The following is a 72,089-nucleotide window of genomic DNA, read 5'->3' on the forward strand; positions in this document are numbered from 1 at the left end:
TCTCCAATCGGAAGATATACAGATATACAGATTAAGAGGCAAAGCCAACAATATGCTGCTTATAAAAGATTCATCTCAACTCTACGAATACACATAGATTCAAAGTTAAGGTACGGCAAAAGGTATTCTATGCAAATGGAAAGCCAAAAAAAAAAAAAAAAAGGAGTAGCTATACTAATATCAAACAAAATAAGTTTTAGGTCAAAAATGATAACAAGAGACAAAATGGTCATTATATGATGATAAGAGGGCCAATTCATCAAGATGATACAACAATTATAAATATATGCACTCAACATCAGAAATCTTAAATATATGTTAAGCAAATACTATCAGATCTAAAGGGAGAAACAGACAATACTAGGGGGACTTCAATACCTCACTTTAAATAATGGATACATCATCTAGACAGAAAAATCAACAAGTAAATGGACTCGATCATAGGTTAGCGCAAATAGATCTAACAAATGTAAAGCATTCCACCCAGTACAGCAGAATACACATTATTCTCAAGCACAAATTCAACATTAGCCAGAGTAGGTCACATAATAGAACATAAAACAAAACTTAAAAATTTAAGACAACTAAAATCGTACTAAGTATCTTTTTGGACAACTGTGTAAAGCTGGAAGTCAATAACAGAGAAAAGCTGAAAATCCACAAATATGTGGAGATTAAACAACATGCTCCCAAACAATCAATGGATCAAAGAAGAAATCAAAAGGAAATTCAAGCAATATGAAAAAAAAAAAAGTGAAAACTAAAGCACAACAGGGGCTTTCCAGGTGGCTCACTAGTAAAGAATCTGCTGGCCAATGCAGGAGTTGCAGGAGACACAATTTCAATCCCTGGGTCAGGAATATCCCCTGGACGAGGAAATGACAACCTACCCCAGTATTCTTGTCTGCAGAATCCCATGCACAGAGGAGCCTGGCGGGCTACAGTCCACATGGTCACAATGAGTCAGATATGACTGAGCACACACAAAAGCACAACATATCAAACTTATGAAATGCTACAAAAGCAGTTCTAACAGGGAAGATTACAGAGATAAAAGCCTATATTAAGACACAAGGAAGATCTCAAATAAACCACCTCACTTTACACTTCAAGGAGCTAGAAAAAGAACAAACTAAACACAGTTACATTTCATTTTCATGGGCTCCAAAATCAGCCACGAATTAAAAAACACTTGCTCCTTGTAAGAGTAGCTATGACAAACCTAGATAGTGTATTAAAAAGCAGAGACATCACTTTGATAACAAAGGTCTGTATAGTCAAACCTATGGTTTTTCCAGTAGTCATGTGTGGATGTGAAAGTTGGACCCTAATGAAGGCTGACTGCTGAAGAACTGATGCTTTCTAACTGTGGTGAGAGAGATGGGAATACGAGACCACCTGACCTGCCTCATGAGAAATCTGTATGTAGGCCAGGAAGCAACACTTAGAACTGGACATGGAACAACAGACTGGTTCCAAATAGGAAAAGGAGTACGTCAAGGCTGTATATTGTCACCCTGCTTATTTAACTTCTATGCAGAGTACATCATGAGAAATGCTGGACTGGAAGAATCACAAGTGGAATCAAGATTACCGGGAGAAATATCACTAACCTCAGATATGCAGATGACACCACCCTTATGGCAGAAAGTGAAGAGGAGCTAAAAAGCCTCTTGATGAAAGTGAAAGAGGAGAGTGAAAAAGTTGGCTTAAAGCTCAACATTCAGAAAACGAAGATCATGGCATCTGGTCCCATCACTTCATGGGAAATAGATGGGGAAACAGTGGAAACAGTGTCAGACTTTACTTTTTTGGGCTCCAAAATCACTGCAGATGGTGACTGCAGCCATGAAATTAAAAGACACACTCCTTGGAAGAAAAGTTATGACCAACCTAGATAGCATATTCAAAAGCAGAGACATTACTTTGCCGACTAAGGTCCGTCTAGTCAAGGCGATGGTTTTTCCAGTAGTCATGTATGGATGTGAGAGTTGGACTGTGAAGAAGGCTGAGCACCGAAGAATTGATGTGTTTGAAGTGTGGTGTTGGAGAAGACTCTTGAGAGTCCCTTGGACTGCAAGGAGATCCAACCAGTCCATTCTGAAAGAGATCAGCCCTGGGATTTCTTTGGAGGGAATGATGCTGAGGCTGTAACTCCAGTACTTTGGCCACCTCATGCAAAGAGTTGACTCATTGGAAAAGACTTTGATGCTGGGAGGGATTGGGCAGGAGAAGGGGATGACAGAGGATGAGATGGCTGGATGGCATCACCGACTCTATGGACTTGAATCTGAGTGAACTCCAGGAGTTGGTGATGGACAGGGAGGCCTGGCGTGCTGCGATTCATGGGGCCTCAAAGAGTCGGACACGACTGAACTAGGCTGAACTGAACTGTGGTGCTGGAAAAGACTCATGAGAGCCTCTTGGACTGCAAGGAGATCAAACCAGTCAATCCTAAAGGAAATCAACTCTGAATATTCACTGGAAGGACTAGTGCTGAAACTGAAACTACAATATTTTGGCCACCTGATGTGAAGAGTCAGCTCACTGGAAAAGACCCTGATGCTGGGAAAGATTGAAGGCAGGAGAAGGGGGCGACAGATGAGATGGTTAGATGGCATCACTGACTTAATGGACATGAGTTTGAGCAAACTCTGGGAGATAAGGAAGGACAGAGAAGACTGGTGTACTGCAGTGATGGGGTCACAAAGAGTTGGATCCAACCTAACAACTGAACAACAACAACAGGCGTACAGACACTACATATATCTCCAAATGCAAAAACAAGGAATATAACAGTATTAAGGCAGGGGGAGGGGGGGGGGAACCAGCTACACACACAAAGTTTTAATTGTAATGAGATTCATTTATTTTAAAAAATGTTCTAAAGGCTAAAAAGATAGAAAACGCTAGTGAGATTTCAAGAAAATAAGGCATCAAACCAAAACCAGAAGGTAGACTGGAAATAGCAATTTTTCTTTTTACATTTTTCTTTTTTTCAGCCATGCTGCATGGCATGTGGGATCTCACTTCCTCAATCACGTACCAAACTGGAGCCCCCTGAAGTGGAAGCTGCAATCTTAACCACTGAACTGCCATGGAAGTACCGAAATATTAATAATAATTTTAAAGGAATTTCAAAAAATAATAGAGAAATATTTTAGGGAGGAACACATTAAATTTGCAATGTGAGTGACTGTATCTTGAGCATATTTTGTATGCAGAATCAAACAAATTTGATTGATGCTTTATTATGAAGTACATAAAGAGCTCAGTTTCTTCAAATTTAAAGGAAAAAGATGCAACTTGAGAGGAAAGTAAAAGTTAAGTATATTGCTAAGACCTTTCTACATACAGAATTAGAAAAGCAAGTGTAACTACCAAAATTTAGAAAGTTATTTTTCTATTATAATTATCTCAGGAAAATCACTTCTAATAGTACTTTTAGCAAGAAACAGATGTCAAGAAACACAGAAGTGAAGTAAAGTGAAGTGACTCAGTCACGTCCGACTCTTAAAAACTACACAAAAAAGACCTGAATGATCCAAATAACCACAATGGTGTGATCACTCACCTAGAGCCAATCATCATGGAGTCTGGAGTCAAGGGGGCCTTAGGAAGCATCACTACAAACAAAGCTAGTGGAGGTGATGGAATCCTAGCTGAGCTATTTCAGATCCTAAAAGATGATGCTGTTAAATTGCTGCACTCAATATGCCAGCAAATTTGGAAAACTCAGCAGTGGTCACAGGACTGGAAAAGGTCAGTTTTCATTCCAATCTCAAAGAAAGGCAATGCCAAAGAATATTCAAACTACTGCACAATTAAACTCATCTCACACACTAGCAAGGTAATGTTCAAAATTCTCCAAGTGAGGCTTCAACAGTACATGAACTAAGAACTTCCAGATATTCAAGCTGGATTTAGAAAAGGCAGAGGAACCAGAGATCAAATTGCCAACATCCGCTGGATCATAGAAAAATCAAGAGAGTCCCAAAAATTTATTTCTGCTTTATTGAATATGCCAAAATCTTTGACTGCGTGGATCACAACAAACTGTAGAAAACTTTAAAGAGATGGGAATACTAGGCCACCTTACCTGCCTCATGAGATATCTGTATTGAAGGTCAAGAAGCAACAGTTAGAACCGAACACTGAACAACAGGCTGGTTCCAAATTGGGAAAGGAGTATGTCAAGGCTGTATATTGTCACTTTGCTTATTAAACTTATATTCAGAGTACATCATGAAAAATCCCAGGCTGGATGGACCGCCAGCTGGAATCAAGATTTCTGGGAGAAATACTAATAACGTCAGATATGCTGATGACAACACCCTGTGGCAAAAAGCGAAGTGGAACTAAAGAGTCTCAATGAAAGTGAAAGAGGAGAGTGAAAAACCTGACTTAAAACTCAACATTCAAAAACTAAGATCATGGTATCTAGTCCCATCACTTCATGGCAAATAGAGGGGGAAACAATGGAAACAGTGACAGATTTTATTTTCTTGTGCTCCAAAATCACGGCAGATGGTGACTGCAGCCATGAAATTCAAAGACATTTGCTCCTTGGAAGAAAAGCTATGAGAAACTAGACAACATATGAAAAAACAGACACATTACTTTACCGACAAAGGTCCGTATAGTCAAAGCTACGATTCTTCCAGTAGTCATGTATGGATGTGAGTGTTGGACCTTAGAAAGCTGAGCACCAAAGAACTGATGCTTTCAAACTGTGGTGTTGGGAGAAGACTCTTGAGAGTCTCTTGTACAGTAAGGAGATCAAACCAGTCAATCCTACATATTAGTCCTGAATAGTCATTGGAAGGACTGATGCTGAAGCTCCAATACCTTGGCCACCTGATGCGAAGAACTGACCCACTGGAGAAGACCCTGATGCCAGGAAAAGACTGAAGGCAGGAGAAGTGGATGACAGAGGATGAGATGGTTGGATGGCATCAGCAACTCAATGGACATGAGTTTTAGCAAGCTCTGGGAGTTAGTGATGGACAGGGAAGCTTGGCGTGCTGTAGTCCATGGGTTCACAAAGAGTCACACACGACTGAGTGATTGAACTGACCGTTGTATCATTGTATCATGACTGTCAACAGAAAACTTATAGAATTCTATACCACCAAAACTAGCATTTAATAGAAAAACCTGTAATCACTTTTTAAAATCCAGATGCATATCAGAATTATCTTGGAATCTTTTGAAAAATTCCACGACTGAGCAACTGAACTGAACAGATGTCATGGGATACCTACCATTATTTTTTAAGTATTTCTGAAACTTAAAGACATGTGAATTTACTTTGGCTAAATTTCTAAGTCTAAGTCTATGCAGTACAGCATATGGGACCTTAGTTCCCCATCCAGGGATTGAACCTGCACCCCTTGGAGTGGAAACAGTGAGTTTTAACCACTGGACCATCAGGGAAGTCCTTCCAGTGACTATTTTAACATGACTTTCCTCTAAGGGGTCTTCAGCTTTAAACAGGTTGTCTCTGACATCTCCACCAGCCAATCATTCCGTCTTCCCACCTTTCCCCTGGCCTCCAAGACACAATATTAAGATTAGGTCAGTTAATGTCTCTAAAAGGACACTAATGGTTCAAGTGAAAGGAAGTCACAGGTCTCTCATTTTATATCAAAAACTAGACATAATTAAGCCTGGTGAGAAAAACATGTCCAAAGTCAAGATAGGCTGAAAGCTAGGCCTCTTGCACCAGTTAGCAAAGTTGTGAGTGCAAAGGAAAATTTCTTGAAGGAAATTAAAAGTGCTATTCCAGTGAACACATAAATGAAAAGGGAAACTGCCTTATGGCCGATATGAAGATCTTCCATATGGACAGAAGATCAAACCAGCCACATTTAGCCAAAACATAATCCAGTGCAAGGGCCTAACTCTTTTCAGTTCTGTGAAGGCCAAGAAGTGAGGGAGCCACAGAAGAAAGCTTGAAGGTAGTAGACGTTGGTTCATGAGGCTTATGGAAAGAAGCTGTCTCTATAACATAAAAATGCAAGGTGAAGCAGCATATGCTGATGTAGAAGCTGTTAACAAGTCATCCAGAAGACCTAGGTTAAGATAATTAATGAAGATGGCTACACCAAAACGATAAATTTTCAATGTAGACCAACAGCCTATATTGGAAGATGCCACCTAGGAGTTTCATGGTAAAGAGAAGTCAATGCCTGCTATCAGAGCTTCAAAGGACAGGCTGACTCTCTTATTTGGGGTTATTGCAATAGGTGACTGAAAGTTGAAACCAAAGCTCATTACCATTCGAAAACCTTTAGGACCCTTTAAAATTATGCTAAATTTACTCTGTCTGTGCTCTACAAATGGAAAAACAAAGCCTGGATGACAGCACATCTGTTTACAACATGATTTACTGTTTAAAGCTCACTATTAAGACCTACTCCTCAGAATAAGATTCCTTTCAAAATATTAATGCTCATTGACAATGCACCTTTGTCACCAAAGAGCTCTGATGGTGATGTACAAGCAAGATTAATATTGTTTTCATGTCTACTAACATAACATCCATTCTGTAGGTCATGGATCAAAGAGTAATTTCAACTTGCAAGACTTACCATTTAAGAAATATATTTCATAAGGCTATAGCTGCCATAGGCAGTGAGTGCTCTGATAGGTCTGGATAAATTGAAAACCTTGTAGAAAGGATTCACCATCCTAGAAGCCATTAAGAACATTGTGAATCATCATTAAAAGTCAAAATATCAACATACATCGGAGTTTGGAAGAAGTTGATTCCAACTCTCATGGATGGTTCAAGACTTCAGTGGACGAAGTAACCAAGATGTGATGGAAACACCAAGAGAACTAAAATTGTAAGTGGAGCCTAAAGATGTGACTGAATTGCTCCAACCTCATGATCTAACTTTAACAGATGAAGAGCTGCTTTGTATAAATGAGTAAAGAAAGTGGTTTCTTGACATGAACTCTACCCCTACTTAAGATGCTGTGAAGAGTGTTGAAATGGCAGCATAGGATTCAGAATATTACATAAACTTAGTTAATAAAGCAGGGTAATAAAGGTGAGAGGACTGACTCCAATTTTGAAAGAAGTTCTACTTCTTTCAAACAGCATCACATGCTACAGAGAAATCGTTCATGAAAGGAAGAGGCAGTCAATGAGGCAGACTTCATTATTGTCTTATTTTAAGAAATTGCCACAACCACCTTAAGCCTTCACCTGGATCAGTCAACAGTCATCAACATCAAGCTAAGATCCTCCACCAGCAAAGACTCCCTGAAGGTTCAAATGATGGTTAGCAGTTTTTAGCAATTAAGTATTTTTTAAAATTAAGGTGTACGTATATATATATTTAAAGACATAATACTATTGTACACAATAAATTATAGTATCATACAATATATACATAACATTTACATGCACTGGGAAACCAAAAATTTCATGTGACTTGCTTTATCACAATATTTGCTTTATTGGAGGGGTCTGGATTTGTACCCACAATATCTTGGAGGTATGCCTATATAAGTTCATAAGCATTTTAAGATATTAATCATATAACTTTTTTTCTCAAAATGAAAGTTTCTTATCATTTTATTTCATAGATAAAAGTCACATTAACATTCCTGGGAATAAACTTTATTACCAGGGTTTTAAAATGCATAAAAGATAAATGTAGTAGTACTTGGAGGTAAATATGGAGATTGAGGGAAAAGGAATTCTTAGGAAAAATCCTATATCCTACCTAGAGTACCTCTTAAGCTCCCTCTGCTGGCTACCATTTAAATAAAGAAAAAAAATTGTAAACCTCTTTTCCTTTGAGCAGTAACGAGAGAAACAGCCTGAAGCTGACAATGCTGTCGTTGAAAGGGAAATTCTCCCTTAAGCAAGGGCAAGTATAACTGCTGCTACCTTCCCTAATAAGGCTTTAGAATTTCCAAACAGATTTGGGGGGTGGCGGGGAGGTGGGAGAGGCCACAACCAACTTAAAATAAGGAAAGTCATTACCAAGTTTGAATGTGTTAAGCACAAAATTGATATACAAAAATGCAAAAGCATTAAGTATAAAACAAATCAACTATAAACAATTATCATTAACACTAGGAAATTAATAATTTAAATACAGTTCACAAATTTCACTACAACAAAAAGCTTAGAGCACACTATTTAATCTATTAGTTTCAATATTATAGGTTTATTTTCTTTTTCCTCCAGAGTGAGGTTAAGTAACAACTTAAATAATTTTCCGGATGTATAAATGAACATCCATTCGGAACAAACATTACTGCTTAAAAGTGGCTAAGAAATATTTTGCATGTAATAAATATATTCTATGTTTAGGTTAACAGGCACCATCTCGAGAGCAAAAAAGTTTTTTTTAACCAATAAATAAATTACATTCAAGAAAACAAAGTGTTTATATCTGAAGTATGATATATCCTTAAATGTTTTTCTTCATATATAGCACCCAAACTTCCAAACTGTCTAGAAAGTAGCTTCTAAAATATAACCCATACCTTACGTCATAAAAATAAAACGCAAAAAAAATCAATTTAAGACAAAACTTACAGTTTATATTAATTCCCCATTCAATAAAATATCAATTGCCAATTTATTAAATGAACTGTAAATATGCAATGTTAGTGCTCAAATCTGAAATATATATTTTCAAAAGTCACTCTTTCTCAAAGTATTTAAAATATTGCATCTCTGGTGGCAAACCTGAAAACTATCATTTTATTTCTCTGGTTTTCATACTTCCACTCTCAACCCTATCCTTTAATTCTTTAACAGTCAACCAGTTTGTTTACTTTTTTTTCTTTTTTGGAGTAAATTCACTATATCCCAAACACAAACACTGACAATACTCCTTGGTAAACAAGGAAATCCCAAAACAGTCCAAGCCTATAGCTTCACTCCCAAAGTGTGGCACAGGCTAAATGATAAGGAAAAAAACAATCAATGGCCCTTATTGATGCAATCAAAATGCTCCTGAGAGTCCACAACTGTTTTGAGAATTTGCTGATGTAATCCTGAAGAAAGTTTCAACACATTTTGCAGACAAATATCAGAGAATAAGTCTTTGATTAATAATTTTTCTATTTATTTCTGCCAAGGCGACTGAAAACACGAAAGCCTTTTCATCAGAGAGGTTAGCATAGATGTCAATTTCCTTTTCCTGTTTCTCTGTTAAAAGAAAAAGGGAAAGCTTTTAACATAAAGGCAGTAGATTCAGTAATTTAAGTTTTCACTATTTCTTTAAATGACAATAAATACTATACATAATACTATGATGCATACTAAATGGTATAAAGTATGTTACTAAACTGAAATATTAAAATTATACAAAGGAGTTACTAAAATGCACGAACTTAATTCTAAGACTAAATAGAGACTGGATATATATTTCTATACACACATCTAATATTTCTGTAAGAATCTCAAATATTTTTCTTCTCAGTAGCATGAGCTCCCTGTCTCAATCAAAATGAATTTCCTCACCATAAATAAGGTTCCTTCTGAACATTAATGGTGCCTTTATGAATATAATAAATTCTTCACCTTAGCCCTGCTACAGAAAATAAGAATAACCAACATTTATTTCTACTTTGCCCCATCTGATTACAAATGTAATAAAAGTTCATGGCAGAATTTTTTTTTTAAACACAGAAAACTAAAATAGAAAAGAAAAACCACCTATTTATCTCAAGCCAGCTAAAATCATGATTAACATCTTTGTGGCTTACAAATTACTTTTTCAGGTTCTACTATCACAATAAACTGTGGAAAATTCTGAAAGAGAGGGGAACACCAGACCACCTGACCTACCTCCTCTTGAGAAATCTGTATGCAGGTCAGGAAGCAACAGTTAGAACTGGGCATGGAACAACAGACTGGTTCCAAATAGGAAACGGAGTATGTCAAGGCTGTATATTGTCACCCTGCTTATTTAACTTATATACAGAGTACATTATGAGAAACACTGGGCTGGAGGAAGCACAAGCTGGAATCAAGACTGCTGGGAGAAATATCAAGAACCTCAGATATGCAGATGACATCACCCTTATGGCAGAAAGTGAAGAGGAACTAAAAGCCTCTTGATGAAAGTGAAAGGAGAGTGAAAAAGTTGGCTTAAAGCTCAACATTCAGAAAACAAAGATCATGGCATCTGATTCCATCACTTCATGGGAGATAGACGGGGAAACAGTGGCTGACTTTATTTTTGAGGGCTCCAAAATCACTGCAGATGGTGATTGCAGCCATGAAATTAAAAGACTTTTTTTTCCTTGGAAGGAAAGTTATGACCAACCTAGATAGCATATTGAAAAGCAGAGACATTACTTTGCCAACAAAGGTCTTGTCAAGGCTATGGTTTCTCCTGTGGTCATGTATGGATGTGAGACTTGGACTGTGAAGAAAGCTGAGAGCTGAAGAATTGATGCTTTTGAAGTATGGTGTTGAAGACTCTTGAGAGTCCCTTGGACTGCAAGGAGATCCAACTAGTCCTTTCTGAAGATCAGCCTTGGGATTTCTTTGGAGGGACTGATGCTAAAGCTGAAACTCCAATACTTTGGCCACCTCATGCAAAGAGCTGACTCATTGGAAAAGACCCTGATGCTGGGAGGGATTGGGGGCGGGAGGAGAAGGGGACGAAAGAGGATGAGATGGCTGGATGGCATCACTGACTCGATGGACATGAGTTTGAGTAAACTCTGGGAGTTGGTGAAGGCCAGGGAAGCCTGGCATGCTGCGATTCATGGGGTCGCAAAGAGTTGGACACGACTGAGCGACCGAACTGACTGATTGACTATGATTCTACTTTTGTCTGGATTTTTTATTATGCTTTGATTTTTAATCAGTTAAACATGTATATAGTTGCTTTTGTTGTTCAGTCACTCAGTCGTGTCTGACTCTTTGTGACCCCATGGACTGAAGCATGCCAGGCTTCCCTGTCCTTCACCATCTCCCAGAGCTTGGTCAAACTTATGTCCATTGATTCCTTGAGGCCATCCAACCATATCATTCTGTTGTCCCTTTCTCCTTCTGCCTTCAATCTTTCCAAGCATCAGTCTTTTCTAATTAGTCAGCTCTCCAAGTCAGGAAAATATCAAGAATTTCAGCTTCAGCATCAGTCCTTCCAATGAATATTCAAGGTTAATTTTCTTTAGGATTGACTGGTTTGATCTCCTTGCTGGCCAAGGGATTCGCAAGAGTCTTTTCCAACACCACAGTTGGTAAACACCAATTCTTTGGCGTTCAGTCTTCTTTATGGTCCAACTCTCATATCAGAAAACGACTACTGGAAAAACCATAGCTTTGACTATATGGACCTTTGTTGGCAAAGTAATGTCTCTGCTTTTTAATACATTGCCCAGGTTTGTGATAGCTTTTCTTCTAAGGAGCAAGCATCTTTTAATTTCATGGCTGCAGTCACCATCTGCAGTGATTTTGGAGCCCAAGAAAATAAACTTTGTCACTGTTTCCATTGTTTCCCCATCTATTTGCCAAGATCTTAATTTTTGAAGGTTGAGTTTTAAGCCAGATTTTCACTCTCCTCTTTCACCTTCATCTAGAGGCTCTTTAGGTGCCTCTTCACTTTCTGCCCTAAAGGTGCTGTCATTTGTATATCTTCAGTTCAGTTCAGTCGCTCAGTCGTGTCCGACTCTTTGCGACCCCATGAATCGCAGCACGCCAGGCCTCCCTGTCCATCACAACTCCTGGAGTTCACTCAGACTCACGTCCATCGAGTCAGTGATGCCATTCAGCCACCTCATGCTCTGTCATCCCCTTCTCCTCCTGCCCCCAATCCCTCCCAGCATCAAAGTCTTTTCCAATGAGTCAGCTCTTCGCATGAGGTGGCCAAAGTACTGGAGTTTCAGCTTTAGCATCATTCCTTCCAAAGAAATCCCAGGGCTGATCTCCTTCAGAATGGACTGGCTGGATCTCCTTGCAGTCCAAGGGACTCTCAAGAGTCTTCTCCAACACCGCAGTTCAAAAGCATCAATTCTTTGGCACTCAGCTTAGGTTACTGATATTTCTCCCAGCAGTCTTGATTCCAGCTTGTGAATCATCCAGCCTGGCATTTCACATGATGTACTCTGCATATGTTAACTAAGCAGGATGACAATATACAGCCTTGATGCACTCCTTTCCTAATTTTGAACCAGTCCGTTGTTCCATGTCCAGTTCTAACTGTTGCTTCTTGACCTGCATACAGGTTTCCCAGGAGGCCGGTAAGGTTGTCTGGTATTTCCATCTCTTTAAGAATTTTCCACAGTCTGCTGTGATCTACAGAGTCAGACTTTAGCGTAGTCAATGAAGCAGAAGTAGATGTTTTTCTGGAATTCCCTTGCTTTTTCTACAATCCAGCATATGTTGGCAATTGGATCTCTGGTCCCTCTGCCTTCTCTTAACCCAGCTTGAACATCTGGAAGTTCTCGGTTCACATATGACTGAACCATAGCATGGAGGATTTTGAGCATTATCTTCCTAACACGTGAAATGAGTGCAATTGTGCGGTAGTTTAAACATTCTTTGGCATTGCCTTTCTTTGGGATTGGAAAGAACACTGACCTTTTCCAGTCCTACGGCTACTGCTGAGTTTTCCAAATTTGCTGGCATATTGAGTGCAGCACTTTAACAGCATTTATCTGATGCAACATCTTGGACTTCTGTTTTCAGGCATTATAAACTGACTTTCCACCATGAAAAATTAGGATTTATTGTTTTCTGTCTCTTGCCATCATACTTTTATCACATCTTCCCATTACAGTTATATTATCATTTTGATGAGATCAATATTGTGCTTACATTATTCATTACGTAAATTATTTCACTTTTCCTGTACATTGTTTTCCCTGAAAAGATTCTCTTTCTTCATTTGCTTAGTTTTCATTACTAACTGAACCCAAACTCTCTCCTCGTTGGATAAATCTTTCAGAATGTTTACATATAACAATTTTATCTTCTTGAAGAATTTCTTCAAGAAAGTCTTCTGCTATACTCCAATCTGACATGGTTGGTTTCTAGGCCTACTGCACAATTATCATGTTGAGATCTCTCGTCAACATCATGCTGGAGATTCTTATCTCTCTCTTGAGTTGGACCCTGTGTTCTAAGTTCAGGATACATTCTTGGTTTACGCCTTCATTTTGATGCCATGTATCTTGCAGTAGCTTCCTGAGAAAGGGAGTATGGGTAGCAAATTTTTTGAGATCCTAAATATTAGAAAGTGTCTTGAGTCTTTCTTCACACTAGTTACTAGTGTGATTAAGTAAAGACCTGAAGATTTCCTCTTAGTATTTAAAGGCAAAATACTATATTGCAAATACTGGTGCCACTGCTAAGAAAATTCTATACCAGTTTTTATAGTTATTTTTTAAGTTGTTGCTAATTTCCCTAAAATGAAATATACGATCTTAAGTGTACAACTGGATGACCCACACCACAATTTAAGATATGAAATTTCTCATTCTCTCCAGCCAATCCCTCACCACCCTACCAGAAATATTATTCCACCACCATAGATTCATTTTGCCTGTTCTTGAACATCATATACGTGGCATTGTATAATATGTACTATTTGTGTCTAGCTTCTTTCATTCAACATGCTTTTGAAATTCGTTGATGTTGCTCATACACAAGTAGCTTGTTCCTTGCTGGATAGTATTTCACTGTACCATTTTGATTATTTCCTTTGAACACTTGAAGGATTTTCCTTTTAACCAAAGAGAGATAATTTATGATGATATAATTTTGTATAATATCTTGTTTTAACCATCCACTTAATTTGGTGGGGTATTTCAATACAGAAATTCAGTGTCCTTCAGGTGTGGGAAAATTACTCAAATTATTTCACTGATGGCTTCCTTCTCTTTCATCGTCTGTGTTCTTTTCTGCAACATCAATTATTTACATATGTTGACCTCAAATTGGTCCTCTAAATTTCTTATGTTTCCTATTCTATTTTTAATCTCTTTTCCTACTGGTATACATTCTGGTACATTTCTTCAATTTTATCTATCAGATTTCTGTTAAAGTTTGCCATTTTTGCAAATCATATAGACATATCTATACACATACACACATATATGATTCTCATTTTAAAGTTACATATTTTATATAGATATATATATATATAAGATTCTCATTTTAAAGTTCATTTTCCAGGTACTTTTTTGACATCTTCAATTTCCTTTTAAGAAAAAGGAAATTCCTTTTTGTTTCATTACTACCACAACTTCTCTTACAAAGAATATTAATGGCAGTTTTCATTTTTTTTTCACCCTGGAAAAACTCATCCAAGTTACTGTTTTTTTCCTTTGTGAAAGCCTGATTGGAGAACCCAATATTTACATCTCTAATTTTTACCTAACTTTCCTCATTTTAATTTGATAGCCCTGCCCTCAATGATGCCTGGTTATTTCCGAGACCAGAAACTCTTTTGCCTTATCTTTTATCAAAGGATAAACAGCCCTAGCAAGGTATTAAAAAAAGACTTTCAAATAAAGTTTTTTAGCCTCACCTTCACCTCTACACTTCGACTTAACTCGTGCCAAAAATTGCTGACCTTAAGGAAGATGTAAAACAAGAAAAAGTTTCTTTCTTAGCTTTTCTCAAAGGAGCTTACAATTTAGGTTTCTTGGGTCTACTAAAGAAGTTATTACTTTCCAGAATTTTGCTGTTTCTCCTATTCCCTCTTCTTGTGGAACTTTGCCAAAAAGTCCCTTTCCTACTTTACTAGGGTTTGGGGAGAGAACAGAGCTAGATGTGTTTATTCAATCTACCATCTTTAACTTGAAGTCTACCTTAATTATCTATGTTCATTAATAAGATATTCAAAATTGGTTAATAAATTTTAATCAGTGAAAATGTCACTCTTACATTACTAATATCCAGAATAATCATACCCCCACATATAAAATGAAGACTTGTTTTAAACCAACCAAAAATTAAGTTTAATGATTGGCTTTTATGATAATGTTGTTACCTAGATGTCTAAAAAGATTTCCTTTCATTCTTCTATTTTTTTCAAAGTATAAAAAATAAAGTCAATTAAAAATGTGCTTTTAGACACATTATAAGGTTTTCCAAAAATAAAAGTAAAGCTTCCTTCAAATTCTTTAAGCGTCGTATGAGCAGGGATACTGAATTTAAGTGGCTACTAAACAATAAGAGGAGAAGGCAACGGCAACCCACTCCGGTACTCTTGCCTGGAAAATCCCACGGATGGAGGAGCCTGGTAGGCTGCAGTCCATGGGATCGCTAGGAGTTAGACACGACTGAGCGACTTCACTTTCACGCATTGGAGAAGGAAATGACAACCCACTCCTGTGTTCTTGCCTGGAGAATCCCAGGGACGGAGAAGCCTGGTGGGCTGCCGTCTATGGGGTCGCACAGAGTGGACACAACTGAAGTGACTTAGCAGGAGCAGCAGCAAACAATAAGAAGTATATCAAAGAAGTCTATTCTAAAATATATAGACATTTTAAAGGTTCGTATTTCCCACCAGTATTATATTCAGAGAACATGGTGTGCCTTCAGGGACTGAAAGCTACAGCCCAAGAGCAAAATCTAGTCTGCAACCTGTTTTTATAAAGTCTTACTGGAACACAGCCATGCCCATTCATTTACATATTTTCTATGGCTGCTTTCCAGACACAATGACAGAGCAGAGTGGCTTTGACAGAGACTTCATAGCCCAGAAAGCCTAAAATATTATCTGGCTCTTTACATAAAAAGCTTGCTGACTGCCCCTGTTCCTGACCTACATTAAAAGATTCCATTTTATTATACAAAAATTGCTTTGACGTCTTCCTTGTTTGCAGTAAAAGCATATCTTACTCTAGAAACAGCTTTCTTAAAACTTTTCTACAACTGAAAATATCTGAAAAAAATGTATAGCCAAATAAATACTTCTGTTTTCAAGTTAACACAAAATAAAAGATTCAAACCTGCACAATGAGAACCAGAACTACAGAGTCTTCATTTCCCCAAAGAAAAGACTGTCATTATCTATTTTCTCATCTCCTGTGACCCACCACCAGAAGCATTCCTTTTCCATTCTTTGAATTATGGTCTTTTTACTTCAACTGTAAAGAATGTTCTGTTTTCTGGGCCAAACAGTATTTTCCTTTTCTCTTTTTTCTCTGTTAGACTTTCCTTTACCTAGTTTCCCTGTTGAAATAGTCTTTGGCATATATTTTCTGGTCACCCCATTATTAAAGAAGCACATTCAAACTGAGAAGAAAACTTAAACTCTCTGGAAGATCAGCATAACAGAAGAAAAGAGAATAAGTAGTAAAATTAGCCAAGGAATTAAGGAGTATCTAAGCACAGTCTTCACAGAATATGGTCAAAGACATTAACCTTAATCCTTTAGCCATATGATATTAAGAAATCTTTAACTTTGATAAAAGCTAAAAGATGAAGTGATTTACACTAACAGTAGTAATTTTATTCAAATAGATATTTAAATAGAAACACACAAAACAGGGAGAAACGGTGAACAGTAAGAAATTCTCAGTGTCTAAAATATATTTATGGGTGAATACCTGAATACTTAAGACTGAATGCCTGAAAAAAGTAAAGCGTAGCTCACAAATAACATAAGAAATTATAAACGCATTTAACTGAAGATGAAATTATTCTAACAGAGGTTTTTTTGATGTCTAATAACATTGTTATTTATTTTTAATTAAAGTATAGTTGATTTACTTGATAGAGATTTTAAAAGAATTATAGAAAGGAACTATCTTTTTCATTTAATTACTGGCTTGAAATTATGGGCATATGGGGGTTCATTATACCATTCTTTTTAATTTGTGTAATTTAAAAAATTTTCCACAATAAAAGGTTTTTTAAAAGATAAACAAAAATCAAAGAAAAAGAAGCTGAAGTTTAAGTTGATGGTTAAAAACATCATGGTGGATGGTTATTGGTAGGTACACTAGTTATCCAAAGAAAAGAGAAAATCTATAAGGAGAAAATGAATATGTTTTAGACAAAGAAGAATTCACCTTTATTATCCAAGAAGAATCTACCTTAGCTTTTGGATACTAAAGAACACTGAAAATTCATACTGAAGAACACTTTCAATAGTAAATTTTTAAAACTCACAGTATAATAGTTTGAAATAAATCTTAATAGAATTTAGATTTATCTTTTAAAAAAGTATAACCATTTTAACAGACTTATTCAGGATGTCATACACAAATTATTGTCTCTGAACTTTACTATCATCAGTTTATAGGAAAGTGAATTTACCTAACTTAAGCCTTTAGTTTTCCAATAAGAATTAAATTTATGGATTAAAAAAAAAATCAAGTATCTACCTGAGAGAAAATGCTTTTACAAACTAAAATATAAGTTGGAATTTTAAATCCAGGAGTTAAATGCCTACCAAATACTTTCTTCACTACTATCTAATTAAGATCTTAGAAAACTTTAATACTTGGGGGAAAAAAAACTGCTTGGATTTACTCATACCTCTTTCTTCCTCATGTTTTTTGGCAGATGCACTTTTAGGTCTTCCTCTTCCTCGTCTGATATGATCTGAATGGCTGTTACTTCGAGACCTCTTTCTGTTTTCTAAATCTTTATTTACTGTAGAATTTATCTTCTCTCGCCTAACTCTCTCTGTTCGCCTCCTCTTGGCCTCATGCTTGTTTTCTGTATGGATGAATAAAAGTGATATGTTTTAGGGCTTAAGCAAGAACTGTTTGCCCATGTTCACACTGCTTTCTTCTTTTTCTTTCTAAATAGCGCTAGAGTTTGCTGCCTGGCATATTTTATAAAATTACATCCATAACATCTACGCCCTTCAGAAAAAAAAAGAAACAACAGAATTCAGACCCATATTAACATGTAAGGTAGGAGGAATATTAGAAAACAAGTATCTCTATTTGATATTCAGCCCCTGTAAATTCACACAATTCCAAGGCAACCTTTCTGCTTTTTTCCTTTTCTCTGTTTCTAAGCTAAAAATGGTTAAGTATTAAAAAGGAAAATAAATAAATATTCCATTCCTTTTTTCCCCCTACCCAAATCACAGATTGAAATATATAAATTACACAGAAGTAAAACTGACTTTAGCTATATTATATTAATGTTATGGAAAAAAAACAAACAGAAAGTATCTAGGGAAAACATAAAAACACTAGGGAAGTAAGCAGTTTTCACTTTAGTTACAGATAAGGTCATTTTTGATATTCTAAGAGCATATTTATCCCAATTAGAATCCAATGGGGGAACTTTACTCAACATGGTGATTTAATTAATGCAAGGAGCCACTCCTTCTCACTCCAAACAGATTAAAAGGTTGGGTAAGACAAACAATAAATTTAATACATACCCGACTTTAAAAAAAGAAAATTCCTCAAATGCCTAAAATAATAGTGGTAAAGGGGCAAAACAAATAAGAAAATTCATATCCCAAACACTAAAGGGAAAAAATTAAAAGGCTATATAAATTAAGTATGCTCAATAGGCTACTATAAAGTAAAATAAATATAAGTAAAATAGTAATAGTTATTTCTAAATGCCATATCCTTAGAAAATTAGTTAATTCCAGGTCTCAAATGAGACATACACCAGATAATGTAAGAACATTTAATTATTCCAAACTGTAAGAAAGTTATTACTTTAACAAATAATTTGCAAGGAATAAAAAATAAAATAACAGAGTCAAAAGAGATATCACCCATATACAATGTGAGGACCTTATTTGGAATCTGTTTATAAAAACCATTTATGAGAAACCTGAAAATTTCAATACCAGTTGGATATTTGGTATTACAGAATTAGTGTTATTTTTTTTTTGCATGTAAGTTTTTAAAAATTATTTACTTGGCTGCGCCAGGTCTTAGTTGCAGCATGTGGGATCTAGATCTCTGACCAGGGATTGAACCCAGGGCTCCTCCATTGGGAACATGGAGTCCTAGCCACTGGACCATTAGGGAAGGCCCTGTGCTTCACTTTTAAAGGTCAACCTTTCAGAAACATATAATGAAATATTTATAATTGAAATTATATGAGATTTGCTTTAAAATGATATACAAGACAAGAAATGGATGTGGATGTGACAGTGTGTGCTTAGAATTTCTCAAAAAAATAAAAAATTGATTTGATACAGTTTCATTTATTATGGCATCTACTATTACTGCTAAAGGCAGAAAGATTATTATTTTAGTGATTTAAAAAAAAAAAACAATTTTAAATGAGGCTTGAAACTTCCAATCCAATTCTGAAAATATAAAGATATATGATTTTATTAAAAAAATAGAAAATTTACATGTGATTCCAGTATTATCTAAAGTATGGATTTTGTTCAAATTTCACAAAATTTTATGTCCACTATTGGTTTTCATACCTAATTCAAGATTTCACATTGTATTTATTGGATTGACCAGTTTCAGCTACATGCAATGAATTCTGATAACTTCTCTTTTCATCTTTATTCTTTACAAATATTTTCTAATTTCTCTTGTTACGGCTTCTTAGATACACCCATCATTTAAAAGTAGGCATTTAATTTCCACAAATATGTGTTTTTAAAAGTATTTTTTATATTAATTTCTCATTTAAATGATTTATTCTCCACAATCACCCTGTGTTTTTTCAGTCTTTTAACTTTCTTGAGGCTTTCAATGGGTAAGACAAAGATCTCTCTTGGTTAATGTCACACTGTACTCTTGCCTGGAAAATCCCATGGATGGAGGAGCCTGGTGGGCTGCAGTCCATGGGGTCACGAAGAGTCAGACACAACTGAGTGACTTCACTTTCACTTTTCACTTTCATGCACTGGAGAAGGAAATGGCAACCCACTCCAGTATTCTTGCCTAGAGAATCCCACGGACAGAGGAGCCTGGTGGGCTGCCGTCTCGCACAGAGTTGGACACGACTGAAGCAACTTAGCAGCAGCAGCAGCAGCACTTGAAAATATGTGGGCTATTTTCAAGTATCTTTCAATATTCATTTCTAACACAATTCCACAGTTCTAAGAGAATAATAGACTCTGTTTGATTTCAACACTTTTAGATGATGAAATTTTTGCACCTGGTTTTATGTCCCTGGATATGTTCCAGGGTCTCCTGGTGTATGTCTATAGGAACTTCAATAGAATCTGTACCCTGCTGTTGCGTGAAAGTTGTATAAATCTTAATTATGTTGAATTGGCTCATAATGCTAGTCTACTATATCCTACTTTTCTATTTATTCTATTAATTTTTGAGACTTTGATGCAGAAACTCCACCTAAAAAATCTTAATTTATCTACTTAAAAAATAATTGTAATACATAATGGAACTATATGTAATTTTGATCTGTATTTTCCAAGTCTCCAATAAATGTGTTATTATACTTTCATAATTTAAAATATTAAAAGTTTAAATAAAGTATAAGAAAAAAATTAAAAGTTGAAAGAAATAGTAACTGGTAAAGCTTTTTACAGTATGCCTTTTAGACTTTAACACTGAATTTAAGTTTGTTCCTTCAGCTACCCATTCATCGCTGTAAACTTATTCATAGCCAATCTCAAAAAAAAAAAGGAGTGTCTATACTTTCTGCCTCTAGTTTCTCACCTCCCATTCATCCATCACTTCATTCCAGTGTAGTTTCCAACCCAATGAAAAGGATCATCAAGAACAAAAACCTCTGTCAGCAAATCTAACTGACACCTTTCTTTAATCATCTTAATTACCATTTCTCAAAAATTCAAGAGGACTACTCTTTTCCTTGAAATTAATTTCCTTGATTTTTCAGGTTCTCCAGGCTGCCCATCATACCAGCCACTCCTTTTTTATCTCCTTTGGAGTCTTCTCCTCCCTGCAGATTCTTTTCCATCTCTAATATTAAAGTCCTAGGACTCTATCTTGAACTCAGATACTCCGTGGACACAAAACATTAAGCGCTGGTGTTATAATGGTTCTAAAATTCATACTTTCAGCTGTGACTTCTTCCCAAAGCTCTAGACTGCCTACTTGTATGACCCACAAGCATTTCAAAAGTGCCCCAAAAAATAACTCTTGATTTTCCCTCCTCCAACCTTCATTATAATAGTAAACAGCACCAACAGTTACAAAAGCCAAATAACCTAGTCATTTGTGACTCAGATTGTTTCTTCTATCATCAGAAAAGTCCACAGGTACTCTGTGCAAAATATATCCATAATTTCCTCATTTCTCCCACTTCTGTGGGCAACATCCAAACCGAATATATTCCCTAAACAGCTGTCAAAATTACCTTTAAGAAAAAATAGACTGTATAAGTTCCTTTTCTAAAATCTTTCATTAGGCTTTTCACTTTATTTAAAATATAGTCAAATTTCCTGACAAAAGACTGTAAGTCCCACTATAAGACCTGACATTCACTTCTTACCCATCTCATTTCATACTACTAGCCACCTTGTTCACTACTCTCCAGACATGTCTTCCTCTAAAACAAGCTCCTTCCTCCTCTTGAAGCTCTGCATTTGCCAATCCGTCTGCCTAGAGTTCTCTTCCCAACACTCTTCATGAGATAGGCTATATTTCCTTCAGATGTCAATTTACAAATCACTCCAAGTCTCAAGCCCAAGTTACTTTCTTCTTCTACTATTACTGTAGTCTGTTTTTTATTTACATATATGCTCAATATGTCTCCCCCATCAACGTATAAGCTCTATGAAAGTTGGGACACTTGTTTGTCTGTCTCATCCACAGAAACTAGAACATTACCTACACATGTTGCTGCTGCTACTGCTAAGTCGCTTCAGTCATGTCCGACTCTGTGCGACGCCATAGATGGCTGCCCACCAGGCTCCCCCGTCCCTGGGATTCTCCAGGCAAGAACACTGGAGTGGGTTGCCATTTCCTTCTCCAATGCATGAAAGTGAAAAGTGAAAGTGAAGTCACTCAGTCATGTCCGACTCTTAGCGACCCCATGGACTGCAGCCTACCAGGCTCCTCCATCCATGGGATTCTCCAAGCAAGAGTACTGGAGTGGGGTGCCACTGCCCTTCTCCAACCTACACATGTTAAGTGGTGCTAAATAAACAAAATTAGACTGAGTACATCCAGTGGTCATGTATGGATGTGAGAGGTGGATTGTGAAGAAGGCTGAGCGCCGAAGAATTGATGCTTTTGAACTGTGGTGTTGGAGAAGACTCTTGAGAGTCCCTTGGACTGCAAGGAGATCCAACCAGTCCATTATGAAGGAGATCAGCCTTGGGATTTCTTTGGAAGGAATGATGCTAAAGCTGAAGCTCCAATACTTTGGCCACCTCATGCGAAGAGTTGACTCATTGGAAAAGACTTTGATGCTGGGAGGGATTGGGGGCAGGAGGAGAAGGGGATGACAGAGGATGAGATGGCTGGATGGCATCACTGACTCGATGGATGTGAGTCTGAGTGAACTCTGGGAGCTGGAGATGGACAGGGAGGCCTGGCGTGCTGCGATTCATGGGGTCGCAGAGTTGGACACGACTGAGCAACTGAACTGAACATGCATTTATCTCACGATGTTCTCAAAAATTCTACTGAAATGCAAATAAACATGGGAAAAAGGAAAAAGGAAAATAAATCAGCAGGGTTTCAAACAGGAAATAGTGCTATTAGCAATCTGAAATTACAGAATTCCAGCAAGCTGGCAAACTGACAGATTCTGATTAAGTAACCAGAAAAGAAGAAACTAAAATTCAAACTAAGACTATGAGATGGCTCCTATAGAAGGGGCAGCTGTTCTTCCCAAAGACACTCCCAGGATAGGACAAAAAGTATAGTAAGGAAGAGTAGGCCACAGAGTGCTCATCAGAATAACTCTCGAACTACTGTAGAACAGTTGGGCCTATGTATACAAAGCAACTGACATAAAGAAATAAAGCTTTTCAGAACCAAGCAATGTTCAAGGGAACTTTGAAGTTCCATATCATAGAAATATGAAAGGGGTTCCCAGGTGGCGCTAGTGGTAAAGAATACAACTGCAATGCAGGAGACGCTGGAGCCTTCAGTTCAATCCCTGGGTTGGGAAGATCTCCTGGAGGAGGCAATGGAAATCCACTCCAGTATTCTTGACTGGAGAACCCCATGGACAGAGGAGCCTAGGGGGCCACAGTCCACAGTGTTACAAAGAGCTGGACACGACTTAGCAGGCACACACATTAGAAATAAGAAATAAACAAAAAAAAGTAGTTCCTCATAAAAAAGAAACACTATAAAGGATTTCACATTCTGCCTCAGAATGATGTCTTTCTTATTTTGGCAATCATGGATTTCAACAGCATCTCCCAGCTTACCTAATTTACATCTAAAAGTTTGCTTCTTCCAATTATACAGAACCTCGAACATTACCTTCTTCCAAATACACACTAAAAATAAACTTCTTCCCATCATACACTAAAAAGACGATGTCAAAATGGACCTTCAAAACAGTGTAAGATTTTCCTGCGGTCCAGTGGTTAGGAATCCACCTGCCAATGCAGGGGACACAGGTTCAATCCCTGGTCCGGGAAGAGCCACATGCCATGTGCAGCAACAAAGATCCAGTGCAGTCAAAAATGAATGAATGAATAAATAAATAAATATATTTTTTAAAGTGTAGGATATGCATGCAAGTTACCTACACTGATAAACCAAGGCCTTCATTTACAAGCATCAACAGATAATTAAAGATTACCAGCTATTTGAGGAAAACAAAAAGAGCAAGAGAGAAGGAACAAGATAAAACATGAGGAACAGGGAGTTTCCTGGTGGCCTAGTGGTTAGGATTCTGGGTTTTCACTGCTGAGGCCCAGGTTAAATCCCTGGTCAAGGCTAAAAAAAGAGAACAACAACAAACCCATAAGGAACAAAAGTATTTCAGGAAACAAAAACATCTTAAAATGTTTCAGATGATACCTTCAGAGAGTATTATACCATTAACATTCTTCTGCAGAAACAGAAAACACATTCCAATCATATGGACTCTCAAAACCCCATATAGAAAGACAATCTTAGAACAGAGACAAACAGACCACAGAATAAAATATCCAGAAATAAATCCATGGTCAAATGGTTTTCAGGAACAGTAGTCATGAAAAAATAGAGCTTGCAACAAATAGTAATTCGGAAACTGGACACCCAGAGGCAAAAAAATGAAAGTGGACCCTTATACTACCTACAAGAATGGACTCAAAATGGACTGAAGACCTAACATAACAGCTAAAACCATAAAAGACTTAGTGGGGTGGAAGGAAACAGGAGAAAAGCTTCATGACAGTGGACTTGCCAGTGATTTCTTGGATAGGACACCAAAAATATAGGCAACAAAATAAAAACTAGACAACTTGGATTTCATTTAAAATTTAAAAACTTATGTATGTCAAAAGGACACTATCAACAAAACAGAAAGGCAACTCATGAAATAGAAGAAAAAAATATTTGCAAAAATGTATCAGGTAAGGAATTTACATTCAGAATAAAAAGAACTTCCACAATTCAACAACGAAAAAAAGGTCGAAGAACTTCAACAAACATTTCTCCAAAAATAGACAAATGGCCAATAAATACATGAAAAAATGTTCAACATCACCAATCATAAGGGAAATGCAAATTAAAATCACAACATGACATCACTTCAATCCCACTGGATGGTTAATAGGAAAAGCACATAAAATAACAAGTGTTGCTGAGGATGCAGAGAAATTGGAAACTTTGCACTGCTGGTGGTAAAGAAAAACAGTGAAAACACCATGACACTTCCTCAGAAAATTAAACAGAATTACTATATGATCCAGCGTCTCCCCATACAGGCATATGTCCGTCCAAAAGAAACGAAGGAAGGGCACTGAGCAGTATGTACACACATGCTCACAGCAGCATGTTTCATAACACCCAGAAGGTGAAAGCGACTCAAGTGCCCATCAGTGCATTAGGAGATAAACAAAATGGGGTATGTAATACACTCAAATATTATTCAAGAAGGAAATTCTGACACATGTTACAACATGGATAAACTCTGAAGACATTATGCTACATGACACAAAAGGACAAATATTGGATGATTACACGTAAGACGATAACTACAGTAGTCAAATTCAAATTCACAGGCACAGGAAGAACACAGGTGGTCTGGGGCATGATATGGGGATGGAAGGAAAATGAGGAATTACTGTTTCATGTGTATGGAGTTTCAGTTTGGGAAGATGAAAAGAGTTCTGGAAAAGGATAATGGTGAAGATTAAGCACATGATAATGAATGTATTTAATGCCACTAACCTATACAATTTAAAATGATTAAAATACTAAATTTTACAATAAAAGATATGAAAAAATAAGATTCAATGAAAAAGAAGAAATTAAAAAAAAAAAAAGAACTGCTAATAAGAAAGCGCAAAAGACAAGTTAAATAGGGACTTCCCTGATGGTTCAGTGGTTAAGAATCACCTTCCAATGCAGGGGATCCAGGTTCGATCCTGTGTCAAGGAACTATAATTTCACATGCCACAGGACAACTAAGCCTGCACATCACAAATAGAGAGCAGCTCATGTGCCACAGCTAAGACCCAATGCAGCCAAAAAGATACATTTTTAAAAAAAATTTTAAAAAGACAAATAATGGACATGTCTGAACACAGAATTCAGGCATGTCCATTATGAGAAAAGGAAAACACTGAAATTTCTTGGAACAAAACGAAGACAGAATATATGACAATAAGGGAAGAAAAATACAGGAAAGATCTAAGAAATCTGATACTCATCTATAATATAATGTGTAATTATCTACCCAATATTCATTCTCCCCCTCTTCCTTAAGAATAGAATCCTGCTCTGGTCAAGAGGGAAATGTGCCCAGTTAAAATATACACATTCAAAGATTCTCCTGCAGGTGAAGAGGCCATGAAATTTAGTTCTGACCAATGACATATAAGTAGAACTGGATAAGGTTTCCAGAAAGTTTCAATTTTTTTTTTAAGGAGTATGATCCCTAGGTTGGGAAGATCCCTTGGAGGAGGGCATGACAACCCACTCTAGCATTCTTGCCTGGAGAATCCCCATGAACAGAGAAGCCTGGTGGGCTACAGTCCATGAGGTCGCAAAGAGTTGGACACGACTGAGCAACTAAGCACAGCACATGGCTGCTTTGTCCTTCCCTCTGTGTCTGTCTCTCTTCTTTCTGCTTAGAACACTTAAGAGATGCCTAGATGTACAACAATTACTTTGTAACAATGAGCATGGACTGGTTCCAAATTGGGAAATGAGTACTCAAGGATGTATATTGTCACCCTGCTTTTTAACTTATATGCGGAGCACATCACGTGAAATGTTTGGCTGGATGAATCATAAATTGGAATCAAGGTTGCCAGGAGAAATATCAACAACCTCAGATATGTAGATGATATCACTCGAGTGGCAGAAAATGAAGAGGAAGTGAAGAACTTCTTGATGAGCGTGAAAGAGGAGAGTGAAGCTGGCTTGAAACACAACATCCAAAAAACTAAGATCATGGTACCCAGTCCCATCACTTCATGGCAAATCCAAGGGGAAAAAGTGGAAGCAGTGATATTTTATTTTCTTGGGCTCCAAATCACTGTGGACAGTGACTGCAGCCATGAAATTAAAAGATACTTGCTCCTTGAAAGGAAAGCTATGACACATCTGCTGCTGTTGCTGCTAAGTCGCTTCAGTCGTGTCCGACTCTGTGCAGCCCCATAGATGGCAGCCCACCAGGCTCCCCCGTCCCTGGGATTCTCCAGGCAAGAACACCGAAGTGGGTTGCCATTTCCTTCTCCAATGCATGAAAGTGAAAAAGTGAAAGTGAAGTCACTCAGTTGTGTCTGACTCTTCGCAACCCCATGGACTGCAGCCTACCAGGCTCCTCCACGCATAGGATTTTCCAAGCAAGAGTACTGGAGTGGGGTGCCACTGCCTTCTCTAGAGAAGGTACTGAAAAGCAGAGATATCACTTTGCCAACAAAGCCCCATATAGTCAAACCTACAGTTTTTCCAGTAGTTATGATGTGAGAGATGGACCATAAAGAAGGTTGAGAGTCAAAGAATTGATGCTTTCGAGCTGTGGTGCTTTAAGAGTCCCCTGGACTACAAGCAGATCAAACCAGTTAATCCTAAAGGAAATTAATCCAGAATATTCACTGTAAGGACTGATGCTAAAGCTGAAGTTCCAATACTTTGGCCACCTGATGTAACTCACTGGAAAAGACCCTGCCAACTCACTGGAAAAGACCCTGATGCTGGGAAAGATTGAAGGAAAAAAGAGAAGGAGGCAGTAGAGGATGAGATGGTTAGATAGCATCATCAACTTAAGGGACATGAATTTGAGCATACTCTGGGAGATAGTGAAGGACAGAGGAGTCTGGTGTGCTGTATTCCATGGGATCGCAAACAGCTGGGCATGACTTAGTGACTGAACAACAATGAGCATGAAAGCCACATCTTCTCAAGAAAGGGAAGAGCTTAGGTCCTTGGGGACAACACTGAACAGTCCTGTACAGTGGTCCCTTGGTATCAATGAGGGTTTTAAAACCCCCAACAGATATCAAAATCTGTAGATGTTCAAGTATCTTATATAAATGGTATATTATTTACACAAAACCTACACACATCTACCTGTATAGTCTGTGATTTCTAGATATAATAACTAATACAATATAAATGCTATGTAAATACCAGGGCACAGCAAATTTAAGTTTTGCTTTTTGAAACTTTTTGGAATTTTTTCCCCTGAATACTTTCAACCCATGGTTGAGTGAAACTGCAAACATGGAAACCCACAGACGCAGAGGACCAACTGTAATGCCAACTTCATTTTTCCTCACTAAAGGAAAAGTAAACTATTTGTCCAATCTAGTGTCAGCCAGGTTTTCTGTGGATGGCGATCATGACAACAATTATCCAATAAGCATGCCAGAAAGAAAAGAGAATGGGGGGAAAGAAATAGGTAAAAATTTCCCTAAGCTGAAGACTTGAGCCTTCAGATGAAAAGGACTTACTGAGTAACAAGGAAGAATGACAATGACATAAGTGTGAGTACAAAGTAAAGGCGATTTGTTGAGTACAAATCAGATGATTGCTTCTTGGCAGGAAAGCAATGACAAACCTAGACAGTGTGTTGAAAAGCAGAGACATTACTCAGCTGACAAAGGTCCATACAGTCAAGGCTATGGTCTTCCCAATGGTTATGTAAGTTCTCAGAGCTGGACCGTAAAGAAGGCAGAATGCCAAAGAACTGATGCCTTCAAACTGTGGTGCTGGAGAAGACTCCTGGAAATCCCTTGGACAGCAAGGAGATTAAACCAGTCAATCTTAAGGGAGATCAACCCTGAATATTCACTGGAAAAAATGATGCTGAAGTTGAAGCTCCAGTATTTTGGCCATCTGACATGAACAGACAACTCACTGGAAAAGTCCCTCAAGGGAATAATCTTTCCCTCATTGGGAAAGATTGAGGGCAGAAGAAGAGTATGTCAGAGAATGAGATGGCTGGACAGCATCACTGATGCAATGAACATGAACTTGGGCAAACTCCAGGAGATCATGAGAGACAGGGAGGCCCGGTGTGCTGTAGTCCATGTGTGGCAAAGAGTCGGACATGACTAGGCTACTGAACAACAACAAAGTAAAGGTACTCTCTCCAATGGAAGATAAGAAATATACCATCACGTATTTTGCATGAAAATTTTTTCAGGTCTAAAACAATTTTTAGAAAATTAGTTCCAGAAATAAAACTACATGGGTTTTTTAAAAAAAATATATAAGAAAAATTGAGATTATCCTTGTAGCACAATGGAAAGAAATTTTAGTGACAGCTCTGCTGTGGACCTAAAATCAGGAATAAAATTGTAAGGAATGATTTTTCTGAAATAACAATACCAAATCTTCACCATCAAGTAATTCAGAGTTAAGGATAACTTACTATTGAATTAATGTTGAATGACTTTGGATTTCTAAAAGGTACTGGTGATAATAATTTCTTCATTTTTCTTCCTGAACAAAAGTGAGTATGCAATTTGTAGATTTTGCTTACTTATCAGCCTTTGCCTGTGAACTTAGAGAATAATTTAAAAATTGGGTTTAATATTTCTATCCCTTTGTTCCTTCCTCCAGTAAAAAATGGGGAGGGTGTTGCTTAACCTAAAGCTTGTACTCACTGAGAAATTAAATATTAATGAGCTATCCCAATATCTTATTGTTTTAAGTCTTTTTCTTATCTTTAGAGAAGTCCTCTATAAACTAGTATCTCATTTAGATTTTTGAGTTTATTTTTTCTTTACAGTTTTTATAACAAAAAATGTATAAAGGAAAAAGGTATATCCATTGCTATTAAGTGCAAAACAGCACTCTTGATGCACTAAACCATCCAGAACACCCATGTGGAAAACCAAATTTAAAGATTTGGAACAAACTGAGTTTATTCTCACTAAAAACTGCTTGTCAGTATTATCTTTACAGGTATATATTATCCATTTTCATTTCTCCTATAAACTCTCTGGTAATTAAAACTGAAATGTTCTAGATCCTATTGACAACATTCATTAGAACTTGATAAAACTGGGGAGATTTTTTAAAAAATTATACTCATCTCAATTCCCTATACATAATGGACTAGCCAAGGCAATCTTACTTTTAAGAAATTTAATTGTAAAAATTAGTATTTATGTACCTATAACATATCAAGCTTTCTTTACATTCAGTTCAGTTGCTCAGTCATGTCCTACTCTTTGCGACCCCATGGACTGCAGCTTGTCAGGCCTCCCTGTCCATCACCAACTCCCGGAGCTTACCCAAACTCATATCCATTGAGTCGGTGATGTCATCCAACCAACTCATCCTCTGTTGTCTCCTTCTCCTCCTGCCTTCAGTCCTTCCCAGCATCAGGGTCTTTTCATATGAGTCAGTTCTTCACATCAGGTGGCCAAAATATTGGAGCTTCAGCTTCAACATCAGTCCTTCCAAAGAACACTCAGGACTGATTTCCTTTAGGATGCACTGGTTTGATCTCCTCACAGTCCAAGGGACTCTGAGTCTTCTCCAACACCACAGTTCAAAAGCATCAATTCTTCAATACTCAACTTTCTATATAGTCCAACTCTCACATCCATACATGACTACTGGAAAAACCATAGCTTTGACTAGATAGACCTTTCGTGGCAAAGTAATGTCTCTGCTTTTTAAGGCTGTCTAGGTTGGTCATAACTTTCCTTCCAAGGAGTAAGCGTCTTTTAATTTCATGGCTGCAATCACCATCTGCAGTGATTGTGGAGCCCAAAAAAGTAAAGTCTGACACTGTTTCCCCATCTATTTGCCATGAAGTGATGGGACTGGATGCCATGATTTTCGTTTTCTGAATGTTGAGTTTTAAGCCAACTTTTTCACTCTCCTTTTTCACTTTCATCAAGAGGCTCTTTAGTTCTTCTTTTCTTCCTGCCATAAGGGCGGTATCATCTGCATATCTGAGGTTATTGATATTTCTCCCAGCAATCTTGATTCCAGCTTGTGCTTCCTCCAACCCAGTGTTTCTCATACTGTACTCTACATAAAAGTTAAATAAGCAGGGTGACAATATACAGCCCTGACGTACTCCTTTTTCTATTTGGAACCAGTCTGTTGTTCCATGTCCTGCATACATGGAACAACTGTTGCTAACAGTTGCTTCCTGACCTGCATACAGATTTCTCAATGAGCAGGTCAGGTGGTCTGGTATTCCGATCTCTTTCAGAATCTTCCACAGTTTATTGTGATACACACAGTCAAAGGCTTTGGCATAGTCAATAAAGCAGAAATGGATGTTTTTCTGGAACTCTCTTGCTTTTTTGATGATCCAGCAGATATTGGCAATTTGATCTCTGGTTCCTCTGCCTTTTCTAAATTCAGCTTGAACATCTGGAAGTTCACAGTTCACATACTGTTGAAGCCTGGCTTGGAGAATTTTGAGCATTACTTTACTAGCATGTGAGATGAGTGCAATTGTGCGGTAGTTCTTTACATTAGACATTTTCATATGCACTTCATCTATACAACAGTCCTCTAAGGTCGGTACTATAAATCTATGTATGTACAAGTAAACAGCAGCTCCTCATGGAGGGTTAATCTGTTACACTTACCAAACTAGAATCTGAATCTGAAGCCAGATCTTCCATGTAACATATAGCTCATGTCTGTACTGTACCAAATTGATTTCCAGGCTCTGAGTATTGTTAGTCCTTAAGGGCTTCCCTGGTGGCTCAGTGATAAAGAATCTCCCTGTTAAATGAAGGAGATATGGGTTTGATCCCTGGAGGAGGAAATGGCAACCCACTCCAAGATTCTTGCCTGTGAAATGCCACAGATAGAGGAGCCTGGTGGGCTATACAGTCCAAGGGGTCGCAAAGAGTTGGACACAACTTATGGACTAAACAATAGCCCTTCTTAAAACCCTTTCTTCCTTTGGTTCTATAGCACAGCTTGTTCAGCTGCTCAGTCATGTCCGACTCTTTGCAACCCCATGGACTGCAGCACATCAGGTTTCCCTGTCCTTCACTATCTCCCAGAGCTTGCTCAAACTCATCTCCATTGAGTCAGTGATGCCATCCAATCATCTCATCCTCTGTCCCCCGCTTCTCCTCCTGCCTTCCATCTTTTCGCGCATCAGGGTTTCTTGTAATGAGTCAGCTCTCTGCATCAGGTGGTCAAAGTGTTGGAGCTTCTGTATGAGTCCTTCAAATGAATATTCAGAGTTCATTTCCTTTAGGATTGACTGATTTGATCTTCTTGCAGTCCAAGGGATTCTCAAGTCTTCTCTAGCACAAAAATTGGAAAGCATCTGCCTTTTCTAAATAAAGCTTGTACATCTGGAAGTTCTCAGTCCACGAACTGTTGAAGCCTAGCTTGAAAGATTTTGAGCATTACCTTGCGAAATGAGTGCAACTGTATGGTAGTTTGAACATTCTTTGGCATTGCCCTTCTTTGGAACTGGAATGAAAAGTGACCTTTTCTAGTCCTGTAGCCACCGCTATGTTTTTGAAATTTGCTGGCATATTGAGTGCAGTACTTTCACAGCATCATCTTTTAGGGTCTGAAATAGCTCAGCTGTAATTCCATCACTTCCACTAGCTTTGTTTATAGTAATGCTTCCTAAGGCCCACCTGACTTCACTCACACGTCAGGATGTCTGGGTCTCAGTGAGTGATCACACCATCATGGTTGTCCGGGTCATTAAGATCTTTTTTGTATACTTCTTCTGTGTACTCCTACCACCTCTTCTTAATATCTTCTGCTTCTGTAAGGTCCATACCATTTCTGTCCTTTATCGTGTCCTATCTTTGCATGAAATGTTCCCTTGGTATCTCTAATTTTTTTTAAGAGATCTCTAGTCATTCCCATTCTATTGTTTTCCTCTATTTCTTTGCATTGTTCACTTAAGAAAGCGTTCTTATCTCTCCTTGCTATTCTTTGCAACTCTGCATTTAGATGCATATATCTTTCCTTTTCTCCTTTGCCTTTCACTTCTCTTCTTTTCTCAGCTATTTTTAAGGTGTCCTCAGACGACCATTATGCCTTTTCCATTTCTTTTTGTTGAGGATGGTTTTGACCACCACCTCCTGTACAATGTTACAAAGCTCTGTTCATAGTTCTTCTGGCACTCTATCAGATCTAATCTCTTGAATCTATTTGTCACTTCTACTGTACAAACATAAGGGATTTAAGTCATACCTGAATGGTCTAGTGGTTTTCCCTACTGTTTTTCAATTTAAGTCTGAATTTGGCAATAAGGAGTTCATGATCGAGCCACAGTCAGCTCCCAGTCCTGTTTTTGCTGACTACAGAGCTTCTCCATCTGCAGCTGCAAAGAATATATTCAATGGGATTTCAGTACTGACCATCTGGTGACATCCATGTGTAGGGTCGTCTCTTGTTATTGTTGGAAGAGGGTGTTTGCTATGAGCAGTGTGTTCTCTTGGCAAAACTGTTAGCCTTTGCCCTGCTTCATTTTGTAACCATGGCCCAACTTGCCTATTAGACAGCAAAGTCTATCTCTGATATTTCTCTGTCCTTTCTATTCCTTCTCTTTATTTTGCTGGTTCTTCTTCCTCCTCCCTAGGATTCCTAGGCTTCAATGTTTCATCTGTACTTCAAGGCCACAAGGCTACTCTAATTTATTAAACAACAGAATCTTAGGAAATGCCAAATGTAAAATAATAATGAATTACTTCTCACTTATCACCAGACTTATGTAAAAACCACTGTTGGCTGTTCTCCTACAGCTAACATTTTTTCTCAGTTGACAGGACCTCCCTACCTACGTCTACCCATAAACACTGGAGTCTGCCAGAGTTCTCTTCCTTCCCTATAGACTGTAGAACTAGCTCATCCATTCCCATGATCTCAACAACCATGATTATTTGAAACCTTTATCTCTAGCTAAGGCTACTCCCTGAGCTACTCTCAGATTGTATCTCCAACTGCGGAAAAAAAAATTTACATAGATGGTATTTCACAACTATATCCAAATCTAGTTTCTTCATCTTTCCCTCAAAACTTGTCTTCCCTTTCTAGCCACTAATCCCAGGAAGAAATCTGGGAGTCATTCTAAAGCCTTCCCCCTCCTTCAGCTGGTTCTAACTTCTTAACACTTGGAGTATCTGACCCTTTCCACTGTCCTCATTAGGTCTCCACCTTACCTCACTTCTCACCTGAATAACTGGTATACAGAAGGATCTCAAAGATATTTGTACAATAAAAATAAAATAAACATACTTGTTCCATTAACAAGCATGGACCACGTCTTACTCATTTTGGAGACTCAGAAATGAGTTGACATGTCTCCCCAGAAAATCTACAGAGTGAATCATTCCAGAGTTTCCATTCCTTGAATCAAACTCTTAGGAAGTCAGAACCAGGAATCGATTTTTAACAAGCTCTCTAGATGACTCCTATATAACCCAATCCAGCAACAGTCTTTAAGAACTAATGCATTAGTAGTAAACCCATTATCATGTTGAAAAGGAGCAAACTCAAAGGCAGAAATGGAATTAAAACAACTTTCTGAAAACAGTATGTTGATTTCTTAAAAAACTAGGAATAAAACTACCACACGACCCAGCAATTACCACTTCTAGGCATATACCCTGAGGAAACCAACACTAAAAAAAAAACACATGTATTTCAATGTTCATTGTAGCACTATTTACAATAGCTAGGACACAACAGATGTCCAACAACAGATGAATGAACAAAGAAGCTGTGGTACATATATACAATGGAATATTTCTCAGCCATAAAAAGGAATGCATTTGAGTCCGTTCTAATGAGGTGGATGAACCTATTATACAGAGTGAAGTAAGTCAGAAGCAGAAAAACAAATATCATATATTAATGCATATATATGGAATCCAGAAAGATGGTACTGATGAAACTATTTGCACGGCTATAATGGAGACCCAGACATAGAGAACAGACTTATGGACAAGGGCGAGGGAGAGGAAGGAGAGGGTAAGATGAATAGAGAGAGTAGCATGGAAGCATATATACTAACATATGTAAAATAAATAGCCAATGGAAATTTGCTGTGACTCAGGGAACTCAAACTGGGGCTCTGTCATAACCTAGAGGGGTGGGAAAGGGTGGGAAGGAGGTTCAAGAGGGAGGGAACATATATACACCTATGGTTAATTCATCTTGCTGTTTGACAGAAATCAAACCAATATTGTAAAGCAATCACTAAATCAATTAAAAATAAATATAATTATTAAAAAATGAAGGAAGGAAACAGTCTTAAAAAAAAAACTTTCCGCCCATCTCTCCATAGACTTGGGATAAACAGGCCTCCCACAGACATAAATATAAATAATCCTTGAATCATCTCCTACTATAACTATTCTTTTGTCTAACCCGGCTCCCTTACTCAGTTAACATACTTCAAGAGCTCACTTCCATCTTGCAACCCCACAAACTATTCTCTAGATAGTAGTCAGAATGATCTTTCTAAAAGGCAAAGCAAAGCATGTCACCATCCCCTAACCTCATCCCACCACCCAGGGATAATTTCTTCTCACATGGTAAGAACAAAAAACAAAATCTTAGTTTAAAAGCCTTAAATAATCTGGCCCTTGCTTATCCCTCTGGCTTCATCTCAAACAATCTCCTGGTTTTACTGTCTACATTGCAACCACGTAGGCCCTTCTGTTCCTGCTGCTGCTGCTGCTGCTGCTAAGTCGCTTCAGTCGTGTCCGACCCTGTGCGACCCCATAGACGGTAGCCCACCAGGCTCCCCCGTCCCTGGGATTCTCCAGGCAAGAACACTGGAGTGGGTCTTCTGTTCTTAAAATACATCAAACTTTTAACAACCTTAGAATTTCTGCATTTGCGATTTCTGTCAAGAATGGTTTTCTTCATGGCTACTACCCCCCTGTCATGTTCCTATTCAGTCTCAACTTAAAATGTCACCTCTCAGAGAAGCGCTATTATTGTCACCCTGCTTATGTAACTTATATACAGAGTACATCATGAGAAATGCTGGGCTGGATGCAGCACAAGCTGGAACCAAGATTGCCAGGAGAAATATCAATAACCTCAGATACGCAGATGACACCACCCTTATGGCAGAAAGCAAAGAAGAACTAAAGAGCCTCTTGATGAAAATGAAAGAGGAGAGTGAAAAAGTTGGCTTAAAACTCAACATTCAGAAAATTAAGATCATGGCATCTGGTCCCATCACTTCATGGCAAACAGATGGGGAAACAATGGGAACAGTGAGAAACTTTGTATGGATATGAGAGCTGGACTATAAAGAAACCTGAGAACAGAAGAACTGATGCTTTTGAAATGTGGTGTTGCAGAAGACTCTTGAGAGTCCCTTGGACAACAAGGAGATCCAATCTGTGAATCCTAAAGGAAACTGGTCCTGAATATTCACTGCAAGGACTGATGCTGAAGCTGAAACTCCAATACTTTGGCCACCTGATGCGAAGAACCAACTCATTGGAAAAGACCCTGATGCTGGGAAAGATTGAAGGTGGGAGGAGAAGGGGACAACAAAAGATGAGATGGCTGGATGGCATACCGACACGATGAACATGAGTTTGAGTGGGCTCCAGGAGTTGGTGATGGACAGGGAAGCTTGGTGTGCTACAGTCCATGGGATCACAAAGAGTCAGACACAACTGAGCAACTGAACTGAACTGAACAGAACAGAAAAGCCCCCAATCACTAAGTCAAAAGCAGTCTTAACAATCACACACCACAGCATTCTATTTTAATTCCTTACAAGGCATTTATTACAAGTTGATATTCTCCCTGTTTGTTCTCTATTTCCTGCCCACAGGAATGTAGTAAGATCTATGACAGAAGTGAACCTGCCTTGAGAGTAGATTGATTCATTACTTTAGACCCAAGGCTTAGACAGTGCCTAGTATACAGCAGGTGCTCACATAATACATCTGTAATCAGTCTACTCTTATTTGGGGTTCAAAAACATACAAAGTTTTTCTATTTTATCAAAGATGACAAAATTTAATTTTTAAGAAATATATCCACTGAATATACCCAATCTGTCTATATTAATGGGAAGATAAAATTCAAACAAAAAAATTTTTTTTAGATATTCTATATCAGGGAATAACAAAGAATAAGCAATGTGTCCAAAAATTATATTCACATCAAAATCAGGTTGTATATTTTTCAGCCACCAGTTTAAAAGATATTACTTTAACATTGTTACAAATTTTACCAGCATTATGAGGGGAAAACCCAAATGTTTATCAAGTAGTAAACAGATAAACAAATTGTGGCATATCCACACAAAGAATACTATTAAAACTAAGCAATAAAAAGGAACGAATTATTATATATAACAATATGGCTAAATCTTAAATTATGCTCAGTGAAAGAAGCCAGGCAAATGAGTACATACTATATGATTCCATTTATATAATACAAAGTTCTAAAACAGTAACAGCAGATCAGTGGTTGTCTGAGGGAAGGGGAAATAAGATGGAGAGATCACAGAGGGGAACTAGAAAACTTATGGGAATGATGGACATGTTCATTATCTTGATTGTGGTGACTGATTAGTGTAAACAAAACTTATCAAAGATACACTTCAAATATGTGCAATCTATTGAATGTCAATTATACCTTTATTAAACATTAAAAAAATTTTTTTCTTAAATCAGATTAGGTCACTCCCTAAGCCCTTCAATGGCTTTCCATCCTCCAAAAGCAAAAAATAGAAAATCTGTCACAAGTTTTACCAGCATTGGTGAATTAACATTTAAATAGAATGAACGGCATATTAATGTCATAAAGCTGATTTCCAATAGCTAATAAAAACCAAACACATACTTCAATAGATTTTATTTAAATTCAACAAAAATTGAATAGTAAATTCACAAAAACTAATTTTAAATTTCTACATCGAAAAGCTAAAAATATGGTAAACTCTCACAATTACCTGTAGAAGATGGTGCTTTTTCTGGGTGTTTTGCATTTAAAAGTTTTCTGCTAATAAATATGTAACCACAGGGACATGATTTACATGCAACAGGAACCTACAGACAAAAAAAAAAACAATTTATTATTACTACTTTTCTGTTGTTAAACTTCTCAGTGTTTATTTAGTTTTCTGAGCTGAATGATAAATTACTTGAAGTAGGAATCATGGGTTTATTTAAACCCCGCCTCCTTATAATAAATGATGAGATGGGTATTGGGTCCTCTACATCTTCACATTCTACTAATGCATTACAACACTAAGACTATAGCAAATACATGATAAAAGTGTGCTGATGTAAGTGAACAACAAAAAACCACAACAGGATCAGAGCCAAGGAAAATATATTGGAAAAAAGGTAGCATTTCCTAAAATATTAGTTTGATAGCAGTTGATAATAGAATAAGTTGGAGGGCATGGTTGGGAAGTCATTAAAGTAATCCCAGCATAACATTTTGAGGGCCCCACTGGAATAATGAGACTGGAAACAGAGAAAAGGCAGATCTGTAAGACATTTCAGAGGGTAAAGAACTGAAAACATGAGACGGTAAGATACCAATTACTACTGACAGGAAAACAAAATAGTTTACAACAACCAGTTTGAGGGGTCAAAGTGCAGTATAAACAACAGAGAATGTAGGACAAAGCAGGAGTTGAGATCTAGGATTTTATAATGTCAGGTCCAGGAAGGAAGTTTGATAAAATACTTAAATTCTCCAGGCTTCTGTTTCAAAATCTATAAAATATTTTTACAAGAGGGTCCTTTCTCCATTTCATATAAATATTTTTTTAAGTCAAATGTTACTGAAAATTACTGAAAAAAGTTTTAGATTTTCCTCTACAATTGTTTCACTAATATTAACCTTAATGTTCCTTGGACTGGGGACACATTCACTAAGAACCAGAAATTAATCTCAACAAAAAGTACTCACAAAATAGTAATAACAATTCTGGTTTGTAAGATAAATTCCATTTGTTGTAAAAGTTTAATTATGATTATAAAGCTTTCATCCATTTATGTACAAAATGCCTCATATTATAGAATATAAATATTTGATCTAAATAAGCTAAATCATAATTTTGGGAGAATTCCTTTTCTTTGCAGTAAAAATACTAAAGAAAGAACTTGTTGTGTATTCATGAAAAATAACAATGAATGCTATAAAAATAATCAAACTCCAGTATGTCTAACAGTTTCCTTTATCAAGAATATAATGAGATTCTTTCAAAAAATGGCAGAAAATGTAATGTTACACTCTTATTAGTGAGAAATATGCCTAAAATAGGTAAGTTTTGTCATTTTAAAATTTCACATCTTCATAGAAACCAAGCTCAAAGGTACTGACTCATTTCCTTTACACTTAAACACATCATTAAGGGCATAGCAGTAATATAAATTGTTTTAAGTTAATGCTACCCAAAAAACAACAGAACACGATGTTCTTATTCAACAGATCCTTTGCTACTCAACAGCCATTTTCTTTCAGCTACTGAAACTCAACAAATTGAAATTTAATTCTGTGTCTTATACACAAAAAATACATCAATCCAATCCAGAATTAACAGAGTGCTACAGTTAGATGAGAAATGTAACATTTGGCTTTCAGATGACTAACGCAATCGATAGGCTGATTTACATCCCTTAATGAAAGCATCTTATGTGCAAGAACATTTAGGTGCCTGAGCTAAATCACCCTAAGGGCCTTTTGAAAATGGAAAGTTCCTTTCCCTCACACCAACCCTGGAAAAAAGCCAACTAACCACCACCACAATACAGATCCTGTAAAAAGAATTGTTAAGCAGGGTGGCCAACTTCAGTAATATTAGTCTCTTTAAATTATTGTATAATTTAGATTTTTTTTAAAAAAAAATCTAAACTTCCTTTAAATTTCAGTTGTAATGCCAAAAACAACAGTAATGAAAGTTCTAATGCTATACTTTCAGGATTTTAAAATGGAAGAAAAAAACTTAAAGTTTTGTTTACTGATGGCTTGTGAATCAATTTATTCCTTGAAAAACAGGTATTTGGATTGTTTGCACATGTTTTAGAAGACAAGCTCTAAAAAAACCTGCAAAAAACAAAATCCTGGCCCTATATTATTTCACTGATTTAAAAAAACTCAAAAAGATAACCATTTTATGGAGCATACATTTATATTCTTTGTTGCTAAGGGGAAAGTTACCTATAGCAGACATATTTGCTAAAGGTCACATAAAATTTTCTAAAATTTTTTTCCAAAAAAAGGGGGAAAAGCTGATCTAATAAAGAAGAAAACAAAAATGCAAAAACAGAAATATACACCAAAGACACCAGAAAAATAAGGATCTTGACTACTACTATACTCAAAATGGCTCAGTAATTTGAATTAGTGGATGTGAAACCCGTTGAAAATGAAAAGTATTGTGGTTTGGATGTTTCAGAACTTTATTTTCAATAGAGGCATGTAAAAGGGGATGTTATAAAGCAACTGAAAATCTAGGTCTTTCTTGTTTACTGATCTCTGTACCCATTTTTAAACTTACACATACAGAACACATGTAAATCTACTTGGCTGAGGCAACTTCCTCAAACTTTAAAAAGATGTTACATTTATGCTTATAAACTGTATCTAAATTGTAATTTAATGTTCACCAGGCAACTTAGTATAACAGTAGTATTTTTTTTTTTTTTTTAGTTTCTTTAAAATGTCTTTTGGGGTTGTAATTTTTCTCATTTATAAGAAATCTATACTTTCAAATAATTAGAAAGCTAAAATTAATCTTACTTTCTTCTATTGAGTTACTTTCAATAAAAGACAAATTGCTTTTAAGAATAACCAAAAGTTTGAATTAGTCATCATTTACGTTATCTTAAGTATTCAGAATAAAGGACAACACAAACTAACATTTTAAATTATGTTGTAGCTTGCTATGCAATGAATTGTGTCCCCACCCTGCCAAAAACATCCCAGCAATAAATTCATCTGTTAAAGCCCCAACTCCTCAATGTAATGGTTTTTGGAGATGAGATAATTAGGTTTAGATGAGTTCATGAGGGTGGGGCCCTCATGATGGCATTAGTGTCCTTAGAAGAGCTGTCAGAAAGCTCTCTTTTCTGCCAGGATCTTGGGGCTTCCAGCCTGTGACAAAATAAATTACTGCTGTTTGAGCCACCCAATCTACAGTATTTTGTTATAGGAGCTGGAAGAGGGGTTGTGTGTGTTAACAACAAAATGAAATACAGTATTGCCAAATAAAATGCTGATCAGGTTCTGATGAACAGATACAAAGACTCCTACAAGTTTACAATCCTTTCCTCTTTCTTCAACCAGGATATTCAAAACAGGTTAAGGTAACTTCATGCCAAGTACTGCAAGGTCATGACTCACACTAATTGATGCCCTAAAGACACTGGAATGCATAATGCATACCATGTAAACCTTATATTTCTGCACAATTGGAACAAATGGAAATGATTTAAATATTGAAATAATCTTCGACAAGGAGACTTAAATAAAGAAGCCCAATTTTTTCAGAATTTAACAAATTTAGTTCAATGTTAAGACTGGAAATTTAACTTTGGTTTGGCAAACATGGCTAAATTGTTTTTAAAATGCATACTCAATAAATTCATAAAGTCAATAAACCATAATTCTCCTTGCACAGCCTTCCTCTAATCAGTATCTCTACCACTGCCCATAAAAGATACTGAATAAAACATGTAACATTTTCTGTTAAAAGATCTGCTCCATCTTTAAGCTTGCTCCTTAAAGAATGCTCTAAAATCAGCTTATTAAAAGAATCTTCAGCCATTTCAAATTATTCCTCATTTTAAAAAGAAAGAAAGAAAAAGAAAGGGGGAGGAGAGAGGTAGTCATTTTGAAAAAATTCTCCCAGTGGAAAAGGAAAAAACACACCCAGATCAGCATGTTGGCGTGAAACAAGGGCCCTTACTAACGCTTTTAACTCAGAGTTTTAACTCATTAGATTATAAGGTTTTAGAGGAACGGGTGAAAAATGAGGCACTCTTAAACTAAAAGAGTAAATGAGATTTAAAACATTACAGCTATGACACCATTAATTCTGTGTGGAAAGCAGTCATTTAAAATTCATAAAACCACATACATATTTTTTAGAAGATCTAGAAGCAGAAATCCTAAATTTTTAACAGTGGATACCGCGGCGGGTAGGGGAACGTGAGGAGCGCCCAGAAAGAAAGGGCTTCAATGGGGACGTAATTCAATTATATTCCATTTAAAACAATGTACAGAAAAGATTCACGATTATTTACGTGAATAAATCTTAAAAATAATGTTTTAAGAGAAAAAAACTCCGTATTTCGCCAAAACTTATAACTATTACACTGTGGGCCTTACTGTCACATTTAAGCATCCGCCCAGGTGGCGGGGGGATAGTTTGGGGGGTCCACCGTCCACATCTGAAATGGGAACAAAGCAACCCTGAGTGGCAGGAGGGGGATTTGGGAGCCAGGAGCCCTGACTTGGGAGTTCGCACATCAGGCACTCTCGTCGGGGCAGGAGGGGGCTGAGGGACGGTTCTCGTCCACTGGGGCCGCTGCCCCACACTCCTGCCGCTGTCACCGGAGCCGGCCAGGCGACTCGAGGAGGCTCCGGACAGGTCGCCCCGTCCGCTCAGGATAAACTCACGCCGCCTCTCACGCCCAGCCCCAGGGCACGACACTCGCCCGTCTGACCGCCGCCAGGTGGACCCCGGCCGGGCCGCGGCTCCGGGCGCTTCTGCAGCAACCCCTCGGCTCGGCCGGGCCGGTTCGGGGCTCCCGCGGTGGCCACAGAGCCCGAGGGCTGGCCCCCTCGCTCGGCCGCCGGGACCCCGGCGAGGCGGCCTCTCCACAGCCAACGGCCACGGGCAACGGCCGCTGCCCGCGCGCACCCGCCCCGCTGGCCTGCGCGTTCGGTGCCCGGCCCCCGACGCCCACCTGTTGGTCGCACTCGGGGCATGATTTGGTAGCCATCTTCACTTTCTTAGCTCGAGTTGCAGACATGCTTCTCTCAGGCGGCGGCGGCGGCAGCAGCAGTGGCGGCGGCGGTGGCGGCGGTTCGGACTCCGCCCCTCGTACCTCAGCAGCCCAGCCTCTGCCCGCGCGGCCCCCGCTGGCCAAACCGAGGCTCTGACGGGTGCGCGCGCGCGTTCGCGAACTCAAGCAGAGCCTGAGGGTCGAGGAGGCGGGGCGCGGCGGGCGCCGGCTCCAAGGAACTGCGGAGCACGCTTCCACCCACACGGTTCTGGTCCTCCAGCGGGTCTCGATTCTCACGAGAAGACACAGCATGGATTTTCCGACGGGACAATGGACACGCCTTCTCTCGGCCGGATGAACGGCGTGGGGGCGTGGCTTAGCCTGGATTCGGCAGTAACGGGCGTCGGGCTCCACCAACGAAAGCACAGAAAGGGCGGGTCCTGGTGCTGAGCACGCCCCCTTCCCCGGAGGAAGAAGGTGAGAGTGAAAAAGCAGGTGGGAGGTAAGACTTTTCGCACAGATACCGACGTTTGATAGACTTCAGTAAATGTTAGCAAGTCTAATCACTGATAAATTATAATAGACAGCTGATGAGTCTGCTAGATGCCAGCCTTGAGCTCTTCACCCGGAGGTATGAAATTCGTTAAGTCAAATATGTATTGAGGGCCAAATCGGCCAGACAAATTTGAATACTGGGAGGTGCCTGTCCTCAAACGCGTAGTTTAGAGGTGTAGAGGGCCTAACGTTCGAATACAGGGGAAATGAGTTGTTGGGAGGAGTGATTCGGTTGACTACAATATCAAAATTTAAAATTCACCTCCCCTTTGATCTTGCAATCACATCCCTAAGAATTTGAAAAGATATTTTCCCTAAGAATTTAAAATATATTCTCCAGCTGTGCTCAAATGCATTTGTGCCAAGATGTTGCACTTCGCAGCACAGCTTAATCAGAAACAGCCCAGGTGTCCACCAACAAATTGCCTGAGCAAATTTAGGTATGCACACATCAGAATTATCATTGCAGTTTTTCAAAAGAATGATAGTTCTATATGAAGTGATATAATGATCTCTAAAATAGTATTAATTGGAAGAGCAAAGTACTCTACACCTTGTTTAAGATTGTGTAAAATAACATGAAAATGTATTTATGGTTACGTATACATTAAGAGACTAGAAAAGGAAGTGGAGGGCAGGAAGAGGAGGGAGGCATATTCCATATAGTATTGTATTAATGTGAATTGTCTACTAGGTTAACCTAATATGACATAGGACAACCCCTCACCCCCCACCCACTCCTCCACCCCCGCAAAAGAGAAAAGGATTTGTACACAGTTACTGAGGAGGTCAACTGACACACTGTCAAGGGAGTTGGTGTTTCTGAAAGGCTTTCTAGTAGAGTTATCTCTAGTACTGAATCCCCAAGATCAAATTGCCAACATCTGCTGGATCATCGAAAAAGCAAGAGAGTTCCAGAAAAATATCTATTTCTGCTTTATTGACTATGCTAAAGCCTTTGACTGTGTGGATCACAACAAACTGGAAAATTCTGAAAGAGATGGGAATATCAGACCACCTGACCTGCCTCTTGAGAAACCTGTATGCAGATCAGGAAGCAACAGTTAGAACTGGACATGGAACAACAGACTGGTTCCAAATAGGAAAAGGAGTACATCAAGGCTGTATATTGTCACCCTGCTTATTTAACTTATATGCAGAGTACATCATGAGAAACACTGGGCTGGAGGAAGCACAAGCTGGAATCAAGATGGCTGGGAGAAATCTCAATAACCTCAGATATGCAGATGACACCACCCTTATGACAGAAAGTGAAGAGGAACTAAAAGCCTCTTGATGAAAGTGAAAGAGGAGAGTGAAAAAGTTGGCTTAAAGCTCAACATTCAGAAAACAAAGATTATGGCATCCAGTCCCATCACTTCATGGGAAATAGATGGGAAACAGTGGAAACAGTGTCAGACTTTACTTTTTTGGGCTCCAAAATCACTGCAGATGGTGATTGCAGCCATGAAATTAAAAGATGCTTACTCTTTGGAAGGAAAGTTATGACCAACCTAGATAGCATATTAAAAAGCAGAGAGATTACTTTGCCAACAAAGGTCCGTCTAGTCAAGGCTATGGTTTTTCCAGTGGTCATGTATGGATGTGAGAGTTGGACTGTGAAGAAAGCGGAGCGCCGAAGAATTGATGCTTTTGAAGTGTGGTGTTGGAGAAGACTCTTGAGAGTCCCTTGGACTGCAAGGAGATCCAAACAGTCCATCCTAAAGGAGATCAGTCCTGGGTGTTCATTGGAAGGACTGATGCTGAAGCTAAAACTCCAATACTTAGGCCACCTCACGAGAAGAGTTGACTCCTTGGAAAAGTCCCTAATGCTGGGAGGGATTGTGGGCAGGAGGAGAAGGGGACGACAGAGGATGAGATGGCTGGATGGCATCACCGACTTGATGGACAGGAGTTTGGGTAAACTCCAGGAGTTGGTGATGGACAGGGAGGCATGGTGTGCTGTGGTTCATGGGGTCGCAAAGAGTCGGACATGACTGAGCGACTGAACTGAAGGAAGTCAGGTGGAGTTGCCCAATCAGAGGTGAGAAACCACCAGGCAGATGAGACAGAGTAAGCAAAGGCAGAGAAGTCAGTAGCTTGGTGTTGTGAGTACACCAAGTGCAAGACAGAGTTAAGACTGGTGATGTGGATCATACCCAGCTGTGCAGACAGGGTCTTTGCTACCATGGGAGGGAGTTTAGGCTTCTTCCTGAGTGCCGTGGGGCAGTAGAGGTTTTATTTTGGGGAATTAACAGGATTATATTTGAAGTTGATAATGATTGGACCAGTAAAACACCTCAGGTCTTAAGACCTGAGGCATGGGGAGAGGATGGACAGTAGTGGAGAGGAATTTTAAAAATATGAAGGCCATATTGTTAGTAAAACTTAAGGAGCTATTTTGTTGGTGGAGAGCAGCGGCCATGGACGTTTCCAGGATGACTCTCAAACTTCTAATACAAAGAAATGGAGGAATAGAAGTAACAGAGGAAGATAGTACCTCAGTTTTCCTTGGAGAATGGTGTAGGGCATGAATTGGGAACCCAGGTCCTGTAATCCTGGCCTTGAGAAGTTTTCTGAAAATTTCATTTGACTAGGTCCTTTTTAGGAAACTCTCCCCAAAAGGGCACTTGGTTGGTGTGGGTAAGGAAGAGGTCTTTATCTCTGTGGGGTTTTTGGCACACACTGACAGTTGACTGATGCAGACTCTATCCAGGTTCCCCCTTCTCTCTAGCCATCTTCTAAGTAGGAATGGGTCATGTGGTGTTATTGCTGGCCAATAAGATATAAACCAAAGTCCACTGAGTGGGATTTTTGGAAAGGCTCTGAGTTCCTGATAAAAATGAAACAATTCTTGTCCAGAAAAACCTCTTTGTCCTTTGCCTTTCACACTTTTCTTACTCTCTGGAGCATCACCTTGAGGCCATATAGGTAAAGCAGCCATCTTATGACAATGAGACAATAAGGTATTGGTTATATATTGTTACATAACAAATTACCCCCAAAATCAGTGGCTTAAAACATACCTGTTTCTGTGAGTCAGGAATGCAGATGTGGTTTTACAATCTCATCTGAGTGCTCAACGATGGGGAGATCCACTTCTCAGTCAGTTCAGTCACTCAGTCATGTCCGACTCTATGCAACCCCATGAACCGCAGCATGCCAGGCCTCCCTGTCCATCACCAACTCCTGGCGTTCACCCAAACTCATGTCCATTGAGTCAGTGATACCATCCAACCATCTCATCCTCTGTTGTCCCCTTCTCCTCCTGCCCTCAATCTTTCCCAGCATCAGGGTCTTTTCCAAGGAGTCAGCTCTTCGCATCAGGTGGCCAAAGTATTGGAGTTTCAGCTTCAGTGTCAGTCCTTCCAATGAACACCCAGGACTGATCTTTAGGATGGACTGTTTGGATCTCCTTGCAGTCCAAGGGACTCTCAAGAGTCTTCTCCAACACCACACTTCAAAAGCATCAATTCTTCGATGCTCAGCTTTCTTCACAGTCCAACTCTCACATCCATACATGATCCACTTCTAAGCTCACTCATTTGATTGTTGGCAAGCCCCAGGGCCTCATCACATGGAGATCTGATCTATGGTAGCGTAGAATAATCAAGGAGGACTTCCTGGAGTAATCAAGGAAGAAATGTGCATGATAGGTAGCGTTAACAAGGTAAAGAGGAATAGCAAATATTCAACCAGAAAGAGCAGCATGGGGAAATTAACTGAGGTAAAAGGAAGTGAAAGGAAGCTATTGTTGCTGAAGCACCAAGAGGAAGAGGAAGAGAGAATCTGACATATTGAGGATGGGTGCTGGAGAGTCCGCTTTCCACTGGCTTTCAATGCTACTTCTCACTTTGTTTAAGATCTTTTATGTGTGCTGTTATAAGTGGCTGTAGGTGCTCTAGTCTCATAGTAAGCAATTAGAGCAGGCAGAAACTATAATATTTTAATACAGGGATTATGTACTTGAGAAACCAAAATGGCCATTTAAATGTTTTTTCTTTGGCTGAGCTTACTCAGTTTGTGGGATCTTAGTTTCCTGACTAGGGATCAAACCCAGGGCCTTGGCAGTGAAAATGCAGTCCTAGCCACTGGACCACCAGGGAATTCCCTCAAAACTGTTCTTTATACCCTTTACTATACCCAAGCTGCGGGGGGTGGGGGGGAGGAGTGGTGTTAAGAAAAAGTGAGGTGTAACAGCCTTCATTTCCATTCCTTTATTTTGATACTCAAAGTTTCTACCAAGGAGCCCTTTAAAGCTTCTCTTTCTTTTCTTGGAAAGGAGAATGAGAGCACTTGGCTGCTTGGGCAGTCTTGATTTCCTTAAAATTTCTCATTTTTCTTGAAAATCTAATATATCTCCTAAATTAAAGAGTTAAAAGTTTAAAGCTGTAGTTCCTACTTTTCCAAAGCAATGGAGAAATGATCATCACAATGATGAAAATGTAGTCATTTTGTGTTGATTCTGTTCACAACACTATACTCTGGATCCCGCACGACTCTGTATTCATCCTTATGTGTAACAAAAGGTATATAAGCAAACCCAAAAATAAAGAAATCGGATCAGTTTCCAGAAAGACTGATTCCCCCATGTCGCTTCTCTCTTGCTCCCGGTTTTTCTGGCTGAATTCCCATCTGGAGCATGGATGCTATTCCACGTAATCCAAGTTATTCAGCCTCCTTTTCTCTACGAATCTTCCTACTACACTATCCATTTCTAATCTCTCTATATCTGTGATTAAATATGTATTTTTCCAAAGACGCCGACTCCATCCCCCCACCTTCGAATCACCCTGGATCCACCGGGGCTGGACCCCGGCAACTGAGCACCGAACTCAGCCCACTGGCTTGCCCTAGACACAGAGGGGCCTCCAGAGGTGTCCCATGCCTTGCTTTGCCTCCTTTTTCTTTTTCTCCCATAGTATTAAATACTGCTTATTGGGCATCTACTCTGTGCCTATCCTTACATTATGTTCCTCTTCCTCCCCAAATCCTGCAGAGTATACAGTTAAATAAAGTAAGGCTCAGGGAGCATTATCAGTCAGGAGTGTTTTGGTTTCTTTTTTTTTTTTTTTGCCAAACAAAGAACCCAAATCAAAATGGCTTAAACAAAAAGGGTTACTGGCTCACATAACCAAAAAACATGAATAGTAGTACCAGTTTCAGGCACAACTGGATCCATGTCCCCAAACAAACATTTTTGTCTCTCAGGTCTACATCCCTTCTTGGAGGTGATAGGAAAGATGGCTCAGATAGCTCACCATCCTATATTTGCTCCTTTTCCTGTCTCATTACACTTCACTGCTTCTGTTTGGTTTTCCTACCTATACCAGAATCACTCATCTGGGCTAGACAAGGACATCCACTGATTATTTTAGACCAAAATTCAGCATCCAGCTCTGGAAATCTGACAGGGTGTCTGAGAACTGAGGGAAGGATCAGTGGGTCACAGAACAACTACCATCCAGAGTAAGTAACTTTACAACACTTTCTTTCACAATGGCCAAGCCACTGCCTCTCGCCCTGTTACCATTTATCCTCACCCTGACCTTGATCCTGGGAAAGACTGAAGGCAGAAGGGGATGGCAGAGGATGAGATGGTTGGACATCACTCATGATTCGATGGACATGAGTTTGAGCAAGCTCTGGGAGCTAGTGATGGACAGGGAAGCCTGGCGTGCTACAATCCATGGGGTTGCAAAGAGTCAGACATGACTGAGCCACTGAACTGGACTGGACTGTGCTGCCTTTGAAATAAAGTCCTTCCCACACTTCTGGTCTTAGTCCTCTTACCCCATCAGTCTGAACTAAATCAGAAGCTTCACTGTCCTGGGAGTAAGCAAGAGTCCACAGAAACTGTAGATTCCTTGGTAAACCCATAGATGTAGTAGTACAACGAGCATGTGACTCCCAACCAGGGCATCCAGCAAAGGAAATAAATTAAGACTGGAAGCACGCTATGCTCTGCTCACCAAGCCTTGTGTCATGGTGCAGGATTGCACCTACCCCAAGGAAAGAACACCTTTTTCCCCCTTTCTGCAGTAATACGTCCCATTGTCCTTAATCCCTGGGATCATAGTCAATTTTACTTTAGGGAATTTCCATTCCATGTCTTCCTCCATTTCTCTCCTTCCCTCCCTTTCAGTGTCTCTCTCCCCCTCCAGGTAAAGATTCATTCCAAGATGTCCTCTTACCTCTTACCTTTCAAGATTCCTTAACTCTCCTCTCTTTCATGGATTAGACATAGCAAGTTGTCAGCAGGGAAAGAGGCAGGAAAAGGACCATCCCAGTATCTTTATCATAACTTAATCCCTGGATGCCACAAAGAATAACTGCAATCTGGTTACAAAATCATAAACAGGCCATTAGCTATGGCATCTAACAGGCCACCTACGTTTTAAAAAATAATAAAATCAGAATGGAAAGTATATGAATGAAAGGATTGGCTCTGTGTGACAGAATGAGTGTTATCATCCAAAAGCATCACTGAGCCATGTGTGCATGGCATTTAGTATTAGAAACATGCTTTCATTTCTTTAGTGAAAAAATATTTTCTGAGAGTCTCTGATGAGGCAGTTCATCTCTCTGGAACCCCCTTTACTTGGACCTTTGCATGACGGACTCCTAAGCATCTTTCACATACACATCCACTCTGGGCTCCACATTCCTCCAGTGAAAAAGCCCAAAACTCAGGGGCAGCTTGTAGTTTTCCAGCACCTTAGGTTCCTTTCCATATTCATGTTCTGCCAGGGTCTGAGAAGGTATCAAGTTGAACCACATGAAATTGCCTTTTTATGGGCTAAATGAAAATGTTAAGTATTTTGGACAAAAAATGCTATACTCAACAAAAATATACACTGTTAGCATTAACTGCTTTCCCCAACTGATAAGTTTCCCCCAATATTAAATGGTATATACTATATTTATAAAATTCAGCATTATTAATATTTATTCAAATCCTCCAATTACTGCTTCTCAATTGGAGAAAGTTTTGTTTCTTAGAGTTCCAAATGACAGGAAAGGTGGTAATTGGTTGAAAAAAAGTCAGGTAAATATGATGAATGTGGTAAAATTTCTTAGCTCAATTAACTTCTCCATGGTGGTTTGTGATTTCTGTGGTCAGATGTCATGGAAAAATAGAGGTTCATGTCTGCTAACCAATACGGAGTACTTTTAGATAAACTTTTTATATATAATTTCAACTTTTTGGCAATAAGATGCTACCATTAGTTATACCTGGGTTAAAAAGCAGTAATAAAATAGTCATTGTAGACCACCATACCATTACCAGAACCTTTTTTGATTACAGTGATGGTTTGAACACATGTTTGGGAACTTCATCAACATCTATCCATCGTCCAGATCACTTTCGATGTCACTTTTTGTCAAAGCTTATGATCCTCTCCCAAATATGTCTCTGTTCTTTCAAATCTTAAGAGATGAGAATATCTCTAACCATCTGAGTTTATGATCATTCGTTAACTGGTGTGGTACCTGCCCACATGTCCATTTTTTTTACCTTTCCTATTGCAGCCAGGTGTCAAATTATTGTAGCAGAAACTCCTAAGTCTGCTGCAAGACTTCGAATTGCTGTTTTGGGGTTAGCTTCTATCATAGCTCTCAACTGATCTTCATTTAAAACAGATTTGGGTTTCCCCAAAGGCTCATTTTTCAGACTCAGATCCCCAGAACAAAATTTTTCAAACTAACATCCAGCACTAACAGAGCCTTTCACTAACAGAGCCTTTCCCAAAGACAGAATTGATATTTCTACTTGCCATGTCTGCACTATGAGCTAGTTTAAATTTATATTTTAAAAAGTATTTGTAACTTTCAAAGACGTGGTATTGTTCACATCTGTAGAGAAAATAAACAATAAAAACTCAATTGTCAAAGAAAACTGAACATATACAAAATTGTATACTTAGATTCTGTTACAAAACTTTCATTTTCCTCGAATTTTCACTCACTGATTTTACTGCCTATCAGTTCATCTTGTCTGCAACAAAAATTACTGTTTAGCTAATGCTGGTTTTCTATTTCCTACAGTTCTTCCACAGTTATTAAACTAAAGTTCTGCTATGAAGGAAGAACTGTCCCTTTCCCCTCATTTTAAAATTTTTATCAGTAGGGCTCATGGATATTATACTTTATTAATTCAGTTGATAACATTATGTCTTTTGCTCAAACTATTCCAGCTTTGGCCATTAGGAACTCCTTTAGTTTGGCTCCTGTGTTCTTTCAGCAATATTCTCCCATTTCTTTCTCTAAAATAAAATAAAATAAAATAAAATAAAAATTATCTGGCATGCCTAAAGATTTTCCAAACACCTTTATCCCATCTTAGTCCTGTAATTGACCTCTTCTCTAAAGATCCCTGGTTCCTTTTATTGAAGACTCATACTTAAAAATTGGATGTAATAACGTTACATAAAGTAATAAAGTTTCTTCATTCCTGCTGAGGTGTCATCACTTCTAGTTCCTCACACTGAACAGTTAGGAGAAATATGTATGCATACTAACTGACACATATAGTGATAGCTCGGATTCCAGTCCAACCCAAAAGAGGTCATTTTAGCCTCTTCCTCTCCTTATGAAAAACCCAGTTCTTATCTAAAACATATTTACCTGTTTGTTCAGTTTGAGTATACACATAAAGCACAGAATTGTTAATCTATACCCCTGTGAGAAATACATTTACTGACTAGATTACAGCATTAATCCACGGTTCTTTGATGTCTAACGTTACTGTATCTACTCAAGATAGTATTTTCCATAATTACTTGGGTTGGTTCTTTTCTTCCCCATCCTATTCAGTGTTACTCTTTTCTCATTCCACTACCCAGTTCCCATCTCTCCATTTCCCTACAGCCCTATAGATTACCAGTCACCTCACTTTGTGGTTTAACCCTGCTGGCATTGATTTTGGACAAATGAACAACTACATATATGTATTGTCTTATGTCTCCTTTCTTACATGAAAGGTAGGATACTATAAATACTATTATGCTTGATTTTTTTTTTTTTACTTAACTATATTTTGGAAAGAACTGCAAAGAACTGACTCATTGGAAAAGACCCTGATGCTGGGAAAGATTGAAGGCAGGAAGAGAAGGTGTTGACAGAGGATGAGATGGTTGGATAACATCACCGACTCGATGGACATGAGTTTGAGCAAGCTCTGGGACTTGGTGAAGAACAAGGAAGCCTGGCATACTGCAGTCAATGAAGTTGCAAAGAGTCAGGTACGACTGAGTGACTGAACTGAACTGGTATTCTGGAAAACACTCCAGATAAATTAATAAAGATTATCCTATTTTTAAAATATAACTCTATTACTCCACTGTACAGATATACCAGTTTAATTACTTTCCTATGTACAGGCATTCAGATTGTATCCAATATTTTGCAGTTACATACAATGCTGCAGTATATATCTGCATGTGTTTTCATATTGCTGGAGATATATCTTCATGGTAGATTCTCAGAAATGGTCTTGCTGGGTCAAAAGGTAAATAAATACTAAAAAAAAAACTATGTAACATTTTTTAGGTATTGCCAAATCTCTCTTCAGAAGAGTTAGAGCAATTTGTATTCTCACAAGCAATGTATGACAGTGCCTGTTTCCCCACAGTTTCACCAACAAAGTGTCTAATTACCATTTTTATATCCGGTTGTTAGAATTTTGTCTCTCAATTTTTAAGACCTCTTTATACATTAAAAAATTAATAAGGACTGACTATAAAGTACAGGAAACTCTACCCAATACTATATAATGACCTATATACAAAAAGAACCTAATATATATATATATACACACACACTATTTATATAGCAGAAACAATATTATAAATCAACTATACTCCAATAAGAATTGTAGTAGTATTCTCATCTAAAAAATTATCATTTTATGGCATAGATTGTGAATATTTTTCCCCACAAACTTTGTTTATGGAATTTTTGTCATGCAAGAATTGAATTTAGTGAAATTTATAAATCTTTTCTTTTAATGCTTCTGGATTTTAAGTCACAGTTAGCCTTATTTTCTACACCATGATTATAGAGGAGCTAGTTTATGTTAGCAGTGGATTGAAGTGAACTTTTAAATAATATTACAAGGACAACAAAAGTAAAAATAGATAAATTTAACTACATCAAAATTTAAAACTTCAGTGATGAGGACACAATCAACAGAGTGAAAAGGCAACCTATAGAATAGAAGAAATAATTAAAAATCATATATCTAATAAATGGTTAAATATTCAGAATATATAAAGAACTCTTACAATTCAACAACAAAAAAATTACCTGATTTTAAAAGATGGGCAAAGGACCTGAATAAATATTTCTCCAACAAACATACACACATGGCCAACAGGCATATGAAAAAATGCTCAACATCACTAATCATTAGGGAAATGCAAATCAAAACCACAATAAGATAATCACCTCACACCCATCAGTGAGAGGGTAACAGGCAGAAAGGCCAGGGGTCTCCAAACGGAGGAAATAGCCTGCAAGTGTCAGACATTTTTATCTCTCTTAAGTGGCAGGAGGAAACAAACTAGTGATATTTTTTTCTTCTCTATACAAATTTAAAAGGAGGTTTTTCTTAAAATACTGTGTTACCGTAATAACACCTGGTTTCACTGAAGTTAACTATTCTCAAACCTTGAGTTAACCAATGCATTTTTCTTATGGAAATGTTTGTCTTAAGCTATGCTAATGTACTATACATTTACCCCAAACTCTGTCTTCAAGTTGGTTCCTCCTAATGGCTCAGAACCTACTTGACAAACCAGTATGTTATACTTAGCTATTGTTCCCCTAATCTATGTAAATGAAACTATTTGTATGGTAATCTGCCCTTATACAAGATTCAAGTTAATCATTTTATGGCCTGGGGTGAATCTTCTGGTGCCAAGATTATCCCAAAATGCATCTTATGGGTGAGGGGCCTGGTGCCATTCTGAGTTTTAAGACATCTCTTTCTTTCATTAACAGACTGCTAGTGACTATATAACATCCAGCTGAAGCTAACAAGGGGGTACTCTTTCTGCCCCCTTCTGATGCCTATGTCAAGAGCTTTCTCTATCTCCTTTATACTTTAATAAAACTTTATTACACAAAAGCTCTGAGCAATCAAGCCTCGTCTCTGGCCCTGGATAGAATTCTTCTCCTCTAGAGGCCAAGAATCCTGCCGTCTTTTCGTTCAGCAACAACCTTTCATCAAGAAAGCTGCTAACAACAACAACAAAATCATGGAAAATAACAAGAGTTGGCAAAGATACAGAGAAATTGGAACACTTGGGTACTGCTGGTAAGAATATGATGCAGCCACTATGGAAAACAGTATATTGGTTCCTTAAAAAATTAAAAATAGAATTACCATATGATCCAGTAATTCCACTGTGGGAACTGAAAAGCATTGAAAGCAGTATCTCAGATATTTGTACACCCAAATTCATGGTGGCATTATTCACAATAGCCAAAAAGTAAAAGCAACCCAAATGTCATTCAAACAATGAATGGATAAACAAAATATGGTAAATACCCAGTGGAACATTATTCAGCCTAAAAAGAAATAAACTAAGTCACATGCTACAAAATGGATGAACCCTGAATACATTATGCTAAGTGAAATATACCAGTCACAAAAGGTATATGAGGTACATAGAGTAATCATATTCACAGAGATAGAAAGTAAAATAGAGGTAGGTTACCAGAGGCTGAGGGGAGGGAAAAATGGGAAGATGTTGTTTAAGGAGTATAGAGTTTCAGATTTGGTAGATAAACTAGTTCCAGAGATCAGTGGCACAAAGATGTATATATATATATATATATATATATATATACTTGCTACTTCTAAACTACATATTTAAAAATGGTTAAGATGGTAAACTTTATATTTTGTATTGCAGTGAAAGTGGCTCAGTTGTGTCTGACTCTTTGGGACTCGATGGACTGTAGCCCATTAGGCTCCTCTGTCCATGGAATTCTCCAGCAAAGAATACTGGAGTGGGTAGCCATTCCCTTCTCCAGTGGATCTTCCCAACCCAGAGATCAAACCCTGGTCTTCTGCACTGCAGGCGGATTCTTTGCCATCTGAACCACCTTACCACAATTAATACAAATTAACAAAACGTAGATAAATCGGGCTTCATAAAATTTAAGAATTTTGTGTATCAAAAGACAGTATAAAAAAGGGAAAAGGACTTCCCCAGTGGTCCGGTGTTTAAGAATGCGCCTTGCAATGCAGGGGACATGGGTTTGATCTCTGGTCTGGAAAATAAGATCCTACATGCCTTGGAACAACTAAGCCTGCTTGAGCTACAACCAAGAGTCTATGAGCTGTAAGCAAAGATCTACAGGATACAACGAAGATCCCATCTGTCAAAACTAAGACAAGACACAGCCAAATAAATAAAAAAGAAAAGGGAAAGACAACCTACAAAATGGGGGGAAATGTTTGCAAATCGTGTATCTGACAAGAGATTAATACTCAGAATATAGGGAATTCCCCAAAACTCAACATTCTAAAAACGAAGATCATGGCGTTTGGTCCCATCACTTCATAGCAAATAGATGGGGGAAAAATGGAAACAATGACAGACTCTATTTTCTTGGACACCAAAATCACTGTGAACGGTGACTGCAGCCATGAAATTAAAAGATGCTCTAGAAGAAAAGTTATAACAAGCCAAGAGAGCATATTAAAAAAGCAGAGACGTTACATTTCCAATAAAGGTCTATATAGTCAAAGGTATGGTTTTTCCAGTAGTCACATATCAATGTGAGAGTTGAACCATAAAGAAGGCTGAGTGCCAAAGAATTGATGCTTTTAAACTGTGGTGTTGGAGAAGACTCTTGAGAGTTCCTTGGATTGCAAGATCAAACCAGTCAATCTTAAAGGAAATCAACTGTGAATATTCACTGGAAGGACTGATGCTGAAGCTGAAGCTCCAATACTTCGGCCACCTGATGCAAAAAGCTGACTCATTAGAAAAGACCCTGGTGCTGGGAAAGGTCTAAGGCAGGAGAAAGGGACATCAGAGGATGAGATGGTTGGATGGCATCACTGACTCAATGGACATGAGTTTGAGTAAGCTCCAGGAGATGGTGAAGAACAGGGAAGCCTGGCATGCTGCAGTCCATGGGGTTGCAAAGAGTCGGACACAACTGAGTGACTGAACAAACAAAGGTATTAAATGCAGAGTGTAGGGAATACAGTCAATAATAATGTATATGGCTGTATGGTGCCGGATGGTAACTAGACTTATTGTGGTGATCATTTTGTAATGTACAGAAGTACTGAATCACTATGTTGTATACTAGGAACTAACACTGTGTTGTAGGCCAATTACATGTCAAAAACAAAGACTTAAGAGATCATATTTGTGTTTCAGTTCAATTCAGTTCAGTCGCTCAGTTGTGTCCGACTCTTTGCGACCCCATGAATCGCAGCACGCCAGGCCTCCCTGTCCATCACCAACTCCCGGAGTTCACTCAGACTCACCTCCATTGAGTCAGTGATGCCATCCAGCCATCTCATTCTCTGTCGTCCCTTCTCCTCCTGCTCCCAATCCCTCCCAGCATCAGAGTCTCTTCCAATGAGTCACCTATTTGTGTTTACCAGAGTCTTATAGAGAAGGGTGGGGGAATTGGATGAAGTACACAAAAAGTACACATTTCCAATTATAAGATAAATTAGTACTAGGGATGTAATGTGCATACATTTGCTTCCTTAGTTGCTTCAGTCGTGTTGAGTCATTGATCCTATGGACTGTAGCCCACCAGGCTCCTCTGTCCATGGGATTTTCCAAGCAAAAATACTGGAGTGGGTTGCCACGCCACGCCATCCTCCAGGAGATCTTCCCGACCCAGGGATCAATCCGCATCTCTTTTGTCTCTTGCACTGGCAAGCTGGTTCTTTACCACTAGTGCCACCTGTGATGTAATGTACAACATGGTAAATATAATTAACACTGCTGTATGTTACATATGAAAGTTGTTAGAGTAAATCCTAAAAATTCTCATCAGAAGAAAAATTTTTCTTTCTTTTATTTAGTATCTATATGAAATAATGGATATTCACCAAACTTATTGTGGTAGTCATTTCATGATGTATCTGAGTCAAATATTTGTGCTGCACATGTTAAACTTACGCTGTATATCAATTCAGTTCAGTTCGTTCAGTCGCTCAGTTGTGTCCGACTCTTTGCGACCCCATGAATCGCAGCACACCAGGCCTCCCTGTCCATCACCAACTCCCGGAGTTCACTCAGGCTCACGTCCATCAAGTCAGTGATGCCATCCAGCCACCTCATCCTGTCGTCCCCTTCTCCTCCCGCCCTCAATCCCTCCCAGCATCAGAGTCTTTTCCAATGAGTCAACTCTTCACATGAGGTGGCCAAAGTACTGGAGCTTCAGCTTCAGCATCAGTCCTTCCAAAGAAATCCCAGGTTTGATCTCCTTCAGAATGGACTGGTTGGATCTCCTTGCAGTCCAAGGGACTCTCAAGTGTCTTCTCCAACACCACAGTTCAAAAGCACCAATTGTTCGGTGCTCAGCCTTCTTCACAGTCCAAATCTCACATCCATACATGACCACTGGAAAAACCATAGCCTTGACTAGACGGACCTTAGTCGGCAAAGTAATGTCTGCTTTTGAATATGCTATCTAGGTTGGTCATAACTTTTCTTCCAAGGAGTAAGCGTCTTTTAATTTCATGGCTGCAGTCACCATCTGCAGTGATTTTGGAGCCCAAAAAAATAAAGTCTGACACTGTTTCTACTGTTTCCAAATCTATTTCCCATGAAGTGATGGGACCGGATGCCATGATCTTCGTTTTCTGAATGTTGAGCTTTAAGCCAACTTTTTCACTCTCCTCTTTCACTTTCATCAAGAGGCTTTTTGGCTCCTCTTCACTTTCTGCCATAAGGGTGGTGTCATCGGCATATCTGAGGTTAGTGATATTTCTCCCGGCAATCTTGATTCCAGCTTGTGTTTCTTCCAGTCCAGCATTTCTCAAGATGTACTCTGCATATAAGTTAAATAAGCAGGGTGAAAATATACAGCCTTGACGTACTCCTTTTCCTATTTGGAACCAGTCTGTTGTTCCATGTCCAGTTCTAACTGTTGCTTCCTGACCTGCATACAGATTTCTCAAGAGGCAGGTTAGGTGGTCTGGTATTCCCATCTCTCAGAATCTTCCACAGTTTATTGTGATCCACACAGTCAAAGGCTTTGGCATAGTCAATAAAGCAGAAATAGATGTTTTTCTGGAACTCTCTTGCTTTTTCCATGATCCAGCGGATATTGGCAATTTGATCTCTGGTTCCTCTGCCTTTTCTAAAACCAGCTTGACCATCAGGAAGTTCACGGTTCACATACTGCTGAAGCCAGGCTTGGAGAATTTTGAGCATTACTTTACTAGCATGTGAGATGAGTGCAATTGTACAGTAGTTTGAGCATTCTTTGGCGTTGCCTTTTTTTGGAATTGGAATGAAAAGTGACCTTTTCCAGTCCTGTGGCCACTGCTGAGTTTTCCCAATTTGCTGGCATATTGAGTGCAGCACTTTCACAGCATCATCTTTCAGGATTTGAAATAGCTCAACTGGAATTCCATCACCTCCACTAGCTTTGTTCGTAGTGATGCTTTCTAAGGCCCACTTGACTTCACATTCCAAGATGTCTGGCTCTAGATTAGTGATCACATCATCATGATGTCAATTACATCTCAATAAAAATGGAAGAAACAAACAAGAATAAATCCTAATAGACTCTGCATTAACCTGAGAGGCCCTTTGCTTAGGGCAAGATTTAACAGTTACCTTAAAGAAAGAATATTTAATCCTGAAGACAGCCAGCCAGATGACATGGAATTACTGGGAAGCCTTAAGAAAACAACAAATGGAACAAAAATTATAATGAAGTATAATTCAGTGGTTTTTAGTGTTCACAGTGCTGTTGATCTAATTTTAGAACATTTTTTTGTCCACCTCCCATAAAAAAACTCTGTACCCATTAAATTTATTCCACATTCTCCCTCTATCCATTTCCCAGTCCTGAACTGTAAATCTATTTTCTGTCTATAAATTTGCCTGTGTAGGTATTTCCTATACTTGGAATCCTACAGTATGTGATCGTTCATGACTACTTCTTTCACATGGTATATTTTCAAGTCATTCACATTGTAGCATAAATCATTATTTCCTCTCCGTTTATTGTCAAATAATATTTCATTATATGGATATACAACATTTTTGTTGTTCAGTTGCACAGTTGTGTCCAACTCATTGCAGCCCCATGGACTGCAGCATGCCAGGCCTGCTTGACCACCATCTCCTGGAGTTTGCTCAAACTCATGTCCACTGAGGCCATATAAACATCTTGTCCTCTGTCGTCTCCTTCTCCTCCTACCTTCAATCTTTCCCAGCATCAGGGTCTTTTCCAGTGAGTCAGCTCTTCTCATAGATGACCAAATATTGGAGCTTCAGCATCAGTCCTTGCAGTGAATATTCAGGGTTGCTTTCCTTTGGGATTGACTGGTTTGATCTCCTTGCTGTCCAAGGGACTCTTAAGAGTCCTCTCCAGCACCACAGTTTGAAAGCTTCAGTTCTTCAGTGCTCAACCTTCTTTATAGTCCAGCTCTCACATCCATATATGACTACTGGAAAAACCATAACTTTGACTATAAGGACCGTTGTCAGCAAAATAATGTCTTTGCTTTTTAATACACTGTTCATTTAGTCATAGCTTTTCTTCCAAGGAGCAAGAGTCTTTTAATTTCATGGCCGCAGTCACCATCCACAGGGATTTGGGAGCCCAAGAAAATAAAAGTCTCTCACTGTTTTCATTGTTTCCCCATCTATTTGCCATAAAGTCACAGAACCAGATGCTATGATCTTAGTTTTCTGAATGTTGAGTTTTAAGCCAGCTTTTCACTCTCTTCTTTCACCTTCATCCAGAGGCTTTTTAGTTCCTCTTTGCTTTCTGCCATAAGGGTGGTTTCATCTGCATATCTGAGGTTATTGGTATTTCTCCCAGCTTTCTGGACTCCATCTTGAGCTTCATCCAGCCCAGCATTTCACATGATGTACTCTGGTATAAGTTAAAGAAGCAGGCTGACAATATACAGCTTTGATGTACTCCTTTCCCAATTTTGAACGCTTTGTTGTTCAGTGTCCATTTCTAACTGTTGCTTCTTGACCTGTATACAGATTTCTCAGGAGGCAGATAAAGTGATCTGGTATTCCCATCTGTTTAAGAATTTTCCAGTTTATTGTGATCCACACAGTCAAAGACTTTAGTGTAGTCAGTGAAGCAGAGGAGATTTTTTTTCTGAAATTCTCTTGCTTTTCCTATGATCCAGTGTATGTTGGCAATTTGATCTCTGGTTCCTCTGCCTTTTTAAAATCCAGCCTATATATATGGAAGTTCTCAGTTCACAAACTATTGAAGTCTAGCTTGAACAGTTTTGAGCATTACCTTGCTAGCATGCAAAATGAGTGGAATTATGCAGTAGTTTGAACATTCTCTGGCATTGCCCTTCTTTGGGATTGGAATGAAAACTGATGTTTTCCAGTCCTGTGGCCACTGCTGAGATTTCCAAATTTCCTGGTGTATTGAGTGCAGCACTTTCACAGCATCATCTTTTAGGGTCTGAAATAGCTCAGCTGGAATTTCATCATCTTTATGCTTTGTAGTGATGTTTCCTAAGGCCAACTTGACTACACACTCCAGGATGTCTGGCTCTAGGTGAGTGATCACACCATTGTGACCAGTTATCCAGGTCATTAAGACCTTTTTTGTATAGTTTTTCTGTGTTTTCTTGCCACCTCTTCTTAATATCTTCTGCTTCTGTAGGTCCATACCATTTCTGTCCATTATTGTGCCCATATTTGCATGAAATGTTCCCTTGGTATCTCTAATTTTCCTGAAGAGGTCTCTAGTCATTCTCATTCTATTGTTTTCCTCTATTTCTCCACATTATTCACTTAGGGAGGCTTTCTTATCTCTCCTTGCTATTCTTTGGAACTCTGCATTCAGATCATTTGCCTTTCACTTCTCTTCTTTTCTCAGTTATTTGAAAGGCCTCTTCAGACAACCATTTTACCGTTTTCATTTCTTTTTCTTGGAGGTGGTTTTGGTCACCAGCTCCTGTACAATGTTAGGAACCTCTGTTCATATTTCTTCTGGCACTTTGTCTATCAGATCTAATCCCTTGAATCAGTCACTTTCACTTTATAATTGTAATGGATTTGATTTAGGTCATACTTGAATGGCCTAGTGGTTTTCCCTACTTTCTTCAATTTAAGTCTGAATTTGGCAATAAGGAGTTCCTTATCTGAGCCACAGTCAGCTTCAGGTCTTGATTTTGCTGACTACATAGAGCTTCTCCAGCTCTATCATCTTTGGCTGCAATGATCATAATCATTCTGATTTTGGTATTGACCATCTGGTTATGTCCATGTGTTGAGTCATCTCTTATTGTTGGAAGAGAGTGTTTGCTATAATTCGTGTGTTCTCTTGGTAAAACTGTTAGCCTTTGCCCTGCTTCATTTTTGTACTCCAAGGCCAAACTTGCCTGTTACTCCAGGAATCTCTTAACTTCCTACTTTTGCATTCCAGTCCCCAGTGATGAAAAACACTTCTTTTTTTGGTGTTAGTCCTAGAAGGTGTAGGTCTTCATCAGTTCAGTTCAGTCGCTCAGTCATGTCCAACTCTTTGCAACCCCGTGAATCGCAGCACGTCAGGCCTCCCTGTCCATCACCATCTCCCGGAGTTCACTCAAACTCATCTCCATCAAATCGATGATGCCATCCAGCCATCTCATCCTCTGTCGTCCTCCTCTCCTCCTGCCCCTAATCCCTCCCAGCATCAGAGTCTTTTCCAATGAGTCAACTCTTTGTATGAGGTGGCCAAAGTATTGTAGTTTCAGCTTTAGCATCAGTCCTTCCAATGAACACCCAGGACTGATCTCCTTTAGGATGGACTGGTTGGATCTCCTTGCAGTCCAAGGGACTCTCAAGAGTCTTCTCCAACACCACAGTTCAAAAGCATCAATTCTTTGGCACTCAGCTTTCTTCACAGTCCAACTCTCACATCCATATATGACCACTGGAAAAACGATAGCCTTGACTAGATGGACCTTTGTTGGCAAAGTAATGACTCTGCTTTTCAACATGCTGTCTAGGTTGGTCATAACTTTCCTTCCAAGTGTAAGTGTCTTTTAATTTCATGGCTGCAATCACCATAGTACTGTTCAATTTCAGCTTCTTTGGTGTTAGTGGTTGGGGCATAGACTTGGATTACTGTGATATTGAATGGCTTGCCTTAGAAAAAAATCAAGATCATTCTGTCGTTTTTGAGACTGTACACAAGCACTGCACTGTATATTCTTTTGTTGACTATGAGGGCTACTCCATTTCTTGCCCACAGTAAGAAGATTCAGTAAGGGATCTTAGGGATCACAGTAAGGGATTCTTGCCCACAGTAATAGTCATCTGAATGGTCATCTGAATTAAATTCACCCATTCCCATCCATTTTATTTCACTGATTCCTAAAATGTTGATGTTCACTCTCGCCATCTCCTGTATGACCAGCTTCCAATGTACCTTGATTCATGAACCTAACATTCCATTTTCTTGTGCAATATTGTTCTTTACAATATTGGACTTTACTTTCACCACCAGACACAACTGGGTGTTGCTTCCACTTTGGCTCAGCCTCTTCATTCCTTCTAGAGCTATTTCTCTGCTCTTGTCCAGTAGCATATTGGGTACCTACCAACCTGGGGAGTTCATCTTTCCTTGTCAGTGTCATATCATTTTGCCTTTTCATACTGTTCTTGTGGTTCTCAAGGCAAGAATGCCAAAGTGGTTTGCCATTCCTTTCTCCAGTGGGCCACGTTTTGCCAGAACTCTTCACAATGACCTGTCCATCTTGGGTGGCCCTATATGATGGCATGGCTCATAGCTTCATTGAGTTATACAAGGCTGTGGTCCATGTGGTCAGTTTGGTTAGTTTTCTGTGACTGTCATTTTCATTCTGTCTGCCCTCTGATGGATGAGGGTAAGAGGCTGTAAATAAGCTTCCTGAGAGACTGGCTTTTGGGAAAACTGGGTCTTGCTCTGGTGGGCAAGGCCATGTTCAATAAATCTTTAATCCAATTTTCTGCTGATGGGTTGGGCTGTTTCCTCCCTATAGTTTAGCCTGAGGCCAAACTATGGTAGGGCTAATGGAGACCTCCTCCAACAAGGCTTATGCCAGAATGCCATGCTTCCCAGGACTTCTGCAGTCAGTGTCCCTCACCCCGCAGGAGGCTGCTGTAGACACATGCATCTGCCAGAGACTCCCGAACACACACAGGCAAGTCTGGCTCAGTCTTTTGTGGGGTCACTTCTCCTTTCTCCTGGATCCTGTTATGCACAAGGTTTCGTTTGTGCCCTGCAAGAGTCTCTCTCTCCCCAGTCTCGTGGAGGTTCTGTAATCAAATCCACAGGCCTTCAAAGTCAAATTCCCTGAGGGTTCTGAGTCCCTTTGCTGGATCCCCAGGTTGGGAAATCTGTTGCGGGGCCTAGAATTTTCACAACAGTGCAAGAACTTCTTTGGTATAATTGTTTTCCAGGTTGTGGGTCGCCTGCTTGGTGGCGCTATAGTTGAGCTAACAGTGACCTCCTCAAGGAGGACTCCCTGGTGGCTCAGATGGTAAAGTGTCTGCCCGTGATGCAGGAGACCCAGGTTAGATCCCTGGGTTGGGGAGATCCCCTGGAGAAGGAAATGGCAACCCACTCCAGTACTCTTGCCTAGAAAATTCCATGGATGGAGGAGCCTGGTGGGCTACAGTCACAAAGAGTCAGATACAACTGAGCGACTTCACTCACTCACTCACTCACCGAAGGAGGACTTAGGCCAGATGCCATGCCTACCAGGACTGCTGCCGCCAGAGCATCTTCTTGTCTCCATTCCTAAACTCATTTGACCCCTCATTCAAAGGAGTGAGCATGCCTACTTTTAAAATACCACTTTCTATTGGTAATAATATGATATTTATTATCAAATAGACATGAGGACAGTTTTCATTTTCTAGCTATTATGAATAAGGCTGCTAATAACAACATAGTTGCTCAGTCATGTCTGACTCTTTGCGATCCCATCGACTGTAGCCCACCAGGCTCCTCTGCCCATGAAATTTTCCAGGCAAGAATACTGGAGCAGGTTGCCATTTCCCTCTCCAGGGGATCTTCCCAACCCAGGGACTGAACCCAGGCCTCCCACATTGCAGGCAGATTCTTTACCATCTGAGCACCAGGGAAGCCCCAAAGCAGCATGTACAAGCATAATTCACATACAAGCTTTTGTGTAGACATAGGTTTTCAGTTATGTTAAATATATACCTAACAAACTGCTGGAACACATAGGATCACTCTGTTTAACTCTAGAGAAACTGGCAGACTGTTTACAAAGTGGTTACACTATTTTACATTTATAATAGCAGTGTACAACAGTTTCAGTTTTCCAATTTCTACACCAATACCTGTTATTTTCTGTCTTTTTTATTATTGCCATCAGTGTGTGAAATAGTATCTCATGATTTTGATTTGATTTGCATTTCTCCAGTGCTGAGTATCTTTTTATGTACTTATTGTCCATCTGAATATCTTCTCACATTTGCAGGTGGATTCTTTACCAGCTAAGCCATGAGGGAAGCCTCACCCCCTCCTGAGAAATCTGTATGCAGGTCAAGAAGAAACAGTTAGAATTGGACATGGAACAACAGACTGGTTCCAAATTGGGAAAAGAGTACTTCAAGGCTATATATTGTCACTCTGCTTATTTAACTTATATGCAGAGTATATCATGCAAAATGCTGGTATGGATAAAGCATAAGCTGGAATCAAGATTGCTGGGAGAATTATCAACTACCTCATATATGCAGCTGACATCACCCTTATGGCAGAAAGTGAAGAAAAACTAAAGAGCCTCTTGATGAAAGTGAAAGAAGAGAGTGAAAAAGTTGGCTTAATGCTCAACATTCAGAAAACTAAGATCATGGCATCCAGTCCCATCACTTCATGGCAGATAGATGGGGAAACAGTGGAAACAGTAGCTGACTTTATTGTTCTGTGCTCCAAAATCACTGCACATGTTAATTGCAGCCATAAAGTTAAAAGATGTTTGCTCCTTGGAAGAAAAGCTATGACCAACCTAGACAGTATATTAAAAAGCAGAGACATTACTTTGCCAACAAAGGTCTATAGTCAAAGCTATGGTTTTTCCAATAGTCATGTATGGATGTGAGAGTTGGACTGTGAAGAAAGCTGAGCGCCGAAGAATTGATGCTTTTGAACTGTGGTGTTGGAGAAGATCCTTGAGAGTCCCTTGGACTGCAAGGAGAACCAAACCAGTCAATCCTAAACTAAATCAGTCCTGCATATTCATTGGAAGGACTGATGCTGAAGCTGAAACTCCAGGACTTTGGCCACCTGATGTGAAGAACTGACTCACTGGAAAAGACTCTGATGCTGGGAAAGATTGAAGGTGGGAGGAGAAGGGGAGGACAGAGGATGAGATGGTTCAGTGGCATCACTGACTCAATGGGCGAGTTTGAGTAAGCTCCAGGAGTTGGTGATGGGCAGGGAAGCCTGGCGTGCTGCAGTCTATGAGGTCACAAAGGGTCGGAAACAACTGAGTGACTGAACTGAACTGAATATCTTCTCTCCGTGCGTGCTAAATTGCTTTAGTCATGTCTGACTGTGTGACTCTACTGATTGAAGCCCACTAGGCTTCAATCCATGGGATTCTCCAGGCAAGAATATTGCAGTGGGTTCCCATGCCCTCCTCCATAGGATCTTCCCAACCCAGGGATCAAACCCTCGTCTCATTATGTCTCATGTGTTGGCAGGTGGGTTCTTTACCACTAGTGCCACCATATCTTCTCTAGACAAATTCTATTCAAATCTTATGCCGATTTTTAAAACTGGGTTTTTTTTTCATTACTGAGGTTCAAGTTCAGTTCAGTTCAGTCGCTCAGTCGTGTCCGACTCTTTGTGACCCCATGAACGGAAGCACACCAGGCCTCCCTGTCCATCACCAACTCCTGGAGTCTAACTAAACCCATGTCCATTGAGTTGGTGATATCATCCAGCCATCTCATCCTCTGTCGTCCCCTTCTCCTCTTGCCCTCAATCTTTCCCAGCATCACGGTCTTTTCAAATGAGTCAGCTCTTCGCATCAGGTGGCCAAAGTATTGGACTTTCAGCTTCAACAGCAGTCCTTCCAATGAACACCAAGGACTGATCTCCTTCAGGATGGACTGGTTGGATCTCCTTGCAGTCCAAGGTACTCTCAAGAGTCTTCTCCAACACCACAGTTCAAAAGCATCTATTCTTCAGCGCTCAACTTTCTTCATAGTCCAACTCTCACATCCATGCATGACCACTGGAAAAACCATAGCCTTGACTAGACGGAACTTTGTTGGCAAAGTAATGTCTCTGCATTTGAATATGCTGTCAAGGTTGGTCATAACTTTCCTTCCAAGGAGTAAGCATCTTTTAATATCATGGCTGCACCATCTGCAGCAATCTTGGAGCCCAGAAAAATAAAGTCAGCTACTGTTTCCACTGTTTCCCCATCTATCTGCCATGAAGTGATGGGACTGGATGCCATGATCTTCTTTTTCTGAATGTTGAGCTTTAAGCCAACTTTTTCACTCTCCTCTTTCACTTTCATCAAGAGGCTCTTTAGTTCTTCTTCAGTTTCTGCCATAAGGGTGGTGTCATCTGCATATCTGAGGTTAGTGATATTTCTCCCAGCAATCTTGATTCCAGCTTGTGCTTTCTCCAGCCCAGCGTTTCTCAAGATATACTGTGCATATAAGTTAAATAAGCAGGGTGACAATATACAGCCTTGACATACTCCTTTTCCTATTTGGAACCAGTCTGTTGTTCCATGTCCAGTTCTAACTGTTGCTTCCTGACCTGCATACAGATTTCTCATGAGGCAGGCCAGGTGGTCTGGTATGCCCATTTCTTTCAGAATCTTCCACAGTTTATTGTGATCCACACAGTAAAAGGCTTTAGCATAGTGAATAAAGCAGAAATAGATGTTTTTCTGGAACTCTCATGCTTTTTCCATGAGCCAGCGCATGTTGGCAATTTGATCTCTGGTTCCTCTGCCTTTTCTAAAACCAGCTTGAACATCTGGAAGTTCATGGTTCATGTATTGCTGAAGTCTGGCTTGGAGAATTTTGAGCATTACTTTACTAGCGTGTGAGATGAATGCAATTGTGCGGTAGTTTGAGCATTCTTTGGCATTGCCTTTCTTTGGGACTGGAATGAAAAGTGACCTTTTCCAGTCCTGTGTCCATTGCTGAGTTTTCCAAATTTGCTGGCATATTGAGTGCAGCACTTTCACAGCATCATCTTTCAGGATTTGAAATAGCTCAACTGGAATTCCATCACCTCCACTAGCTTTGTTCGTAGTGATGCTTTCTACGGCGCACTTGACTTCACATTCCAAGAGTTCTTTATATATTCTGAATACAAGTCCTTCATCAGATATGTGATTTGCATATAGCTCTTCCAATTCTGTGAATTGTTTTTTCACTTTCTTCATAGCATTTGCAGCAGAAAAAAAAAAGTTTTAAATTTATATATAGTCTAATTTATTTTTCATTTTGTCACTTGTGCCTTTGGTGTCATAGTTAAGAAACTATGGCCTAGCTTAATATCACAAAGACTTACTGCTGTTTTCCTTGAAGAGTTTTATGGTTTGTGTTGAACCCTGCCCCAAAGCCACAGGTGCAAGGCCTTGTACCAGGGCCACAGAAGTGGAGCCCAGAACGAGGGTCACCTCCAAATCTGACTGAGCCCCTTTGTAACCATTACCAAAAGGCCCCATGATCATCACCAGCAGGCTTCCTGATTCCAAATTAGACAAAAATGCACACCCCTGTAGTCACCCTATAGTGCCCTAACCAATTACCTAATGCCAACCTTCCAGCCAGAATTTTGTCTTGAGACTGTAAAAACTGGCTACTAACCCACAGAAACTGTCGACTCTCCCTAGTCTGTCAGGAGGTCACAGCACCTCTGTTATCTCTGCTCCCCACTCTTAATAAACTCAGTCCCTTCTGGAATGTTCTATCTGGAAATTCTTTTCCAACCCACACTCAGAATGCCTCAACATTTGGTGGCCCATGCATGGAATTTTAGGGGGCTCTCTCCCACTCACCTTTTTTCTTTCTTTTTCCTCAAACCATCCGTGAACAGGCAATTGTCTATAGAAGCAACTGAGGAACTCTGGCCAGGGCTACTCTCTGGCATGTTTCAAAGTCTCCACTGCCTACTTTGGGCCAGTCGCTGCCACCCAAGTGGGCAAGGGCTCTCTTTTCCTCTTCCTCCTCCTCCTCCTAAGCTGAGGGCCAGGCCAATTAAAATTGTACAGACAGCTCAAGCACCTAAAAGCCATTAGGGCACCTGCCGCTTGAAGACTCCTGTGACAGGATAAGGGGGTCATAGACCACACCAGGCCATCCCTAGCAAGGCAACTTCCATGCACCATGTCAGGCACATATTGGTTCAAGCAAAACATTAAGCCCGTTCTCCAGGCCACCCCCTTCCTGGCAGGACTGCAGGGCAGATTCCTCAGCCTGTCTTCTCTGTCTTTCTTATCCTCCCATGGTCCAGATTAATTTACAAGAGCCTAGGAGCTGCCTCTGAATCATCCCAAAGGGTGCCTTTCACATGTCAAGTGAAAGTGAAAGTGAAAGTGAAGTCTTGTCTTACTCTGCGACCCCAGGGAATCGCTAAAGAGTGAGTCATGGTTGGTTCCAGGAAATTCTTTTCTGTCATTTCCTGCCCTAGCTACCAGGTGCATTTTCACACAGTTTGTGCCTAGGCTTGTGCCTAGCCACATCACATGCTCAGGGGTTACCCCTCTGTTGGACGTGATTGTTGGGATGACTGGCCATTTGTACCGTTAGCCACACAGTGCCTTGTCGCACACAGAGTGTTCATTGGGACAGTTGGGACGCCTTCTGTGGCTGGTGAATTCTCAGTACCCCCATTAAGAATGGGCTCAGGTACATCGATTCACCTCTAGGCTCTATTCTCAGGACCTGGAAAAAATTTGATCCTGAAAATCTTAAAAAGAAAGGTTCACATTCTTTCTCAACAAAACTTGGAGCCAGTATGAATTGGGGGACCAAGAAAAATGGCTTCTTAATGATACACTAAATTACAACACAATCCTCCAATTTGATCTCTTTTATCATTCCTTATGCTCAAACCCTGATGGCACTCAGTCAGAATCTGGACCTAAGGGACTCATACTGCTCATCTCTTTCTGTTGCTGCCCTATCCCCTCATCCCCCTCTGTCTCTCCTTCCATCAGATCTCCTAGCCTAGGACTCTCTCCTACAATCAAAAGTCTGGGGAAAAAAAAAAAAAACAACAACAAAAAACCTCTCCTAACATTCTAAAGAATCCCCTTCTCTGATCTCTTGGGTGGTGGTGGGTGGAGGGCGGGAACCAAGCTTCCTCTATTCCTGCTAGTCCCTTACTCCTTCAGATTCTTCTGATCAAACTAAGACTCCACCTCCCCAGAGGAACAACACCTGCTGGGACAATATTTTATCAGTCAGTCTGCCCCTGTCATCTGAGCCAGTTTGAACACTATTTGGTCTATGTTTTAGCTATGAAACTATAACTGCAAAAAGGAAAGATGACATTTTCTGAAACTGGATGTTATGATATTCTTTAGACTCCAGAGAAAACTGGTTAAAATGAAATCTTTGAAATTACAAAACTGTTTCTTTTTGCATGGGCAATTAGAAAAACCTGGCTTATTAAAATACTTTTTTTGGAGCTCTGGTTCTGCCTCAGAAAACAGCAACATGCCTAGGAAAGAGCGTGAAGTTAACTCTTATGTTCTTGAGATACACAGCCCACTCTGCCTGAGACTTTGGGCATATCAGTAGAACTTCAAGCCAAGAAAAAAAAGGTCAAAGAGACATTTTAAACATCAAACAGAAAATTGTGAGATCTCTGTCTGGATATATATGTATGTCTCAGTGTGTATCTTTGTCTTTGGATAATATTGCTGAGGTTCATTTGTAAATGAGTTCTAATTTAATTGGTCTAAGCACTTACAAACAATTCTAAATATAAGAGAAATTAAATGAATTTCAGGTTCATGTAAGCTGGGAAATATTCAATATTAAATTTAATATCTGATATTAATGTTTATTGATTTAATCAATATAGATATGTCTTAAGGTTCATTAACATTAAGTGTAATAATTTATTATGCCTAGGTTTAAATAAACTGAACTCTGAATATATCTATTGCAGATTTGTCAACAAGAAAAATAACTTGCTATAAAGAAACTTTTAAGTGGAAAATGGACCTAGAGAAGAGAGTTTTGTGCATGGTACAAGTTTCTAAGACATTAAACTGCCTTTGAAATCTTTTACTGTTACTTTGGCTAAGTGAATAACTGTTGTTTCACAGTGAATATAACCTGGTACCAAACTGGAATTTGGCTTTCTCTCCTTGTTAAAAGAACAAAGTTTTCTTGGAAGGCACCTTTTGATAACAGACTATGTACATTTCTTCACCTTGAAGTGATTTATATTTGTTTTTAAAACTTACTGTTACAACTTTTGTTGTGATAAAAATAAATAAGTATTTCACAATGATCTGTGAGGACTATGGCACACATAGGCAAAGCTCATTCTGCTTATACAAAAATTAACCCTTCATCTATTCATTAATCAGGGAATTTAAAATGGATAAACAATGCTGTAAAGCAAACAGTCAGGGCTATAGGAAATCCAAGATGGCAGCTTGGATTTTGGCTCCCTGACAAACTTCACTTTTATCTGATGGGATAAAGCCTTTCCTGGCTGCAGGGTTGATGCTCTCACAATGGAGGAAAAAATGGTTAAAAGTGTGTCTTCCACTTGGCTATACGTTCTACAATCTCCAGTGATCAAGGCACACACTTCATCGGACAAATCATATAAGTCTTAACAAAAACTTAACAAACTTCTTAAAACTATCACTGTCACTATCATCCTCAATCATCAGGCAAGGACAACAGAACAAAAATTAATTCAGTTCAGTTCAATCGCTCAGTTGTGTCCGACTCTTTGTGACCCCATGAATCACAGCACGCCAGGCCTCCCTGTCCATCACCAACTCCCGGAGTTCACTCAAACTCATGTCCATCGAGTCGGTGATGCCATCCAGCCATCTCATCCTCTTGTCCCCTTCTCCTCCTTCCCTCAATCCCTCCCAGCATCAGGGTCTTTTCCAATGAGTCAGCTCTTCGCATGAGGTGGCCAAAGTATAGGAGTTTCAGCTTTAGCATCAGTCCTTCCAGTGAATACCCAGGGCTGATCTCCTTCAGAATGGACTGGTTGGATCTCCTTGCAGACCAAGGGACTACATGGGATTAAATAAACTACCAAATAAGATTACAATGTTCATGACCTTTTGTCTGACATATTACTGGCTTCTAATCTTGAGGAGAAGAGCTTCTTCTTCCTCAAGCTATGTATGGTTCAAAACAACTTGGTAATTTATACCTGTGGGTAAAATAAACATTTATCTTTCCTCTCTGCCTTGTCCCTCTGGAAACTGGAGACACTTGGGGTCTGAACAGCCTTATCAGGTAAATAAAAAGACTGTCTCCTGATATAAACAGGAATCTCAAAGTATACTGGGGACCTCTAGAAGAAAAAAAAATCCACTTAGATAAAATCTGATGACAGGTTTATGACAGGTTTATCTATTGTCAATGGACCAAACTTATTTAAAAAACAAATTAGTCTTGGCTATGTTTAATAAAATGGGAATGACTTTAGAAATAAAAAGTTTCACTAAATATTAAATTCTGTGTGCTGTACTGAGTCATTTCAGCTGTGTCTGACTCTTTGCAACCCTGTGGACTGTAGCCCGCCAGACTCCTCTGTCCATGAGATTCTCCAGGCAAGAGTACTGGAGTGGGTTGCCATGCCCTCCTCCCGAGGATCTTCCTGACCCCAGGTATCGAACCTGCATCTCTTACATCTCCTGCATTGGCAGACAGGTTCCTTACCACTGGTGCCACCTAG

General features: G+C 39.1%; 1 protein-coding gene and 1 long non-coding RNA gene across 3 annotated transcripts; one reads left to right on the plus strand and one right to left on the minus strand.

Moving 5' to 3' along the window:
* Positions 1 to 2,845: 2,845 nt before the first annotated feature.
* Positions 2,846 to 42,736, minus strand: C14H16orf87 (chromosome 14 C16orf87 homolog). Of its 2 annotated transcripts, XM_027977797.3 has the most exons (4): positions 42,369 to 42,736; positions 37,394 to 37,490; positions 17,483 to 17,665; positions 2,846 to 9,181 (listed from the first exon to the last, which is right to left on the minus strand). In XM_027977797.3, the coding sequence occupies exons 1-4, from the start codon at positions 42,717 to 42,719 to the stop codon at positions 9,063 to 9,065; spliced, it is 750 nt and encodes a 249-aa protein (XP_027833598.2). In that variant the 5' UTR covers positions 42,720 to 42,736; the 3' UTR covers positions 2,846 to 9,062. The 2 variants fall into 2 exon arrangements, with proteins under 2 accessions (XP_027833598.2, XP_060254285.1); XM_060398302.1 differs by lacking the exon at positions 17,483 to 17,665.
* A 116-nt stretch (positions 42,737 to 42,852) lies between these two features.
* On the plus strand, positions 42,853 to 54,093 carry LOC132657731 (uncharacterized). Its single transcript, XR_009596279.1, has 2 exons — positions 42,853 to 42,909; positions 52,011 to 54,093. It is a non-coding gene; the product is annotated as an uncharacterized LOC132657731 (long non-coding RNA).
* The last annotated feature ends 17,996 nt before the right edge of the window (positions 54,094 to 72,089 follow it).

This window comes from Ovis aries, chromosome 14 (genome assembly GCF_016772045.2).
Source record: "Ovis aries strain OAR_USU_Benz2616 breed Rambouillet chromosome 14, ARS-UI_Ramb_v3.0, whole genome shotgun sequence".
In the NCBI taxonomy this organism is placed as follows: Eukaryota; Metazoa; Chordata; class Mammalia; order Artiodactyla; family Bovidae; genus Ovis; species Ovis aries.

What these genes read in the sequence shown, in the direction of transcription:
- C14H16orf87 (XM_027977797.3), bottom strand. Translation starts at nt 42,719, where the DNA reads ATGCTGTGTCTTCTCGTGAGAATCGAGACCCGCTGGAGGACCAGAACC. An exon ending in GCCCCGAGTGCGACCAACAG is followed by an intron (nt 37,491 to 42,368) that starts GTGGGCGTCGGG and finishes TTTTGTCTGTAG; the next exon opens with GTTCCTGTTGCATGTAAATC. An exon ending in AAAAGCACCATCTTCTACAG is followed by an intron (nt 17,666 to 37,393) that starts GTAATTGTGAGA and finishes TCATCCATACAG; the next exon opens with AAAACAAGCATGAGGCCAAG.